This window comes from Denticeps clupeoides, chromosome 20 (assembly GCF_900700375.1).
Source record: "Denticeps clupeoides chromosome 20, fDenClu1.1, whole genome shotgun sequence".
NCBI classification, from domain to species: domain Eukaryota; kingdom Metazoa; phylum Chordata; class Actinopteri; order Clupeiformes; family Denticipitidae; genus Denticeps; species Denticeps clupeoides.
In genome coordinates, this window is record NC_041726.1 from 6,133,557 (window position 1) to 6,189,953 (window position 56,397).

At 46.7% G+C, this 56,397-nt stretch overlaps 2 protein-coding genes and 1 long non-coding RNA gene across 6 annotated transcripts; 1 reads left to right on the forward strand and 2 right to left on the reverse strand.

Annotated features, from left to right (window-relative positions):
- Positions 1-702: 702 nt before the first annotated feature.
- edn1 (endothelin 1) lies at positions 703-2,771 on the reverse strand. The gene is made up of 5 exons (XM_028963413.1): positions 2,591-2,771; positions 2,296-2,446; positions 2,069-2,200; positions 1,766-1,831; positions 703-1,497 (listed from the first exon to the last, which is right to left on the reverse strand). The coding sequence occupies exons 1-5, from the start codon at positions 2,649-2,651 to the stop codon at positions 1,368-1,370; spliced, it is 540 nt and encodes a 179-aa protein (XP_028819246.1). The 5' UTR covers positions 2,652-2,771; the 3' UTR covers positions 703-1,367.
- A 2,194-nt stretch (positions 2,772-4,965) lies between these two features.
- hivep1 (HIVEP zinc finger 1) lies at positions 4,966-42,275 on the reverse strand. 3 transcript variants are annotated; one of them, XM_028963412.1, is made up of 9 exons: positions 42,258-42,275; positions 39,825-39,977; positions 17,921-17,974; positions 9,513-15,286; positions 9,285-9,412; positions 9,014-9,189; positions 8,508-8,609; positions 7,380-7,891; positions 4,966-6,685 (listed from the first exon to the last, which is right to left on the reverse strand). In XM_028963412.1, exons 2-9 carry the CDS (start codon positions 39,862-39,864, stop codon positions 5,561-5,563), a joined length of 7,911 nt encoding a protein of 2,636 aa, XP_028819245.1. In that variant the 5' UTR covers positions 39,865-39,977; positions 42,258-42,275; the 3' UTR covers positions 4,966-5,560. The 3 variants fall into 3 exon arrangements, with proteins under 3 accessions (XP_028819245.1, XP_028819243.1, XP_028819244.1); XM_028963410.1 differs by lacking the exon at positions 42,258-42,275 and adding an exon at positions 41,818-42,113; XM_028963411.1 differs by lacking the exon at positions 42,258-42,275 and adding an exon at positions 41,260-41,530.
- LOC114769960 (uncharacterized) lies at positions 28,224-54,926 on the forward strand. Of its 2 annotated transcripts, none has more exons than XR_003743290.1 (3): positions 28,224-28,356; positions 53,596-53,837; positions 54,774-54,926. It is a non-coding gene; the product is annotated as an uncharacterized LOC114769960 (long non-coding RNA). The 2 variants fall into 2 exon arrangements; XR_003743289.1 differs by lacking the exon at positions 28,224-28,356 and adding an exon at positions 52,323-52,511.
- Positions 54,927-56,397: the final 1,471 nt, after the last annotated feature.

The window sequence follows — 56,397 nt, forward strand, 5'->3', positions numbered from 1 at the left end:
TCAAATGCTTCCAAAGGTCTCAGGCTGAGGTATTGTAAAGGAAATGTGATTAATATGACAGAAAAACGTATTGCTTCTTGATATATCTTAAAATATGTGGACTAGCATATCCATGCGCGAAGCTCATATAAGAACAGTTCAGACAGCCAATGTCTGGAATTCACCCACATCCGTCTTCCATACTTGCCTGGACCTGGAAAAATGTATTTCTGTCCTCATAGCTTGAAGCAACATGAGCAATGCTCAAAATCAGAGCCATTAATGAAAGAGCGCGCCGCGGTTTCTTTACTCGACCAAAAACTGAACGAAAAGTCAAAGCCTCCGAGTGAACACAGGAATTGACAGTTCGCCTTTAAGTAACAATCTATGCAAAGCACACACTCTGTATAATACGTAAAAAATGACATTACTGTGACGCACAGTGTACCCGTAGGACGAGATTGACAGCTCAGGCCGAACACCGAGGGCAGGTAATAATGTCTGGTGAACCGGCTTGTTGTCTTTAAGCATTTAGATTAGGAGTAAATGACACCGTCGCAGGTAACAATAATTCAATGACTGTACTTACTCAACCTGCAACAAAAAAAGATATTTCTTAAATTCCAACAAATTCAATTATGCTTGGACAATGCATCGAATGATAAAACTTTATAAATCTGTGGCCTGTGTGAAGCAAAAAAAAAAAATGGAAGAAGACATGAGTTTCAGTTTAAATAAGTTTAATTTGTTTTGCCTGGCATGGCCCTGGAATAAGCATTTCACAGAAATGCGGAGCATGGATACTTGGCCAATGTGGCCCGATACATCATGTTCAACATGCATAAAACAAGGCCTCTTTGCATCGCAATAAATACGCGAACATATTTCCGGCCATTTTGATAATAAGTGGACCGTGAGAATTAGCATAATAAACATTAAGTACAAAATGTTGATTATTTGGTTCAGTTTTCATGTGCACTTCGGACTAGCAGTAAGAAGCTGCAGGAGGTATCTGGGACGAAGTTGTGACAGTGGTGAAGTCTCTTGTAGGTAAAGCTTGGTTTCAGGGGGCGAGGGGCACTTTTTCTGCAGCTGGAGAACTCTACAGGATGATGGGACGTTGCAGACCTTGCACATCCGTTCGGCGATCTTATTAGTCTTATTAGCCCGCGTCTGTTGCCTCGGCTGAATCCCTAGGGAGCCTGACGACGGTGCGAGACAATTCCCGTCACAGCAGCACCAAAGCGTCTCCTGACTCTGAAGACAAAATCCAGGGTCTGAGTTGTATTCCATTGCCACCAACCGGATGTCGGGGCGCGTTGGATCCCCTTGGGCAGGTGCAGGGAGCGTTCCTCGCCCCTGTCTGGACCGGCGAAGTGCAGAACGTTCTACGAAGCAGCGCTCTCAGACGTCCAGGCCCAACGCTGCCGATACCTACTCCCCATCCACTTTTCCAGCAGGTCGAGAGTGCTCCTCTTCCCCTTTAACACTGACGGGTCTGCACTCCTGTGCCCTCTCCTGTTCACAAAGAATAAGAAAGGGTCGCTTCAGAATTCCAGACATGCCACTTTACTTTACGGGATTTTTTCATGTTTGAAATTCTCCTCCTAGTTAGGCGAGCCTTCTGAAATGCAGCAGTCTGCACAGGCATGACCGCGCAGCCGCAGGCGGCATAACCAAATTATGCACTTTACGTGACAATGTGTTGTTGTTGGTTGTTGTTGTTGTTGCAGAAGGCATCCAACACACACGGGGTCATATTTAACCTGCAAATAGTTCCTCTTACCGTCTGATCCTCCCCGCCTCGGTCCCCCCGGGTGCCTGGATCACCTTGTCCGGATCAGCCTGGTTCCTGAGGGAGGAGACGTTGGGAAATGAGTAAAAAAAAAATGAAAATACACACTAAAATGCACATAACTTTATAACTTTCCAGAGTTTTATTGAGGCGAGTCACGTGACTCATGCAAGGCTTTAAAAAGAACGACTAGATGAAGTTAGGAGTTCTTCTACGCGCAACCTGCGATGGGCATCCTGGATCCGAAATTCTTGCGCGTAAAAGTCGCCAAAGTAACACGACGCGCCAACGTACCTGCGTCGGTCTCCCGGCTGACAGAACGCCCGGCATGCGCGGTCCCCCCCGTGTCCACACTTGCATCGCGGCGTCCCCGTCGCTGCGCGCTTCCTCCTCGGCGCGCTGCCCAGTCCGTACGACACCGTGCGCCTGCGGGACAACCGGAAAAAAAAACGATTATTATTACCACCCGGCGCGCAATTTGGCACGACGGGTCCGAGTCCGGCCGGGGACCGGGGACTTACTCGGGCGTGTTGACCCAGATGATGTCCAGGTGGCAGAAGTAGACGCACTCCTTGTCGAGGAAGGACGCGCAGGAGCAGCGCTTGGTCCTGGAGCGGTGCGCCGGGATGGAGGCGCCGAGCGGAGCCGCTTCAGCAAACGGCGCTGGTGCAACTGGAAGTTGTTGTTTTTTTTTTATTTAAAATACAAATCTATTAGAACATATTATAGCCAGAAATGAAATACATTCACAATTCAACGCGTGATAAAATGGTTCATTATAGTGATGGTTTAAAAAAAAAAAAAAAAAAAACTTACCTGTGTGAAAAATCCCGAACAACACCACCGGCAGAACGGAGAAAGCAAACCGAAATTCCATGATGAGAGAAAAAGAAGAAGAAGAAGAAGAAAGGAAAGCAGAGCGAATATTCCAGATGATGAATAAATATCAGCTGCGACGCTCCGGCCCGAGGTGCTTGGAGCGCAATTCTGCGCATGTTGCTGCACGACCGCGTATTTATGGTGGCGCGAACCCGCCCCCGGTCCCGCGTGGAAACGGCTCGGTTAATTGGTCCCCGAGATAAGAAGTTGTGGCCGCGGGGACGGAGGCGCCGGGCCGGGCTCGGCCGCGGTGGCGCTGGCCGTCCGGCAGGTGGCGCGGCAGTCTGCGGCTTCGAGCGAAAAACGAAGGGATTTAAAAATGACTTTTTATGTCATTTATTGTAACCAACAATTTATGTTGAATCAAGCCATCACCCATGAAAATCGATAATTGTCAATGTTTTGTCATTTTTACAAAAAGGTCAAGGCTAATAACAAACAACAATACAATAATACACAATAAAACCATTATTAATAAATTACTAATTAATATGTAAAATGCTTATTATTGTACTACAGAATACTACAGAAAATAAGTAGTTATGAGAATTAACCATACTTCTAAATTATATACACTATATTCATTATATACATTAAATATTCTATATGTTGAAACATGAAAAATTAAAATAAACCAGTCATAAAAACTAATAAGCCTGGGAAATGCAATGTGGCACTCTTAACACTCAGGCCTGTGAGTTCCCCCATCCATGCACACTAGGTGGATTGGCGACTCTGGATTGTCCGTGGGTGTGAGTGTGTGTCTGTATGCCCTGCGGTGAGTCCCGGCCCTGAGCCAAATTGTCCAGGGTGGGCTGCGACAGCTGCGGACAGTGGTTACGGAAAGGGAGGGAGTGATAGAGACATATGATAAAGCGATAAAGTGAAGTGATTGTCATTGTGATACACAACAGCACAGCACATGGTGCACACAGTGAAATGTGTCCTTTGCTTTTAGCCATCACCCTTAGTGAGCAGTGGGCAGCCATGACAGGCGCCCGGGGAGCAGTGTGTGGGGACGGTGCTTTGTTCAGTGGCACCTTGGCGGATCGGGATTCGAACCGGCAACCTTCTGATTACGGGGCCGCTTCCTTAACTGCTAGGCCATTTCGGATGAAACTCAGTATCACATGAAAAGTGCTCAAACCTTTTGACTGGTGGTGGCACTCTTGCCACAAGAGTTTTTGCAGGCTGCCTTATTAATTAAATTACCAGGATATAAAGAATGATTAGTGCTATGAATGCATAAGTAAACACTTTGTGTGAGTAAAATCAGAAGGAAAACCAGGAAGCCACTTAAAAATCTCCGTAAACCACACGATGTTTTCATTTTTAACCTCAGCGGCAGGTTACATAAAGCCAGATCAGGTGCTCGTAACCTGCCCTTGCTTGTTCGTCCGAGAGAGCACTTTTAGATAGCTTAAATAGCAACCTATTCACAAGGGTTCATAAGACGAACAGAGACACACCATTAAGCCAATCATCAAAGCATGAAGATTCTTTACTTTAACCTCGGGCTTTTGTGCCGAGGGCCCGAAGCCATTTCAAAGACTGCCATTCAGCACAAAGCTTTCCCTGTCAAAGCTTCTCTAAATAGCACCATTTAAAGCCCTTTAAACAAATATTATTGATGCAAACTATGCTAAAAATGGGAGCAAGCCGGGGCTGCTAATGATGGAAAATCTGTGGCGGCGGCAATCGAGTGGAAAACATCTGCAGTGAAAGTCCCCAGCAACGCTCCGGCAGCCTGAGTGAAGGCGTGGCATTGGAGTTTCCACTGGACAGGCGGCAGCCACAGTGGCCACTTTCGCCCCAAACGTCCAAACGCCTGCACTCAGCTTCGCGACACTCCCGCCAATTTAGGGGCGCAGGCCGTACACTTCACTCGGCCTATTTCCAGGCACCCCTCAGTATTTCATGCCCACCTGATTTCCCTTTGGGGTTTAGTGGGCGCCGTATCTAAGCAACAACCTCCCCCACCCAGCCGACACGTTGGCAGAACGCTGCAGAGTGTCCTCGTGTCCACTAGATGTCTCTTTTGCGCCTCTGCAGACGCGCACAAGGCCGGACGGACGAGTGAGTCACTGACTGGGAGCGTTAACGACGGCGGTCTCAGCTTCAGGCTCCTCGGCAGGGGCCGTTCAAGCCCGCCGCTACCGAGGGAGGAGAGCCCCGACGGGCAGGGCCGCACGCCGCTAACTGGCCTCTGAAGATCGGAGAGCAGGCCGCAGGTCTGAGCTGCAGGTTAAAGCGGAGGGACCCCGACCCCGAGAGATTTAACGGGCCTCAACAAAAGAACTCGGAGTCGGAAGTCAACATTTGTAAACAAAGTTTTACTGGTACAGCTGATAGTATAGATACAGCAAAAGTAAAGCCACCATTTTACACATACCTGTGGACGTACGGGTCAAGGTCAATAGATGCAATATAATAAATAGTTGAATACAACATTTGTACACAGAAAACATTGCACCAAAGTCATAGAAATGTTCATATATTGGTACATTTATTTTCCATAAATTTTTACGCTTGACATTAAACATCTTTTACGTAAAAGGTTTCCCTCCATCCTCTGTGTTTTTTTTTTGTTTGTTTGTTTTTTTTACTTCAAACGCATCTAATAAACACAAGCAACTACAGAATTTAAGGTATTATGTACAAGTTCATAAACAAGAAACTCCAAAAAGGCACGATCGTCTATACAACATGTACAAAAAAAAAATAGAAAAAAAGGACAAAAAAAAAAAAAAATGATTGGTCATCATTTATGATTGCACGCAGAATATCAATGTCAGAAAATGTGCTTTTAGAAAGGGGTTCGAACCCTGAAGTGTTTTTCCGTTTTTACAAAGTGACAAAGTTTTACAAACGAGAAATATAGAACAGAGAGAGAGAGAGAATAGGCTTTCAGGTAGCAATGACAAGTCTGTCCTCGTCATCACTAGAGGCCTCGTTGTAGTCGTCGGTGGTTGCCTGTCTGTGAATGGGCTGCTTCGGTGGTGCCCTTGCATCACTATTGGCCGCGGCTGAAGCCCTCCGTGCTGCCTCCTGACCTCCATCCGTGGGAGATGGGGACGTGGAGAGGTTGGTCAGTGGGGGAGTTTTGCTCTTCTTCCTGGACTCGACATCCTTAGCGGCGCCATCGCTCGCTGCTAGTGAGCTTGGGACGTTGGGAGGCGTGTTCCTGGGCGCAACCGCTGGGGCGACTGGCACTGACGCCGGTTGGCTGCCTGATGCCGATGGCACAGGGCCACCTGTGGCCTGTTCTGCGGGGATCACAGGGACGTCCACATTGCCCTGCTTGTCAGAAGCCATCGGCAGGGGGCTGAGAGCAGACAGCGGGCTGAGCGAGGGAATGAGCGCCGGCAGGGCGATGTTGAGAATTTGCAAGCCTGGGATGTGGGCCTGGGGGGCTGTACTGATTGGCACTGTGGGACTGGCAGCCAGAACCTGGACACCCAAGGTAGCACTGAGGGCAACGTTCTGTGGAGGCAGCAGTTGTGTGGGTGCCAGGGCAGAGTTGGCCAGGCCCATCACACTCAGGGTCTCTAGGCCCACAGGCTGCAGGGTTTGAGGGGTGCCCAGCGTCTGCAGTCCTGCAACCTGCCCCAAAGGAAAGCACGGCAGGACACCTCCAATTGACTCCTGGACCACCAGAGGCTGGCTGGGGGAGCCCTCAGGCTGGGGCGAGGTGCTGGGCGCCGGGAGGGGGCTGCTGTTACGGTGGATGACGCTCACGGCTGGAATGGTGAGCTGGACTGGGCCAGCTTGGATGGGCACAAAAGTAGAATAGGCTGCCAGGCCTGCGGGCACAAGCTGGATGCCGCCCACAGGGATCATGCTGTACGGTGAGCGAGAGGGCTGCTGGGAGTGCAGAGGCAGGTGGCTGAAAAGGTGGGTGTGGGTTCCCACGTCCTGAACAGAGCCTTGAGTGGGAAAGTGCGGCGCGTAGGATGAGGTCTGGGTACCACGGTCGACAGGAAGTCCTGCCTCACCAAAGGCTGTGCTCGAAGAACTGGCCACACCATCCTGCTGTAGAAGGAAAAAATTATTAGCATTAGCATCATTAGTATGCCATTTTTACAGGATCTGATTTTTTTCTGGCATATGCGGTTATTAAAAAAAAGGTCCCCCATTCTTACAGACTACAATAATACACACTACCAGTCAAAAGTCTGGACGTACCTACTCTGTGGCAGTTATCAACACCAAGATGAATCTGTTTTGTTTTTGGCTTCATGGCTGCTTTGTTCATCATCATCATCATCAAAAGATGCTTGATGAGATGCTGATTAATATGAGTGAATGATAGAAAAAGTGTTAAGTCTAAACCTTAAGGATTGTTGGAAAACTGTCCCTGTTGTCCAACTTAAGGTGGCGGAGAGAAGCCAAGAGTGTGAAATGCTGCCATCACACAAAAGCTCCCTGATTTGGAGAGATGCAAATCTTTCGCCTCGTTTGCTATTTACATAACCTCATTTATTATTTTATAGTCCTACAGACCCATAAATGAGTAGGTGTGTCCAAACATTTGAGTACTATTGTACATGTACAATAGTACATGTACAAATGAAAAGTACATTTCGGCTTAGGTACTACCTTAAAGTTTCATTTAAATTGCATGCACCTCATTAAAGAAGGAGGAGGCAACAATGTGGATTAAAAGCATGGAAAACATGGTGGCAAAAGATTGAGTAAAGCTGAGACCAGAGGAAAGGCTTCTTACCTGGCTGGGTTTGGGGTCCTTCATCAGCGCAGGAGGACTAGGGGGCATGTCAAACTCAGGGTAGTCGATGGACATCTGCCTGCATGGCGAGACGGGGCTCATCATGTGAACTGACTCGGTGTCTGAGGTGTGGGAGTCGGACGTGAGGGGTGAGGAGAAGGGAACGGGTCCTGGGTGGGACCTGGACAGCGGCTTGTTTGGCGACACGGGGCTCATCATGGCCACCGACTCGGCGTCTGAGGTTTGGAAATCGGTGGTCGAGGCCTGGGGGAGGGGGTTTGGAGCTGAGCTAATGGACATCTGGGCCAGAAGGGAGCTGGGGGCCATGTCCGTTTGGGCTGACGGGAGGTGCTGGGGGCTAGCGGACACAGAGGGCGTGGTGGACAGCCCAGATTCGGCCTGGCTGTCTTCCTCGTCCTCCTCTTCTCCATCATTGTCCTCGTCTTCAGGGCCATCTGACTCATCTGCATCGGAGTCTGGACGGTCACCACTGTTTATTCTTCCCCTGTCACCTGAATGAATTAACACATGAAACACGCGGTCTTAACCTATAAATATTTATGCCAAACACCAATTGTGACTGATTACACAATTCAAAAATTTCAGATGAATAAGTCGTGTAAGAAAACTTCAATTACAACATTACATAACACCGGGGAAGTCGGCTCAACAGCGCAGAAAGAAAGCGAGTGAGGAGAAACAAACATTCCTTTAGTCACTGGGACTGTATAAAGCTTTCGGAGTCTCTTTTTCCCCGCTAAAATTAGATGCTGCAATTTCCTCTCTAAACGCTGTGAATGCCGCCCACATGTGCTCCGAGTTAACAAGGGAAGAAGCTGCATTTAGAATATCTAATTATACCACAGCACAGCTATTGATTGTCATTGCTACAGAGCATAAGGACATTGCACATTTAGCGCCTTTTTACAATTAGCATGCCTGAAGGAAAGGTGATCCTGCCTTTAGGGTATACAGCTAATTTGTGCATGTTAAGCGATCCAGTTTCAGTATCGGTGAAATACGGTGTGGGCAGGACATCATTCTGGCAAAACGCGCTCTCACTCACCTAGAACATTGTTACTAAAAACAGCTTGGTGACATTTGCATCCTATAGAATATCAGTTTTACCTGAATCCTCTGGATCTTGGTCCTCAATGTGACCCACGGACACGCCCATTTCCAGGCATTTCTTGCTGTGGGCCTTGGACTTCATGTGCTTGGTCAAGTTCCCTGTACAACACGAGAAGTCGGGGTTAGGACAGCTCGGCCCAATGTGGGTAGCCTTCACAGAACAGAGGGCCTTATATAAGGGCGCCACGTCTTTGGGCTCAGGCTGATGCTACTGGGTGACTAACTGATAAAGAAGATCTTAAAGAACTGTGGGCGGTACTGTCACTGTGTGCTATTTTGCCGCAAATGCGTAGGAAGGCAAGTTTGACTGTGGTGAATCATACAGTCTTTTTTGGAAAGAAGAAACTGGCTATAAAAATATACTGTAGAAAGAATTGTATTCAATGTAAGCATATGCTTGAACATATGATTCCAAACTTCATACAATAAAAACCCAATTGTACATAAAGCATGAGCACATCATTTAGGGTCAACAGGTCAAGACAGACTGTTTTTGCACAAACCTTTAGTCTTAAAGGAGAAGTTGCAGTGCGTGCAATGGTAGGGGCGGACATCAGAGTGGGTTCGGATGTGTTTGCGGAGCATACTGGGCTTCTTGCATCTGATCCCACACTCCTCGCAAATGTATTTACCACGGCCACGGCCACGCACGTACACATACTCCTCGTTCGATTTGTAGCTGAAACGAGAAAATGTTAGGAATGAAAAATGAACCCAAAAAAAAACGTTTCCTTCCATTTTTTTTTTTGCTGCGGAAGTAATATCGTTGCCTACCCTCCATCGAATATCTTGATGCGTCTTGGCTCAGATTTGGATTCCTTGTCGGGTTCACTTGGGTGCTGCGTTTCAGTTTTTGCTTTGCTGCTACTGGCGGTGGTGACAGATTTCTGTGTGGTCAAAATCTATAGAAACAAAACACATTAAATACATTAATGCACATTGAGTAATAACAATTCCATTTGTTTCATATTTTTTTTAAATAGTTTGTTAAATTGAATTTACCTTGGGTACAAGGTCCTTAAGCTTGCTGGAGTAGGTCAGGATGTCAGATTTCAAGCTTGTGGTTATGGCCTGAGTGTAGTGTATTTTCTTGGACTTCTGTTTCGAGTCAAACAGTGACATGACAACTTTGGTGGGAAGACCGAGCGGGTTGGGATTGGTCGGGCTGATTGCCCAAGTGGCATAAGCGGAGACCCTCTGGTCGGTCTGAAGAATGTGAAGAGGCTTCCTCTTCATCAGGTAACACCAAGTAAATGTTGTAGCAGTTTTCAGACTGGGGAATGAGAGACGGTGGCTGTCCCTGGTGTTGACAACCGACACAGAAGAGGCCAGCTTTACTTGCCCCTGAAATCCAAGAGGCCTCACAGGAGATCTGGCTGGAGACCAGCGTTGCTCCTCAACCTTGTCCTGCTGCTTTAGTGTGAAATGTGATGGCAGAGAATAGCTCTGAACCCCTTGAGAGGTATGTGTAGCAGGACTTAGCATTGGCTGGTCCGTTGCTGTAGACACACTGTTGTCTATCCCTGGCACTATCATTTCAGGTGTTGTGGTCTTGAAGGCATCCGTTATCTGGGAGCCTTTGTTAGTTTCCAGCTTCTCCAGCTCTTGCTGCGGTGCTTCAGATTCAATGGGGCTGTCCACTGGTTCTGTTGTGCACACCTGTCTGACTAGTGTGAATTTCCTTTGCCTGGTCACCTCTGCCATCTTTGAATTGAGATAGCTCACAGACCTTCCATCGGTTGGCTGGCACACAGCACCGTGTTCGTCTTTTGCTCGCTTCTGGTGCTTTTCCATCGCAATGTCCAAACTGTTGGCAGGCGAGAGCATGCGCTTACTTGAGGCAGTTGTCTCTTGCTGTGGACAAAGGTTTGCGGACGCTAATTTCTGAGTGCAGTGCAAGGAGCCGAGTGAAGGAGTGCTACGAATTTCACCAGCATGGTTCTGGATATGTGGAATAATACCTCCTGGCAATTGTGCTTGTGGCCTTTCCATGTGACTAACTGACCCAGTTTTATTATCACTGTTTGTAATGTTCGCCGAGGAAAAGTGAGTTTTCGATCGTAGAGTCGAGGACGGGTGAATCTGTTCGTGCGTAATAACAATCTGGGGCACAGATGATGATGCAGCTGGGCTGTGGGAATGTGCATCGGCTTGAAGACCAACAGGCAGAACGATTGAGGTCTTACTGGGGACACCCTGCTGACTTTGCTGAGCCATATAAACAGTTTTGTGAACTCCTTCAGGTGACTTGGAAACAGTCAAAATGTCACTGGCGATGGGTATGGTTATAACAGGCAAGGCTATTGGAGTTCCTTGTCCACCAGAGTAAGTGTAGGAGGTTTGACACTGTAGTTGATACTTCGGCACAAAATTCTTCAGATTTTCTGAATCACTAGATGTGGTCTCTGTGTCTGAGTGAGAATTCATTGTTTGAACCACAGGTTTTAACTTCCCACACACAACTACTTTTGATGTTTGATGCCAAGGGTGCGGAAGGCCATGAACTGGAGGATGCTGTGTTTGGCTGCCCAAGTTGATGCTCTGTACCATTTGTTCATTCTTCTGAAGCGGGGCTTCTTCAGACTGCAGAACAAAAGGCTGGGCTACATTTGGCCTATTTACAATTTGTGATCTTTGTTGGGAAACAGAAAAAATATTTGAAAGTGCAGCCCTCTGAAGGGAAACAGTGTGTTGCTTTCCCACAGGTTGCTGGTTTTCTGGCCCAATCTTTAAGGACATCTGACGTACAAGAGGTCCTCGTCTTCTTTCAATCAGGGGAATGTGGGGAATTGAAGCAGGGTGGGCAGTTTTGGGTAAAGCCGTCTCCATGGGTGACAGTGATCTGTTAGGAGATGTGCTGGTGCAATCAAAGGACTTACTGCGGTACTCACAATAAATTTCAACAGACGGTTGAGTGCAGCTAATTTGCTCTGATGCAGCACGTCTCATCATGCTTGGAATTCCAAGAGTATTACTAGCCATTGGTAGCCCTTGAACCTCTGGAGGCTTACCAGTGCTCTCAATGGACAACCTGGATGGACTATCAGATCTCAAAGGCTCATCTCTTTCAAATGATGCAGAGATGCTTGAGCACCGTGAAAGGCTGCTGTCTCTGCTTAGGCTTCGGGATAGAGTGGAATCAAAGCTGGAATCACCGGAAGAGTGGTCCATTTGAGCCAACCTAATCCGTTTCTTCTTAGGTGGGAGCTTCTCTGTTGGTAGCTTAGACAGACTCTCACTCCTTTGGGGCCAGTTGAAGGTATCTAAAGGCTTCTCTGGTGGCTCGACCGCTTGATTCTCATGCTCACGATCAGGTTCTTCAGTTACTAAAATTTCAGGAACTTGAATATTATTTTGCCGGACAAGCTTTGACTGTTGAGGAGGGGCAGAAGCCGCACTTACTACTGCTAACGTACGCTCCTTTTGTCGGTCGGCTACAAACTTATCTTGGCTAGCACACTTAGGTGTTGACATTTTTTCATGATAATTCTGCAATGAAGAATTTACTGAAACCTCTATGCTCGACTTAAGCGTATTTTGTGGATCTGCTACCAAAGTATCAATTGGAGAAGCTCTATCAATTGATTCTGATGTTTCAAAGGAATTGGGCCTGCTTAGTGAGTTGGTGTGTCGGATGACGGATGTACCACTCCCTTGCCTCTGCAGTTCACCTCTCTCAATGGTGGATGGGCTGATCTGTGACTCTCTGATTGGAGATAGCCTTGTCTCTGATGAGTCCATGCTTCCTGCCATTAGCTGGATTTGGTGAATGTGTGCTGGGCTGTTGGTCTGTTGAAAATCAACCATAATGGTCTGTTGGGAAAATTGTCGGCCTGTTATTCTTGCAGATGCCTGACAGGAATCAAAACTTCCAGAACATGGTGGATTTTTATCAGTTGGTGACTGATCTTCATCATCGCCAACACTTTTCATTTTCCTCCTTTTTCTTATTAGTGTTGGTTGTTCCACAATTCCTGCAACACCCACAGTTTTTGTTACTATGGGTTGCTGCATGCCACGTACAAACAGGTCTGGCTCTGAATCTTTTGAAGGAATAGGCTTGTTTTTTGGACCATGCAGCTCAGAGCAATAGAATTTTTTGTGATTTTCAAAGTTTTCCAATTTTCTATAACGGTTGCGGCAAGTTTCACACTCAAACATTGTCCCTTTGTTATGCTGTGTCTTCCTGTTTCTATCAGGTCCTTGTTCAAAAGACTTGCTTCGCTGTATACTCTCTGCTGACATACTTGAGCCATGGTAACCCTCATCCATGGAACGAACAGAAGGTAGTCCATGGCCATCACTTGTAGAAAAATCCTCTACAGCTTTCTGTCTCACTAAAGTACGTGGATATACTGCTGGATTGGGAGTGGAAGGAGCAGATGAAAATACATCGTCATTCAAAGGGCTTATTTTATCATCAAACGAATGACAAGTCCTTAGTGGGTAAGGTTGGGGTGTAAGGTTTGGCAGGAGTGCCGAATGGCCTGGTGTTGTCGGCATGGAGTTACTTCTTGTTATTGGCAAACAGTCCACATGGGGATACTGAGGTGGCACAGAGAGAAGAAACACTTGCTTTGATTTGTCAGTCGGGGTGAAGGGAGATTTTGGTATGTCAGAACTGGAGCTTGATCTTCTTCCCATGGGTCTCAGATCAAACTGGAAAGAGTCTTTGAAAATGTAAGATTTAGGAGAATCTATGCTCCCTCTTCTTGACAGGGAGGTTCTCCTGGGCTTGACACTGTCAAGCTGCTTGTCATCAACAACAGCCTCATTGTCGGATATCAATTTGGAGATGCGCTCTTCAAGCGAGAGGGTTTTAGTCTCTAGTGGGGGGCGCATCTGTCCCACCAAAAATGCAGATTTTTCAACTGCAGTTACATGCATAACTGGAGCAACAACTGGAGGTGGGTTTAGTGGATTCAGTGGTATCTTGACCATTGGGCTTGGTGGGCTCATGGCCTGGTCTGCACTTTCAGAGCGTGAGAAGTAACCAGAGTCGGTGCTGCCTAGACTACGAGGACTAAGTAAAGATTTTCCTTGTTGCTGCTGATCTGTTGCTTGCTGCCTCTGTAGCTGTGCATGTCCACTCCCTGGAGGTGATTTGCACCGCAGATCCTCATCCTCACTTATGGACTCCTGAAAGGGGCTTGAGCAATCCACTTCCTTCAAGGAGGACAGGACCATAACATTTGATCTAAGACTGGCTGGCTGGAATTCTCTTTGCCTTTGAGCTGTCGCCTGTTCTGGGGTAGAATCTGTGACTCTAGGACTGTCAGCCCGCAATGGAGATACATTTACTGGATAGACCACCACCTTGGGCAGTGCCGCAGTCACCTTTGGCTCAATGCCCTTTTGGGGAGTTACGGTCTTAAGCGTCTCAGATGCCACAGCATGCTCAGGTTCCCCTAGTCCCCCTGCTATCGTGGCCGAACTCTGCAGACTGCTCTCAGATAAGCCGGTGACACTGCTCTGGGAGGAGTCCTGGTCTATGTCTGCCGTACTACTTTCTTCATCACTCTCACCACTTTCGTCCACATCTGAATGTGTTCCAGCTGTTTTGTCAGACTCCTGGGACAGGGATCCGCTTCCTGAATCAGACCTCACAACTAGTCCGAGTTTTATGGCATGTGCATGGGACTTCTTGTGCTTATACAAATTGCTCTTGGTCTTGAATGAAAAACCACAAGTAACGCAAGGGTAAGGTCGCTCTCCAGTATGGGATCGAATGTGCTTGAGTAGGACGCTTGGCTTGGCGCATGCCCTGCTACAGTACTCGCACACATACTTGCCTTGCTTTTTAGGCTTCTGCTCTTTAGCTGTAACACTGCCAACCTGTTCCAAGCTACTGAAGTTCACAACCGTGGCCATCTGAACGGTGTTGTAACCTGGAGTAACAGGGACTTGGATGGTGCTGGGCACACTGGCTGAAAGGGACTGGCACGTTTGCACCACAGGGGGTTGACTCTGAGGTAGAGCACTGCTGCCTGATGGAACAGGTGCATGGGTCAAGGCTGCAGACTGTCCTTCACTGTAGCCCTTCCGAAAACTAGTTTTCTCAGGCTGTAGTCTGCCAGCCAAGGTCACAAACTGCAATGAGCTCGACTGCATTGGAGCTGCCTGATTAGAGGCTGGCGCACAAGCCTTTAAAGTCACAGGGTTTCCATGATAGAACTGCTTGGCTGTATTACAGGGCTGCATCAGAGGAGGTTGAGATTGAGGACCAAATTTGACAGTTGGAATTGCTGCAGAAACGTCACACTGGGCAGCAACACAGGTCTCAAAATTGTGCCCAACTTCCTTCGTTAGTGTGTTGAAATCAGGCTCCATAGCCTTGAGTAAAACGTCAAGTGGAGCGCTTGTGTGAGCAGATGAGTTTCCTTGTTCAGTTCTATCTCCCCAGTTTTCTTGTACCCCTCCAGCACTGATGCAGAGCTCTGGATTTTCCACACTGGAAATCTGGTCCAGAGGATGTAATTCTGAAACATTGCCATCCACGTTTACTTTCTCGGGAGTTTGTGCCACCTGCTTTTGGTCATGGTCGGTATTTTCTGGATCCGTTGAGCTTGGGGAACACAATGGGTTGCAGGAAAGGGAATCTGAAATGTTGCCTTCACCAGAGGAGACAAATTGTGGTACGGAGTCCAGAGTCTTTGTGTGTGATTGCTTCTTGACTGGAGACTTGGGTATTTTCTTCAGCTGATTTTCTCCAACTACTTTCTTTCTCTTTAGTCCTTTGATGTTGTCCAGGCTCCTGCTGGTGCTCTCACTGATGTCTGTTTGATGGGAAGAAATTGTGAAGAATAGATGGTCATATAACATGTTCTGTCCTCCCAATATATTTGTTAAACAAATATAACAGAGCTGTGATTGGGCCTAAAAAGTAGAATTCATTTGATTTACCCAGGTCTTGAGCCAAGAATTGCACCTCTAATCTACACACTTTCACAAGAAAGCAACAGAAGACAAAGGTGTGTCTCTTTCTATAGCTGATGACCTAATGTAATTTCTTCTTAAAAGTATACAAATGTTTATACGTGATTAAAATGAATCCATCTCAGGAGTTCACAATAGTCAATCAAAAATGTATTTGATTTACCACTATAAATAACTTTTCTACCCGTTGTTCCAGTCATGATAATTAGGCGAGACCACGTTAAAAAGGTTTGGTTGTGTCTGTCTCAGCAGAACGAGCAGAGATTCCATGTGCTGCTGTTTGTACTTTGCACATGCGCAGAAAGGCCTACCGGTGATGACCAAATGTAAATTCTTCTAAAACTTATAGAAATGTTTATACGTGATTAAAATTAATACATCTCAATAGTTAATCCACCAGTGCTAATGATGAAGAAATTGTTTACATAGACACATTTCTGCATTATTATTTCTTGAATAATGCAGATTCAAGCATAAAAAATATAATGCATGCAGTAACCGTAACTACAATACAGCTGAATTAAACAGAATGTTACGTGTTGAATTTAAATTGTAGATGTCTGCACTGTTCTACAGACAGCATTTTGAGGATCAATTTGAGGCAGTCATTAAAGAATACATCTTCCAGATGAGACCAGTTCTGCCATTTTGTCTGCCTTTTCTCTCTGACTGTTCTCACTGTTCTGTTTTGGATTCTGGAAGTTCTCCTCAGCCACCACGTGTCTGTAGCCACCAAGGCCCACGCATCATTATACAAAAAACCCACTCTTTGCTCAGTCTCGCTTGCTCTCTTTCTCCCTCCTTTTCCATCCTCACTAGCCCCTTCTTGCTCTTGATACATCTGTCTGTTGAGAAAATGGTCCGCATGGTGTCTTTTGCTGATGTCTGCATGTGTGTAACAACGTTATTGATTACCTTTAGTACAGAAGTATCAGCTACACTTACCCAGGGTATCGGTATTCCCTGTTTAATTATGCCACATTACTTCACAATTACTAAATCAAGTTTTGTGTGTCACATTGTTTCCTCTTAAGGAATGCCAGAAAACTGTTTTTGACTGAATCGGGTTACACAATTTCTTATAATGCCCAACAAATGGCTCTCACCACCTCGCTGACAGGCACGCTCTACCGCTTGTTATTAAAAATGAATTTAAAAAGTAAATTTAAGAGGTCAGGGATTACACCGTAGTTGACAAGCCTCCTGACATCACTTGCATGTTATGCATTCTAGGATCACCTCCTTTTCACCACCTCCTCCTTCCCAGGGGAAGGCTCATAACATTTTTAAAATGGTTTCTGTTTCTGCTAAAAGAACGTGTACGTTCCATGCAATGAGGTAATGAGGTTTCTGGCACAACAGGTACTGCGAAATAAGGCTCCATTTCAGGTCAGCTCTGGGGTTAACAGTCGACGATCAAATTACACCGTTTCCATGTGCCACATTCTTCACAGAACACCTCACTATTGGGTCATCGTTCAAGAAGGGGCTGTGGGTATTTTACCATAGCAACACTTTTTCTCACTCTCTCTCATCAAATTTTCTTAACAGTTTTGTCCATTAGGAACATTAGCTGCTATAGGGCCAACGTTTTAATAGAAACAGTAAGCGTTTATAAGTGCACTGGCAGAAAATGGAGAACGGTTCCTGCGAATGTTGAGACTTTTGCAAACACATGCAAGAGTGACATGCATATAAAACAAGCGTATAAACAAAATGTCTGCTTCACATTTTAATAAAACAGCCAAGACCGACTGAAACCTGACTGTACTGTAAGCGACAGGCTGTTAGGGTGGAGGAAAAAAAAAAAAATCTCAGAAACTCACACACACACACACCAAAATGGTGGCACACTCCAAGATTTCTAATGACTCCAGCTAAGACCCACCAAGTCGCCCACGCAGAGTAGCACACCCCCGGCTACGGGGCCACACACTGCAGCGGCCCTCAGCAAGGGATCGAGCAGTCAGTGGGTGGGGCTGGAAATTTCAAGCTTGGTTAAGCTACGAAGCGGCGTGAAAACAATGCCCTCGCCTTCTTTTTCCTGCCCAATGAGCTACTACTGCCGTGCAAAAAATAAACAAATAACGGGGTCTGTATTCATTATAAGGGAAACGGCTAAGACAAGACACAGGAATCTTTCATCTCCTTTTAGGTCCTCCCTGTTCTCTAGTCTTCATCAGCAAGTGTACAAATTCCTCTGAGAATGATTTCTCACTGTAGTTATCCCTTCATTAACCTCTGTTAAAAAAAAAGAAAGAAAACTAGCACTTTCATAAACCAAACCTGAGGAAATCCAGAAAGCTGCCTAACGATTGACTCAACATCCCTCCCGGTGACTAACCTGTGGCCAGGGAACAGGTACGTGCAGCACCCTGCAGTACACGGAAGCAGCGCAGGAGGGAACGCATTCCACAACCTACTTGCAACCGCACTTCAGTCATCATTCCGCCGGCGGGAATCTCTCAGCTTACCTTTCTGTGAGCCTTTGGGGTCTTTGAGTTCCTTCTGCGCCTCTTCAATTTTGTCTGGAACGGAACAGAACAGGAGACCTTTGGATGAGTAATTCTATATAATGAGTAATTAATAGTGTCTATGCATTCGATTAGTGTTCCAGACCATCTTGAGATGTTCTATAAAACCTATCACGCTATATGAAATTAGAAGGCAACGTCTCACCCGGACAGGCGCTCTATTCAAATAGCTCTTCCTCCCACAGGTTCACATTACCACCCATACAGATGTGTGGGAGGGTGGTACATATGAGCGTGCACCGGTTTACTGTAATTAATTATTACGCAAGGATTACTTGCCAGTGCCGTGCAAGCTTGGAACAAATAGAGCATGAACCCGTGACTATTCAAATCTGTTAATTTAGCATTCAAATTCTGAAGAAGTCGGCACAAACTCGCAAATAAAAAAAAAAAAAAAAAAAAGAACGTAACGGTGGTATTTTGAGGGATTTAGTCGGTAAAATAAAGTAAACTTAGACCTTGGGGTGTTCGGGGACGTGGGGTGTTGCACTGGAGGCTGTGTCCACGTTGAGGAACAAGCATCTGCTGAAACCACACCCTGAGCTCCACTCAGCCAGCAACACCCCACAAATAACACACACACACACAGCATTACATAACGCCAACCCCGACCGCCAATACGTTCTTTGTGCCTGCATGGGTCGGAACTGTATGGCGCTCCAATGATTTGCACACAGTGGCAAATGCATTTATTTAATAGCATTACCTACACAGCTCATGTAACGGTTCGGTCGTAAGTTTATTTTGTAAGTTATTAATACATTCTGTGGTGACATTCTGCCGGTCCGTTCGGACGTTGGCGCGCCGCGTCGGGTGATGCAGTGTCAAAAAGCACGGCGGCGCTTGGTTCGTCTCCAGAAAGGCCGTCCGGCACCCCACCCTCCCTCTATGCCTAAACCACAACCCCCTCAGTTCCGAAAGTAAGAAAATAAACACTGGTCAGGGGAATTTTCCTGCAATGGCTTAGAGAATTTTGCATCATCATGGTGTTTTTTTTTGTGCATCGCAACGGCTTTAACTGCTTCCCATAATATAAGGTCTTGAAAACACGTTGCACCTCGGCTGCATCAATTACCTAAAAAAAAAAAAAAAAAAAAACCCACTCGAGCCCCGCTGAAAAAACAGCCAACGCATAAAAGCACAACGCAGTAACTATAACTGAATGAGACAGCATTAAATCCTGAATATTCCTTTTGGAAACAGTGGGGTTATTAAGACAGCGGGGAATGATTGCAGGGCTGGGTATTTCCTTCATTATGCTTCCAGGTCTTATGTTATTATTACGCTGCCCTGGTTATTAAAGGAACCCGGCCACTTGCCCTGGAAGGTTTTATGACGTGTGCTTTGACATGGCCATCATGAGGACCACGTCTTTTATTGGTGGGTAAACGACGTTTTTCATGCACGTGCATTTTCAAATGTCGTACCTGAGGTGGACCAGTGTGAAATAAATTCATATTTAAAAAAATAAATAAAAAAACATGCAGCTAAAACCTTAGTGACTAGGTGCTTTCCGAATGGGCGTAACAAGCATTAACCCTTGCCTGACCTCAGCTTGGCCCTGACTCCTCTGTCAATGTGACACAATATTGTCTGAAGTTCCAAATGGTCTTAACCCCTTGGGCAGGAAAAGGTTCTGCATGATGAATAAAAAAAAATAAAAAAATGAAAAACAACAATAATTGTCGTAGTTTTTTTTTGTAACATAATTAGCATTTAAGCACATCATGGTGGTAGTAGTAGCCTAGTGGGCAACACACTTGCCTATGAACCAGAAGACCCAGGTTCAAATCCCACTTACTACCATTGTGTCCCTGAGCAAGGCACGTAAAAATTTGTGTCTCAAGGGGGGGGACTGTCCATGTAACTACTGACTATAAGTCGCTCTGGATAAGGGCGTCTGATAAATGCTGTAAATGTAAATCATGTAACTGTGTGTTGGAATAATTGATCATGTGACCAGACACCAGACACATAAGGGCACTACTTTCCAACTGGCTCTAAGCGCAGCACTATGCGCCGAGCATGAGGCTTGATTACTAGCGTAAGGTTGACTGTATAAATAGATAAATCTTTAGAAGACCCCAACATGGCCATATCTTACTGAAGTGCGGGTGGGTGGACCAAAAGGTGGGCAGAAAGCATATCAATTAAAATCCTGGAGAGGCGTGGGCTGAGAATCTCCTCAGCCGCATTGCCATGACAACCAGGAATTCATATTGAGCCGTGGCAAGGGTAGGGGTCGATTGCCAGCGCCTCCGTGGGGGCCGAGGTGACGGGGTCCGCATGCCGCTTCACGTGAGCTCACGCTGCTCCAGGTCACCGGCCTCCCCGCCGGGCCGCTATGACTCAGCACGGACTCAAGCCGCATTTCGCAACCAGCACTTCTAAGAGGACAATGGCCTAAATCCATTATCATATTAGGCCAACCGGCTGCCTTCGAAACAGGCCACGCGGTGACAGTGACGAGTACGAGCACGGGTTCATAATCGCAAAGCGCAATAGTGCAGAGCTCCAGTGAGACACGCATCGTGTTTCGCGATCCTGCAGTTGCTGACCAGGTCTCCATGGCTGCACCGTACTAACAGACCCCACCCGAGAGCATGCGGTCACTGCCCAATCCACAGCTCGACTGCGGTGTGAAACGAATGGTAAACCCGTGCACATCTCTCTGCACAAGCTAGCAGTGAAAGTTTCCGTGTGTGCGTGTGTGTGTGTGTGTATGAGCAAATCCTCGAGAAAAGACAGCGTCATCCCGATGTCCTGTTCTTTCTGAGGAGGCCTGTGCAAGCTGCAAGCCCTCACGTAGCGCAGTTAGCACGTAGCGCAGACGCCATTTTGACAGCATAGGGTCAAAGTCGCAGTGTGACATGTCCTTAAGACACGACGAGAGGCGGAATCCAGCTCGTAAGTCTGGAAGGAGGCGGTCAGAACCCGGCGGCCTACCGACGGGGGGGATTCTAGGCGCGAGGGGGGCAGTGTTAGCGAGCGAGGGACGCGTCGATGCACAGCGGAGGTGCAATTCGAGCGGACAAGGGCTCGGCTTTCAACGCAGCCGACGAGGGGAGGGGGCTTGGTTACACAACGCCAGCATGCGAGACCACCTCTTGCAGACACAGATGTGGGACGTACACCTGCCCACACTCACCATCGTGCATACGACCCCCCCCCAAAGAAAAAAAAATCTCTATATATTCGCTAAAAATACACAGTTTGGTTTTGTACACAGTATACACAGTGGATTACACTAAGCAGACTTTGATCACATAACGCCACCGCACAAGTCGGCATTGATTCACAGAAGCCCTACGCGCCGAAGACTTTTATCATCTGCGTGCACATCGAATTCACAGATAAGTCCCGTATCTCCCAGTGTGGACAGTGGAAATGCGCCGGTTTCGGCTGCAAACGCTGTGGGGTTATCTCAGCAAAGGGGAACAGACGTCTGTATTTTTCTAAGAAAATATTTCAATGGTGGAACAATAACTCAATACTGCAATACACCTTCAGAAATGATTGATGTGGTCATGCATACTAGTGCACTATTGCAACAAACACCAGAATTTTAAACTTTAAATGTAATTCCAAAGGGTTAACTATCATATACACTTTATTCATTACACATGCAAATAGAATATTTTGTAAGAAGCATTTTTTTGATATGCACTGATGGTACTGATGTCATATTCATAAAAAATTAGTGCTGCTACTGTAATATATATTTGTAATTGGCAGTATTATTGGTAGGATTGTTATTTTTGTACTGCTTTTGTATTTGTAATCCTCTGACGTCATGTTTTATTACTGCATACTGCTTCTTACCCGGGTTTTTTAAGTCACGTTGTCGTTTATCAAAAGTTTCTCGACAAATTCAAACGGATCCTGTAAGTTGCACTGGCCACGAGTCACGCCGACTCGCCACGTAAGCGCTACGTTTCTTTCCTCTGTTTGGTTCACAGCCGCATTCAGCGACGGCGGCGCGGACTCCGAGGACCTCGCCCGAGGTGTCCATTCATGACATCTGATGAGCCCGCTTGGTGGTCGCAGAGATGAACACCACGTTCACACAGCACAAGGTTCGACGAGTGCATGCGTGGGGCACGAGGCCTTCATCGGTAGCTCAGGGGTTAACCGGAGCGCTAACCCTACAAAAATATTGGGGGAAAATGTGTCAAGTGTTGGTACTGGCCAAAACCGGTAGTTCACAGAGAGGGTGGAGAGAAAAAAAAGAGGAAGCTAATCTGAAAACACACACACTCCGTATGCAGAGGATTTCCCAGCAGGTCTGACACAGTCATGATGCTCCCATTACCAAGCAGCTCCAGCGGTCTATCATAATCTCCTGTCACACAGAGCGCCCGCTCAGCACATCTCCACCCCGGGAGCCTTGAGGCGGCCAACCGGCGGGGTTTGTTTGGGAGGGGCCGGTCCGCGACCGCAGCGGTAGTCAGGAGAGCCGCTTTCCCTGAACGCTCCAGGCTGCATGAGCAGAGCAGGCCAATGGCGTCCCACAGCAGCGCTCTTCTTATTCTAGGATGGTTCCTACATTTACATTTACAGCATTTACCAGACACCCTTATCCAGAGCAACTTACAATCAGTAGTTACAGGGACATTCCTCCCCTGGAGCAACTTAGGGTTAAGTGTCTTGCTCAGGGACACAATGGTAGTAAGTGGGATTCGAACCCGGGTCTTCTGGTTCATAGGCGAGTGTGTTACCCACTAGGCTACTACCTCCCTATAGTAGTATAGTATAGTATAGTTCCTCTAACATGTAACATCTCTAACGTTGTCCGACTACGAGCAGACTTTTTAAAACTGTTGAAAACATCTGAAATATAAATATAAAGTATGACGGAAAGCGGCGAGGCGTCTGCACCGCACATGTAACACGCACAGCGCTGTGAAAGCTGTCAAATTGTGTATTTCGTCAGTAATGGTAACATAAAAGTGCAACACTAGCACATATCAGCAGAGTGTGATCAGTCAGTACGTCCCATGCACGTACACCGGGTCAAGGACAGCAGCCAAGCCAGGTCCAGGGAAGTCTCTGTCTCTCTCTGTCTCTCTCTCTCTCTGTATGTATGTATATATATATATATATATACATACATACATACATATACACACACACATATAGTTAAAGCTGTCAAAAATGATGCCCATCCCTGCATTACCTGCAGAACGATTTGTTTGCCTCTGCAGACACATCGGGCGAGAGAGGAGGCGAGGATGGATTCAGACATCACGCCCACTCGGGAGGGCGAACGCCCGGGTTATAATCACATTCACACGCCGCCGATATGGGATGAGAGGAGGGGAGGAGGAGAGGAACGGGTGGCACGTTCATAAATCATGCACCCCTCGCAAAAGCGCAGTCATTTACTGTCGCTGTTGTGTACACACACACACACACACACACACACAGATAGAAGAAGAAGAAGAAAATAGGCAGCCCCCGCAGGAAGACGTGGGCGGGAGGAGCTGCAGACTGGCGGTTGATGCAGGCCGAGACTGCGTGGGTTTTCCTGCATGTAGCGAGCGCTCGACCAGGGTGGGCGCGACAAACGCTGCTAATTCCTGCCGCCTTTTTGGTCGCCGAGGCCGGACACGCCGGACAGGTGAAATCAGGTCGCTCTTTAAGAGACATTTACGTCCGACCCTTTCCTTCTGTTGTCGTTGTGAGTGCGGGATCCCTCCCTGCGCACCCGCGGCTGTTCTCCGCAGGTTCCTTGCTGGTTAAAAACTGCTAAAGCACAGCTTGTATGCCTTCATTTCCATAACGCATCTGGTCTTACATTCGAAGTCTAGACCAAAAAAAATGAAGTCTTATATTGGGGGCATTTTAATAATCACCTAGTGGTGGGTGCAGCGCTGTGTCTAAAAACCGAAGTGAAACCGTGTCATCTTAAGTTCGGATAAAAAACGCGCAAGTTCCCTTTTCGGCTCGTGGGCTTCGATACAGAACCGATTCCTCCTCAGCAACGACCCAGCAAAACCAGCGTTTCTTTAACCCTAAAAATGCACAAAGCCGTGGTCCGGCTACAGGACCAACTGAAAGCAATAAAGCCACGCGTCTCCCGGCGCGACGCGTCTGTCAGTCACCTCCAAGGTCCATTCGGACAAGTCCTTCACACAGAAATCAGTCTTCAGAGGAAGCAAACACCCACATACCCGACCTAAAGCCTTCTTTCACCTGAGCACCGCAGTTCCGATGGCGAGGGTAGAAATCACAAGACCTCTAAAAGCATCAAAATGATTAAAATCAGCAGTGAAGAATGAGGACTGGCAAAAAAAAAAAAAAAAAAAGACCAACCTTCGTCCCTCTCAGTGATGAACGTCCACTTACTGCAGCTCTCAGTGACAGATGTCAGGCCGAGGCCTGTCACTTCCTGTTTCATCACCCCCTGTCATCAGTACGGTGGCACTAAATAACAAGTCGGCCCCGAGAGTCTTTTCAAAGCGAAATAAATTCTGTGCCGACGGGTGACGGAACAAAACCAGCTGAATTCGGTCTGATTGCAAGAAACTTGTACAGAGAAAGTTTTAATCCAGTTTTTACAATATTGAAAACAGACAAGAGACTTATATAAGAATAAAGTATTAAAAAATGTGTTCCCACTGCATTGCCGTTATATTACATTGCCGTCATTTACATAAATTGCGAGCACTTTTGCACAGAACTTCAAACCAGTTTCAGCTGCGAGCCCTGCGAAGTATCCACCAGTCAGCAGCCAGCCGTCTCGGAGTGGGCGTGGCCTGGCAGTAAAACGGCAAAGAACGCCACGGGGCTGAGGGGAATCCCTGTCGGGACAGGAAGCGCCGGGCTTGACCAAACAAAGCAGTGACATCACCGCCGTGCCTCGTGTGCCCCAGGGCGCCTCGGCTCCAGCCGGCTGAAAGCTTGTGGTCCTCGCCAGAGCGCCAGGGGGGCACAGGAAGGAGGTCCGAAGTGCGGCGTGCCAGCCGCGGTCTGTGGAAGTCCCGACTCAATAGACGGCCTTGGCCAGGGTCCGTCTTTCACAAATAAAACCTGCAAGGGTCTCTGCTGAACAGGGGTCTGTTTTTGAGGCCGGGCCCTATTTCAAGATCAAGCAACTCAGCTCAGCCAGTGTGTTTCTTGCTCTCTTCTCTTCTCGATGATCGTTGCTTTTTCATGCCCAGGGTGTCATATGACACTGGGTCAAATTTTTCCACTGACTGGCCTTAATACCCAAAACTGCTGTTACATAATCGGAGAACGTGCGTTGTGATGCTTTTATTCATTCCCTTCAGGCGAGTTTTCAAAAATCATCCCATACACGGCTAATATTGTGCAATACAATAAAATAGCTATACATCTGTAAACGATAAATCACAATGCCATCTATACAGTAGCAAATTACTTGAAATTATGACATTTTAATAGAGTGTTTTAATATTAAAGGTGTCTGGTGAAAAGGACATCAGGCTTTATTTTGATTTTGCACAAAGGTCACGTCACTGCTATTTAGGCATTACCTATAAACTGAAACGTGCAACTGTGTCATCCATCGACATCATTTTCCTGGCTGCCACTTGACACTGTTTACATTTGTTTGGCGGAGGGCATTGGCAGCCAGATGAATTTATTTAGCTCTTTATGTCATTTTTCCAATTCACCTCATTTGAACCGGAGCGTCGTGAGGCCAAATGCAACGCATCGTCTTCGTTCGAGCAGATTTATTCACGACCCATGCACCCGACTATAAAGAAAAAGCTATGAGGGTGCCTGTGAGGGGTGGGGTCCGGGCTAAAGATGCCTCGGCTTGTTATTTAAAGGGACGGCGTCAGTGTTCGGGAAAGAGGATGAGCGCATTGCTCTAAACTGGGTAAACTCCAGCTCATGGCTGTTACATAAACACTGGAACCACAGTGGGTGAGAATTAGCAGCTTTAAAAAGGCACTGCCACAGTAATGCACGCAACACAAGAGAAAAACGCGCTGCGATTCTGTAATTGCACACGCCAACAAGCACTGTGATGTTTTTAAAAGGCCGTGTACCAATGCGGTAGCGTTACCAAACAAGTTCAGCAGACCTGCACTATTTACCGCGAATCTGCAGCGGCCCACACAAGCGCATCCATGAGATCACCCATAACCGTCGCCATGGCTACCTCAGCTACCTTTCAGGCCCAGGGATTATTCCCCACCCAGACCGTTTCTTTTTTTTTTTTTTTTTTTTTTTTGAGGGGGGGGGTGAATTCCGAACCCCTTCTCCTGTGGTATGATGTCAGCATGTTCCAACAAAAACACCCACTAATTAATAAGGCAAGTTTATTTATTTAAATTATTTTAAAATTATTTTTCATTAAAACAAAAAAGAACATAAAAGAGATCATGAAGCTCAATATTACATTATTACATAGAGGAAACGCAAATGTTGAACGACAGCTAAAATCGGTTCAATGACATCTATTTAGTGTCGATCTGTCCAACTTGGCAACATGGGCCACGTCCTTCAACGTGCCCACATCCTGCTTTTCTCGCCGTGTTCCAAAGGGGCTCCCTTTGCATATGACAAAGGGACAACGAAGTGGCAAGGGAGTGTGGGAGAGCAGAAAAAAAAAATTGCCAGTCTTCCCTCCATTTCCATTCAGGCGATTTTTTTTAAAAGAATCTTTCCTCTGCAGGCAACGTCGTGGCGCTTGTGTCAAACGTAGCCATCATCAAAAGAACTCAAAGAGCACACATTGAAACGAGTCCGAGAGCCTTTGAGGTGATTCACTTTCCTGAGAGAATGAATCAAGCGCCAATCAAACACCAGACACATTAAAAAAAAAACATTAGTAACGGGTTCTATTGCAAAGTGGAAAATTTCATTTGAGGCTTATTAGGCTAATTATATGGGGGGGGGGGGGGGGGGGGGGGGGGGGGGGGGTTAAATAGTTGCAAACCAAGTACATAGGTTTAAATTTGTTTCAAGAAAGGGTCACCTCATTGTCTTTTTTTTCATCACTTAACATTATTTAGACACCCAACGGCCCAGGCAGCGGTGAAAGGTGACGTACACTCCCATGTGTTTCTGTGTGCCTGTTCGAGCGTACTGTCTGATGACTGCCCCGCCACCACCTATATAACAAGACTTCAAAAAGTGTTTGGCAGGTCCCCGGGGTCTGATAGGTCCTTACACTTTCGGGAGTGGCGATGGAGGAAGGCATTATTCTGGACCACCCCTTTCTTTACGCTGATCTGATGTTGGTGAGCTGTGCTGCTCATAGTGTTGGTTCGGCTTGTTATTGTCCACAATAGCCTCACTGTAAATAAAAGTTGGCCTCGTGGGTGTAACAGCCCCACTTCCTCTCCACACCCATGTATCATTTCTTATAACCCAAGACTAAGGGGCATGACGGTAGTACGAACCCGGTCTGACTTTGACAGTTGTGTAGCATTCTAAATGAACGGCCTTATAGACGCCATACGCGTCTTTGCTGCGGTTTGTGGCTGAGTTAGCTTGACGCCGTTTAACGTTCGCCGGTGTATCGACAGAAATGGACGGCGTGAAGGTGCTGGATCCAGCGTTTATTTGACTGCCTCTGAACGTGCGGCAGACCAAACGCCTGGTACCTCCTCACACTGATATTTGTGTTCATTTGAGACAATGCAATTACACAGAAGTGCAAAAGAGTGGTCAATAACCATCAACCTTGAGCATAATATTTCAGATATTTCATTTCATTGCCTTCAATTATTATTGAACCTCGTCTGGGTTTAACTGGTACAATTCAGTGCTCAGATTGCATGTAATCTAAGGGCATTTGCACAAATAGCCGCCCAGAAATAGAGCGGCGATGTAATGACCAACGGGCCCCCACACCGCCACCAACACTGTAATGACAAGAGAGTGTTTCCAACGCCTACTGTACGGACCAAGAAATGGGAACCGGCGCATTCGGCGAGGAGGGGGGCGGGGCTTATACTAACGGTGGGGAACAACAGGGGAACCGGGTCTCTTTCTCTACACATGACAAGATATAACAAACGCGTTGAAATATCAATCAATTATTGTTCGATTCTGGACATGGGGGAGGATTTGTTTTGGTTTTATTTGTATTGGTCATAATCTACCCATTAAACTTTTATTGTAATCTACAAATTAAATGTTGTAATTTAGAGACGTCTGTGTGTACGTGTCTGTTCCTGGAATAATTAGGAGTCAGTCTTCCAACGCTGCGCTGGCAAGTGTGTGTGTGTGTGTGTGTAAGTGTGATGTGTGCCCGGGGAGACAGGTGGCCTGTTCTGTATCCTCCCTGCGGGTTTTCCAGGGGCTCTGCCCGGCCCCCGCCAGTCCCTCGGCTCCGGTTCATCCCGAGTGCATCCCGACTCTCCAGCAGCAGGGACCGAGGCTCTCCGGACGGGGTGTGTAACAGTTTATTTCATTTAAATGTAAAATATCCAGCTTTGAAGGCTTGAACATGTGTGTGTGTGTGTTGCATGCATGCAAATTAATAAACTGTGTGTATGTAAATGAGGTCTTGAATGCACAACGGTGCGCGTGTGTGCACATGCATGTAAAAGTGCGTGTTTATAGTGTGCGGCATGTGGGACGCCGCCATCTCCTCCTGTCGCCACGTTCCCGCGCTTCCCTCCTCGGCGCAGCGTTACATAATCCCGCTGAACAGAGCAAAGCATCGGCTCTAATACATATTATATATCTCCCTCCTGCCATCACTCTCCATCTCTCATCCCCCTCTCTCGTTTCCTCCTCCTCCTCCTATATATTCATCTCTCTCTCTCTGCCCCCCCGCACGCTCAATTCCGCTCTTCATTTACCATTTTATCCCAATTTCCCTCCCTTTCTCTGCTAATCGCTATTGACAGTCATCTTGCTCTCTCACACACACACACACACACACATTATCTATAGTTACACATTATCAGACTTTGGCACATTTTGTTCTCATATTGATGACGAAAAAAAAAAAGTTTTTAAAGCAACCAGTAAGGACTGGATCACGATTGTTTAAACAGTAAACAGGTGGTAGTAGCCTAGCAGCTAACACGCTCGCCTAAGAACCAGAAGATCCAGGTTCGAACCCCACTTACTACCATTGTGACCCGGAGCAAGACACTTAACCCTGAGTGTCTCCAGGGGGGGACTGTCCCTGAAACTACTGACTGTAAGTCGCTCTGGATAAGGGCGTCTGGTAAATGCCGTAAATGTAAATGTAAAACAATCACCAGAGTCACCTGATCAGACAACACAAAGTGAACTCAAACTAGCCCAGACACACACACACACACACACACACACACACACACACACACACACAGTCACTACAAATAGCATTCGGCTGGAGACCTTCATCTCGTTAGAATCAGCCTCTTTAGGAAAAGCACAAAGCTGCGGCTGATGAGCTCACGGCATAAGACCAGAGGGGTTCCCGCCATCCGCCCTGATCCCCGCGTCTTACGTAACCCCCCCGTCCCACGGCTCGTCCTGGCACCACTCGTCCCGTCTTCCTTTCCCATAATTCACTCTGTCAGGCAAGGCCCTACCTGCCTCTCAGCAGCGGCCGACAGACCTGACACACGTATGTTTGATAAGGTTGCACAATTTTGCCGTAAATATAAAGATGTGGCGTAGAGGGTTGTAACTCAGCGTAAAGCTAAAAATCTGCTCGATCTGCCTGGGCATATTTTTAAAATGCAACTTCCCGAGGCCGTTGTAAGGAACGCTTTGTACAACGTTATCGCAAAACGCGCTCTTCACCGGTTCTTCTACTAACTATAATTACTATGCTAGCTGCGACTCACAACGTTTAGCCAACGTTTTACCATAACAGAGACGGTAATCCAAACCAAACTAACGCTCACAAACAATGATGGGTAGCAGACAACACACAGCACGATGGCAACACATTCAACCTTTAAAGCCCAACCAGGACTGCACGTTGCGCATGGAATGCTGGGTAGTGGTGAGCAGGAAGTGCGGGGCTGATTTTATACACTTGGATTTACGCTCCCTGTTAGGAATTACATCTGATTCGGAATGCGTTTAGGTCAAATCTACTTAAATAACAAGGACAGTCAGATAATAGTATACTGTGGCTGTAATGTCTTACTTTTTACAGAGTAAAGAAACAAAAGTGCATTTGGGGGGGTAAACAAAACACATCATGAAAAACGAATGCACGTGAAATAAAGAAAAAGGTTATAAAAAAAAAAAAATTGAGGGATGAAACACGAACGTGTTAAAAATAAATGAATACATCAGTGTTGGCTACTGAAATTGAGTTAAAGGCGTACAGGAACACACACACACACACACACCTAGACGCAGTACCTGCTGAAACAGGAGCGGATTGTTCTTTGGCGGCACCTGGGCGTCCGCTGGAGGGCTGTGGTGGCGCTCAGAGCGCTGGATTCCCCCGGAATGAGACGCCGCTCGCTGGGGAACACCTGAAACTCTGCTCAGGCGTGATCTCTCTCTCTCTCTTTCTCTCTCTCCCGGTGTCCCGCCCTCGCTCTCTCTCTCTCCCTCCCTCTCTCTCACAGTGCCGACACTCAAGCTGCGCAAGTGGAGAATGCAGTGACGGCCCAGAACTCGGAGCGTCTGGACCCCTCGTCTGGGATTCTCTCTCTCTCTCTCTCTCTCTCTTCTGCTGAGCAACCACTCTGCTCTGCTTTACTCGCTCTCTCTCGTCCCTCTCTCTCTCTCTCTCTCTCTCTTTTCCCTTCTTCAGTCGTTTTTAATCCCTGTGCTAAACCAGGGAAAGCCCTGCCTGCCACCCCGCTGCTGACTTCCCCCTTTTCAACAAAGCGCCAGCACCCTCTCATATATATAAAACACAAACCAAAAAAGTGGGATGGAGGGGTATGTATATGTGTAAATGTGTGTGTGTATTTTATTCTTAAAGGCTGTCGCCTGTTTCCCGAGAGTGCAGGGAGCCACAGCGTCAACATCCGCTAACCCACTTGTGGCGCGCAACCTCCCACGCCCCCGAGCCGCTATAAATACCCCGGCATGACGCTCCTGAACATTGATCCTATCGGCGCTGGAGGAACATGGAAGCCGGAGCGACCTTCACACACACACACACACCTTGTTTAGGTGCTTTACACCTGCTCTCCTCGAGGACACATTTACGCCGGACACAAACACACAAAGCGGCTTCGGTTTGTTGCGTTTTTGCATCTTGAGGTCTGTCCTTTGATGGTTTGACGTCCGTTTGACACATAAAGCGGAATGAATTTTGGACTCGGGCTGATATTGGCTGGGGATTTTCGCTCCATTCGTAGTTTTCCGAGATGCATCCGCAGTCAGAAGTGCCTCAACATCGCCTCCCCGACGCACAGCAGATAATTGTGGGCACCAGGCTGGGCGACGCTCATACTGCGGCACAATTTCAACATTACGAAGCCTGAACACAGACATTCTTGCGCAAATTTGTAATATTCTTTACCCCCGACTCCATTATTATGACTAGTCCCGTTGAAACAATTTACACTTGCGCCCTATTCAATTTGTGAAATGACATTACACCATGAGCTGTTGCTGCTGTGGGGCTGGTGTGTGTGTGTGTGTGTGTGTGGTTACTACTTGGAAGCAGCTCCTGAACGAACACACACTCACAACACACCTCTTTTTTTCCCCATAGCAACAGCAGCTAAAGGAAGAGACGGCCCACATGTTACGCAAGAGGACGAAAAACAGCCAGCGGGCATATACCCCCCACCCCACCCCGACCACACCCCACCCATCTACCCGCTCCTTCATCCCTCCATCCGCCACACGTTTCTGCTCCTGCGTCTGTCCCCTTATCTTTTATTCAGGTCTGCTCCCTCGCTCTCTCTCCGTTTCGGCATCGCCACGTTCCACAACAGCTGCTGCTCAGCGTGAACTGCTGCACGCCCGGTGCCTGACAGTCAGCCGTCAATCACAAAGCACACAGTCCTCCACGTACAGATTTACACACACATGCATATTCATTAGAGGAACACTCATTCTCTCCTCTCTCGCCCTCCACGCTGTGCGCGAGCGAGAAGATCCACCGCTGACAGGCCCACTCTGCATCAAACGCAAAGGTCAAAGACCACGCGCTTCTCCGTGTCAACGCAGCCCAACGGCAAGAACCTTCATTTCGGTGAGGAGGACTCCGGTGGCCGGCGTCCAGGGAGGCCATTCCAGCAAACGGCCACAGCCTCGGCTGCGTCCTGGTCCTTCATTCGCTTTATTTCTGACCGCGGGCAGAAGATGCTGGTCCACAACCAACGTGTGTGTGTGTGTGTGTGTGCTTGTACAGAGAGAGAAGCAGAGCTAAAGGCTGGGAAAGTGAAAGGTTGCAGTCGAGAAGAAATTCTGTGTGTGGTACCAAGCAGAAGGTTCGAGGGACATCCCCGCTAAGCGGAGAACGAGGAAGTTGCAAAACAGCCCGACGCACTTCCAGTCGCCCAAATCTGCCAACATTCCGCCACCACCGCACGAGAGCAACGCAAAAAAAATAATAAATAAATAAATAAAGAAGAGAAGAGAAAAGAAAGAGGGAGAGGAAAGCGGCGTCCCCGTCGCCCCTCCAGCTCCGGCCCTGTTCCGCATTCCGCTGGACTCTCACTATTGGCTCACATCCTGTTTCGCTCCCGCATGCCCCAGACCAGTCAAGTCATCGTCCCACTTTTTTTTTTTTTTAAATGTATGATTTATTTATGAATTTTTCAAAACAAAACAAAAAAAAGCGTTAATTTGGAAGCGTAAAAAAAAAAAAAAAAAAGGTCAAAAAGTGCAAAAGTGACCTTTTTCCCCACAAACAAGAATTGAAATAGGGCAAAACGTCAATAATCACAGATAGACTATACTTTTTTTTTTTTTTTTTTTTTTTTTTTAAAGAGAGAAGGAGAGAAACAGTCAACCTGTTTCACTTTAATAATTGTGAAGGTCACATGCATCCACCATTTTTATTATATGTTGAACATTTCTACTGGTTCGAAATTGGCGCACAAGCGTAACAGTGAGCGTTTGGGTGATGTGACAAGGGTCACCGCTGGATTGGGATGTTTCCTCCATCGCAACTTCTCTTTGCTTCCTGATATCATGGGCCAGCGGAACCCCCCTGGGATGGAGTGTAATGCAATATTTGTATTGCGTTGGGTTAATATTTATTAAATGATGAGGGAACGAGGACGTATGTGCGTTTTTTTTTTTTTTATTGAAGTTAGTGGTAACACTTGCCGGCCGCCGAGATTACAGGTTTAGTGCGGCCGGGTCCTTTTGTTCTGGTGCCGTGTGTGTGTGTGTGTTGCTTTTTGAAGCCCTGGACCTGCTCAGTGTTGTCCACTGATGAGGACAGAGGCTTTTTGGTGTTACACAGTTGTTGGATGGGGGTGCTCAAGTTTTTTTGTGGTTTTCTTTTGTTTTTTTTGCATCATCGGAAGCATGCTGGCCACACCCACACGATCACAATAATTAAAATCAGCTTTTTTTTTTTTTTTTAACACAAGGATGCAACACACAAAGTGTTTTTGCCACGCGGCTTGTCCAGATGGTTATTCATTATTACTTCAGTCGAAACGGTAACCTGCAGGGTCTGCTGACCTGTGTGTTTTTTTTGCTCCTCAGTTTGTTGGCCCCCCCAAAAAAAAAGAACCAGCCGGGCCAACGCTTCGAGCAGCAGTCACGTGTACCGTAGCCTCGCGGTCACATCTCATCCAAGTGTGACCGAAGACAGATGCTGGGCGAACGCGCATGAGAATGGCCGAAGCGTCGCTGCTGGGGAGGGGGGGGGGGGGGGGGGGGGGGGGTGTTAAATTCTGATACAGGAAGTCACAAAAGGTCGGGGCGAGTGGAGTGATGGGGAGGGCTGCTATTGTTCCGCGCCGTACACTTCACCCGCTGCAGAAAGGATAACCCGGGGAAGTCCTGTCAGTCACACACACACACACACACACACACACATACTTGAACACTCAAACACACCCTTCAAACTATGAATTGATACCATTGTTGCCTACTTCATTCTTTTTTTTTTATGAAATCCCTCCCCTCCCTCTCTTATTTTTTATTTTTTTGCATTCCTGTCTCTTTCCCCCCCTTTCCCTGCTCTGAGTGACTTCACATGCCAGACCCCCGCTGTGCGCCGACTCGAGTCCGGTCCTGTTGACAGGGACGGCGTCTCCGTGAAATTCCCTTTCCCTGTGCATTCACGGCGCACACCATCCTCTGTTCTCACCCGCGCCCCGCCCGCCAAGCCTCCGTTCGCCTCGCCCCTCCTCGCGGTCATTGAGATCTTTTTTTTTTTTTATTATTATTATTATCAACCCAGGCGAGCCGCCCTCCCTCCTTCGCCCTCGCGTTGTAGGAGCTCCACCAGTAAGACTCAAGAAACGGCACCTGCAGACAAAGACTCTGCTGCTGTTTCCCTGGCAACGGCTACATTCGGCTTTGCTTCTGCAAACCATTAAGCATTGCCAGTGCTACATGCGCACACACACGCATACACACACACACACACAGACCCTTATAAGGAGCTTCCGGGGGAGATCTTGAGCTCAAGTTAGAACTGAATGTACATTAAAAAAAATCTAAACAGCCGTTCACTTGGGGCAAATTTGCTGGGGGGTTAAATGCAGAGGACACATTTCAGTCAGTGCACCATGTGTGCTGTGTATCGAAATGACAAAAAAAAAAAATCACTATCACACGGGGACGGTTTCCAACAGTTCATGCTGAACACTTTCTTATCATGCGCTCATGTTAATGAGCATCTTATCAAGAGGCTTTGATGATGATAATGATGAATAAAGCAGCCATGATGGAAAAAAAACCGATTCAACAAACTTGCTTCATTTTCTCCTGATACAACAAATACTTAATATTGGAGATATTATCTTGTATTGGATTCTTCAAAATGGTGCATAAAAACTTTAGACTGGTAGAGTACATACAAAAAAGCACTTTTGCTCTTTGGAGGTATACGTCGACTGCATGTTGACCTAAGTAGGCGGAGCACATTTTCGAAAATCTCAAGATGTCCAAATTGTGTCCAAACACAAACACCGAAAGTCGTTCCGTAGCTGCAGCGCCCTTCAATCTCTCGTCGTGCCCACTGTGCTCACACACTTCAGCTGGCATCAACAGAGAAGAGTTTACGATGCCGTGGAAACGAATGATCTTTGAAACGGAAATGTTTATGCACTGTAAAGCAAATCTATTATTTTTCTATTATTTTATATTGTGGGTATCCTTATTGTATATTACTCTGATGGTTACGCATTTAAGTATTTGGATATACTTATTTCAAGAGGAACTCTAGCAGCATGCAGCAAGTAGCTGGTAATGTGACGTTGGGACCAGAGGTGCAGGGTGAAAAATTATGATGGGTCGCTGCTCAAAGTAAAAAGCAGCAGATTGGACCCGTTTTCACACACACTCGACCAAGGTATGAAATGTCACGTGACTCATGATCATCAGAACTTTTCATTTACCACAATCGCTGGCCCTGAAGTGACCAGGAGGAGGTCTCCTCCGTATTCCAGGCACCCAGCCGAGGGAATGACAGGCCGCGGCGCCTTTTTTCTCTTTAGCATATCTACAGCCGCGACACGTCGCGTTAAACGTTCGCAGACAGCATGCCAGACAAACGCCGGCCAACAGCGCTGACACCAGCTAAACAAATATGTGCTCCGCAAGCTGTTAGATCGCAACGGAAAAGAACGTGAGAGCGACGAAACAAAAATCACCACACACACACACACACACACACACACACACACCCACCCACCACTGGGCATCTGTCAGACGGTCGATCAGATGTGCCGAGGAAGGGAAGACGGAGGGTAAGCTGAAGGCCTGGCGGGGAGTTACCGTAATTCTGAGCAAAATGAACGCACGACACGCGCACAACACCAAAAAGCGTCCTGTGAAAACCAAATTGCATGAATAGGTGTGTAAATGCAGCACACCAACCAAATGCACATACAGCTCACTCCGCCTAAAGCAGGTGGGTGGTGGCAGCTCTGGATTAGTCACCATCGTCTCATCGCCACTCGGCGCTTGACAGACAGTCAGAATGAAAGTTGTGTGTGTGCAGGTGGTGGGTGGGAAAACAAGTCAGGGTGGAGGGAGAATACACACAGAGAGAGACGCTGAAAATACGCCTACTGTATAATTAACTATATGCCCAGGTCCCGTAATTATTTAGCATCTCAGAAGGTTTTTAAAACACCTAAACATTTGAGAGAAAGAAATCAATGAAACTTGTAGCATCTTGATGCCACACGAGACTACAAAGAGTTGAATACATAGATCATTTATAACGTGACAGACTAAAGGCCGTTTATAGTGCCGGGTCGGTTCGGGTACAGGTGCAGTTTTTGGGATCACTCTGTATTCCTGTACTTTCGGGTGTTGGTGCCCTGGTTCTTTTACAGGATTTTTACTCCCCTTCTTTAAAGCAGGGCGTTCGGCAGACAATTTTGGAAAAATCTGAATATTTTTAAAATGCTAGGTTTTAAATGCTTCCACACAATACAACACAAACACATTTTTAAAGAACTCTGCAATGTTCATATTTTAAGTGAGGCTCAGATGCTATTATGGATACAACCAAACTACATTTTCACTTTCATTTACATAAAAGTCAATCACCTAAAATTAACATATACTAACTAACCTTTCAATTATGGGTCAAAAGATGCAATTTTCAATTATGCAATGCAATTGTAATGTTAAATAAAGTTATTGTTAAATAAAGAAGCATTGCTGTGCAAGTCTTTAAACTCAAACATGATTATTAATTATGAATAATTTACCTTTAAACACACCTAGAGGTTCTACCATCCCTTGACAACAACAATGCATTGGACAACCCAGATATGGACAATATTATTAATCACAAAATCATAAGTAAGAAACTATGGTGTTTTTCATTGAAGAAGAAGAAAAAAAAAAAAAAAAACACCATCTCAAGCGCTGTCCTCGCCTCCACTGAGAAATCTTTACTCAGAGGTTAGCAGCGAGTGAAGCGGACGTCCCTGAACCTGCTCCAGCCTGTCTGTTGTAGTTACTGTTGCTAAAACGCGAGGTTATTCCCGCTTCTGGGAGAGAAGTTCCCTTTTGTGAAAGTCCTGCCAGTCGCGCTCGCCCTAATTTGATGGCACAGCACGGAAACACTGGTTTGGCCACATAAGCGTGACACGACACGTGAAAATGCGTTTAACCCGGTGCCGCCCAGCGTTAACTCTCTCGCTTCTCATATCGTGAGCCCGGGAAAAAAAAAGCGAATTATACTCACATTATCAACTGCCCTCGTGTATGACTTTATATGAACCCGGAAGATACAGAGACGAGGCTTCAAATTCAAATGAATAAACTCATTTTACCAGAAAACGACGTTGCATAATTGACTCTCGGTGACATGTGGGTGCAGACCGGGGAGTTAACGGTTGAACATGGAACTGTTGGCCGGTTGACTTCAACTCAATCAATACACAAACAAACAAACAAACGAGCAAGACATTCTGAGCGACAGTTCTTCCTCGATCGGACAAGGACGTAATAAGACAACCCAAACGCCTCCTCAGAAACTCAGTAGGTCACCTACATGCAGAATTCCCGCAGGGAAAAGAGAGCCAGATAGCGGTGTCGGCCCTAAATGGGCTTTTTTAAAACTCGCCATCTCTCTGTAAGCCACACCCCTTCATCAGTCATGATTTGGGATAGTTATTGTGCTATTTATACGACAGATCATTCTGTAAATCAGGTGGGATGGTGAAAGTGAAGGTCACTTTTCTCCATTTATTTATTAGAATACCGTTAACGAAACACGTCCCAAAAAGCCAGAAAAGAGGCGAAATAAATAAATAAGGGGTTCAGATTAGAGCAACGAAAGTGACAAGGCCATGGTGACGCATGCGAGGAGGAAATGATTGCCAACCTCTCCCATGTCTCGCATTCAGAATACCAAACGCTCCCATCAGCGAGGCACTACGGGAAAAGATGGCTGAACTTTGGAGCACCTACATCGGTGATAAACTGGGGGTGTGAAACTAGACTGGCTAAACTTTCTGGCCCACCACACGACGTCAACCGACTCCACCGCTTTGGTAAATATGTAAATAACAATATCCCTAACTTATTCTGTGTAGTGTAGTTAGACACTCGCCTATTGGCCACAAAATCCCAGGTCCATTGTGCCCCTGAGCAAGACACTTAACCCCGAGTGTGTCCAGGGGGGGACTGTCCCTGTAAATTCTGACGGTAAATCGCTCTGGATAAAGGTGTCTGGTAAATGCCACAAATGCAAGTGTACCTTGCAAATAAACTGTTTTTACAAAGCTTTTTAACTCTTTCCCTTGGATGCCTATAATGTATTTGTTACTTGGGCTACCCATGGAATTCATTTCCACAAACCTTCACAACTCATAAATGACCTTTTTCTAATAGTCGCCAAGCCATGTCTTTATTGACATATGGGAAAAGTCATCGTTCCTCGTTCGTGCAAAAAGTCCCAACGGTTCCTCTGGTGCAAAAGTACCTTTCTTGGTTTTATCTGTTTATTTCTGCAAATTCAGGAGATATAAATTTCGTGACATTTCGCAAATACATCTCACATATGCCAGACAAATTTCTCAAAACATAAACAAAGCGATCACTAATGAGATGACATCAAACACAAAGTCGGCCCCGCCCATCTCATCGCGTTCCCCCGAGCGGACTCGAACCAGACTAAACGACTGCGGCGGCGGGAGACGCCACGAGGGGGCGGGGACAGGAAGCCGGAGCGCGGCGCGGGGATTCGTCACCCTCTCCTGTCCCGCAGCCAGCTGTCTGAGAGAAGTGAACTCGGAGGCTGGGAGGGGCGGGGGTTCCACGCTTCCTGCCCGTTTGCCCGCAAAGTGCGTCACCCGACCATTCCTGCCCTTTTCTGGGAGTCGAGAGACACGGGACGTGTGTGGACATGACACACACACACACACACCTTTTACACCAACCTGAACACGCTGGCAGAGCACCCAGGTTATCAAACAACAAAACCGCTTTGTTGTCCGCGTTCTTCCAATCACCGCGGCGACAGGCCGCATGGGACGGCCTGGGAGTAAAGAGCCGAAGCCGCAGGGCGTGTCCCCCGGCCAGAGCCGGTGTCCATGACGCCGGCACACACAAGCGCCCGACAAAGGTCGACTCTCTCAGCCACCTGCCGGACCCCCACCCCCCCCCGTCTATTACTTAACCTCAGCCGTAACCGCGCGATTTACAGCAACGCGTAGATTGTAACGTACGGGCTCGCCAGCTGCACTGTGGGTGTCTGAGGGAGGCAGAAAAAGGAAAAGTGAGTGGGCTGTTCCGGAGGACGCTGCGGGAATTTCTCTGGAATGTTATGCGCGGCGGCGGCGGCGAGCAGAGAGTTTCCCGTCAGACGAGTCGCGACCTTGCACACGGATGACGTGGAGGCGCAATAGACTACGCGCCCCGCTCGACGCCGCGGAACACGCCCGTTGATGCACACGAATACGGAACATCACAATAATATAACTTTATGTAGAAAGATGCAAAACGTGTGTTGATTCTGTGGCGCCACCATATGAGGCCGGGTATCTTGAATCATAAAGTTGCCATCAAAATCATCCTTTATGAAGGTCAAGGTCAAAAAAAACACCAAAACTTTAAAATCTGTGTGAAAATGGTTGACAATTAGGTTCCGGGGGAATTCCGATTCATACGGCAAAGGCGCTGCAGGACGCATAAATATCAATATGGTGGGCAAAGCATATTACTGTTAATCAGATGACATCACGCACACTGAACAACATCTGATCACTGCTGGAAACATCTGTCTGTCTGTCTCTGCCGCTCAACGCGCCTCTACGGTAAGAAAAGGCGGACCGCTTACCTTTGAGATTTTTGGGATGGTTTTGCTTGGTGCGTGGCATCTTCCCCCCCCCACTTTGACGCGCTTCTCAGCGACTCATTGTCCAGAAAGACGCAGGATGCGGCGTGGGCGAGTGTTCCGCACAGGTACCAAGCGCGTGGGTCATCTGACACGCTGCAACACCAATAAAAAATTTTACAAAATGTAAAAAAAAAAAGCTTTAAATATTTTAGCAGCACTGAGAGGGCACGACCCGGAGCTTCTGAACCAGTTCCGGCAAAGAATTCTCCGGAAAGGACGGAGCATGGGGGGTTTATTCCGCGTACAGTAAGCATCAAGCTGCACATAAGGTGTCGTTCATGGTACATGTTAACCTAACGAGCATTTTAAAACACACGTCACACAAGTCAAAGCCCGCTAACAACGTGTGGGAGATGCAAGTCTGCGTGCAGAGTGCATGTTTCCGGCCCTCGTATGATAATAGTGAAACGGTGTCGCCGCATCGTATTTTTAGATCCTCTGATCTCCCATCCCACGGCCGGCCATCTTTTTTTACGGTTCAGGGTCCAGAGATGGCGAGTTGAGCTGCGTCCGTTTTCTAATTCCTAGCAGCTGCAAAAAGAATATGGCACCGTGCCGCAGACTAGTTAAAAAAAAATGCTTTCTTCGGATCGTAACAGGGTGCCATGCGCATCACACAAAACTTAGCTTAACTGTTCCATCCGTTTACAGCAAATATGTAAAACATACATAGGTTTTGCATATATATAAGCAAAACCTATTCCTGCATTCAGATCTTGAAAGAGCAGAAAAAGGGAGGTCAGTGTGAAAAAGGTGAACGATTCCAGACCAAAAAAAAAACAAAAAAAGACAATGGTGTCAGATGTGCAACTTGATGCATCTCATCGAGTACATGTATGCAAATGAAGTCGTCTGTGTTCCTATCAGGCCACACAGGTGCTGCACAGTCCAGTGCAAACAGGGTGTGACTCGTGACAAGTGGCGCAATTTTCAGCATATTCGCGGTCTAAATGCATTCCCGTAGCTGCAATAGTTGGCAAGGTCAAATTTTACAATAAATAATATTTTTTTAAAAAATCTCTGGACACCTCATTGTTCCACCGCACAGGTACGCCGGGCGGTGTTGCATAACACGTACTACAACACGCCATGCAGGGGTACATGTGGCGCTACGGCAATGACGTCATCTCTCCGTGGAACGGGCACCGACGTACACAGCGCATGCACCGGGTCACGGGCTACGAGGACGACGAATGTCACTAAATCGGTCACGCCGAGGTCTGCGGGGGGACCGAGCGGGTGAAAGGGGGGGGGGGGGCGGTCGCGCGAACGCACTCGTCCTTGCACGCCACGTACCGGCCGGCGACCGACGCGAACGTCTCCCCGCGTTACGCCCGCGCACAAAGACGCGCCGGGTCCCCGCGGTCCGCCTTACCGGTGCGTCCTCGCGGAGACGCGGCTCTGCCGACGTCAGCCTGCGGCCACGAGACGCCACGTGCCCGGGCTTGCCAGCGTCCCGAGCCTCGGTCCCCCTCTCTCTCTGTCACACACTCACACACTCACAGAGAGAGAGAGAGAGAAAGACACACTTGTTTGGCCGAGGGTACGAAGAGCGCAGGTCGGTTGCGGGAAGTGGGTGCGCGCGCGCGCGCGCGCGTGCGTGCGTCCGGAGAAACACATGAGTAAGAAGAGGGAGGAGCCGGGGAAAACCCCTCGGAACCCGCGGCAGGGCTCGGAGGGGCACTTCCCCAATCCGACCCAACCGAGCTGCCCGATCTCACCCGCCAACACACACACACACACACACACACACCAAAAAAAACCCACACACGTTTACACGGTAGAACGACGCTGTTCGGGTGCCGGGACCTCGTACGTGCCGTCAGACGCGGCGTCGCTGCCCGCGTTTACTTTGTCGACGTTGCGCGAACGACAACAGTAATAATTAAGAAAAAAAAAACCCTTCCAACCGTGCGTGGAAATGTATACTTACGCGGGCGCTTTGTTGGCGTCACTTTGTCATAGTTTAACGTTGAAGGGGGTCTGTCTGTCGGCTCGGGTTGTGTTGTGTGCGTTTTATTATTTTTTTTATTATTTTTTTTTTTTTTTTGCTCCGCAGCCGCTCTCTCACTTTCTATTGCAGGAAACAGACAGGCCCACTGACGTCACCGGGGGTCCCGTCTCCGCCCCTCCGACGCGCGGGGGGGTTCCCGAAGGACGCAGCGACCGGACCGGGTCCCCATTTTACACTCCCGCGACGTTTCTATGCGCGACGTCCACCCGCGTCGTCAAACGAGTAAAGAAGGAACCTCCGACGAGGAAAGTGAACTTCCGGCGCGTTCGGATGATTCGGGCCGTCCGCGGACGCGTCGTGCGTCGCGCCCCCCCCTCCCCTTCTAGAGCCGCCCCCTCCGCACACGGTTCAGGACTGACGGTGTTCCCGGAGGTTCCTTGTTGTCAGGTCACGTTGTGCCCCTCCGCCAGCGCCCGGGCTTTCCCATGCAGATCCCTGAAAACGGCGGCGTCGGCGGCGGCGGCCGCGAATCCGGTCGGGGGCGCGCAGGCTCCGCCCACTGGCGTCGAAAGCCGCGGGAGCGTCGCGCCGTTATGTAATTAGCCTGGCCGTGGGTCGCAGTGTCTTAAACGTGTTTTAGGGACTTATTTACTCACACGTGAAAGCAAAACAGTGTCCGCACTCGATGCCACGTCACCGTACAAGGAATAAATGTTCCTGGACTCGAGCTCTCCTCCCACCCACATGCTGACAAAGGTGCCACACCTCTGGGGCCGTAACCATGGCACAATCATTTTGCCAGTCCACGGGCACCAGAATCAGAATCAGAATTTCTTTACGAAATTAGGTGCCGTCCCAGAGCCGGAGAGGTATCTTAAAAAAAAAAAAATCTTAAAAGAAGACATATACTAATATAATACAAAATATAATACAAAAATATACAAAATGTAAAAATTTAAATGAATATATTTAATATATTCATTTATGTAGCCCATTAAAACGTAAGTTATACCCTGCAGACAGCTGCTTATGTTCATCACTTTCTTTTAATGTTAAAATGACTGGTCACCTGCAATTTCGTGCAATTTATTGATCTCAGGGGGTCTTTTTAGATCTACATTTAATACTGTTCATGCTCCTTGCTTGCCAAATTGTCCCGTGCAGGCTGTCAGTCTCACTTCTATTACATTTGCATATACCATGTATATGCAATTGGAAGGTTTTGAGTCTATATATATTGTTTTGTCCACCATCTGCAAGGTGTATAATGGTACTGTTAAATGTGCTTGGTTTCTGTACTATGTACTCGGGATTCATGTCAATCATGGGGTTATATACATTCTAGTAATTCCAGATGTGAGGCGATAACAATTCTAAAGGGTCAGTTATTGAGCATGAAGGTTATTATACGGGCCCAAGGCCGAGATTTTTCCAGAATGTGCTTCTTGGCTGCATATACGCCTCCCTATGTAACAGAACCAAGCATTGACATGTCACCTAATGAAAAAGGTTAGTTCTGCAGCAGGGGATATAAATAGCCACGCATGTGGGTGAGGTGACATATTTCCCTGCCGTGTATAGGCTGGTGCGTTTCTGCAGGGAAGCCTGCAGGACGTGTCATATTGCCCAGAGGAGAGCCGAGTGATGCGGCACTCGGTGGACAAGGTATTTCTGGACCAAATCTCACCCACCGCAGTGCATTCTCAAATTCGTTTTTCTTCTTTATATATATATTTATACACACACACACACACACACACACACACACATATATATATATATATATATATATATATGTGTGTGTGTGTGTGTGTGTGTATATATAGATATATATGCATTGGTACAAATTTCCTTTGGGCATCACCTGTCACACATATCCAAATGGAGCGGATAATAATTCTTCCAAATTTATGCCAGCGCCCGCCTCACCCTGAGCAGCGCTCCATGTATAAAAAAATAACCTGTCTCCGAAGAGCGGGAAATGTTCCATTCAGAAATAAGAAGCGCTACCTTCTCATCACAGGTCACCCACGGAGTGCCACTCGCAAACTTTTCACACCATCTGTGTGTGTGTGTGTGTGTGTGTGTGTGTGTGTGACTCAGAATCTTTCAAGCGCCCCGCTTCCAAAACCTCTTCTACGTACCCATGGCGTCTGAGCTGTTTTGGGCAGAGATATAGCACTTAGCATATATATATATTTTTTTTATGTGAAGTGATTGTCACATGTGATACACAGCAGCACAGCACACAGTGCACACAGTGAAATTTGTCCTCTGCATTTAACCCATCACCCTGAGTGAGCAGTGAACAGCCATGACCGGCGCCCGGGGAGCAGTGTGTGGGGATGGTGCTTTGCTCAGTGGTACCTTGGCGGATCGGGATTCGAACCGGCAACCTTCTGATTACGGGGCCGCTTCCTTAACCGCTAGGGCACCACTGCCCCCTTATAGCCCCCTTACCATGGAAATAATAAGACACACCACTCTAAATCATAAAATGCTACTAGAGTCCTATATATTGCACGTGTAAGTAATCCGTTTTGTAGAGAACTTTTTACAGTTTAACTGTAACAAGAAAAACTCTCCAGACTGAACGATTTATTCGCATCATCATAAACCTGACCCTGTCCAACAAGGTTAAAAAAAAAGCTCAGTCACACAAGGAAATAAGTTCATCTGTACCAAGGAATATAATAATAAAAAAAAACTAATATTATGCCAATTTTAAATCAGAGCTAAATTAGCTTAAAGGATTAGGGTTATGCTTAAGATTAACATGCTTCAAAGTCAGGACAAAGTACAAAAAAAACGGGTCTTGAGATCCATCTGTGGGTTCAGTGTTGGGCACAAATCCTGAGTCTGTGAGTCGAAGGAATTTCATTACAATCAAAGATTTAATTCCGTTTCAAGAGAATTGATTTTGAGTGCGCTCAAGTACCACAGCCTGCAGGCATTGAACAGTTTGGGTAAAAACGAGTGAAAAACAAGTAGCACTGGATGCACAATTTACATTTAAGGCATTTGGAAGACTCCCTTATCCAGAGTGACTTAGAATGTGCTTCCATGTTACCATTGATGAAGTGATCAATTCCGGTTCACTAGGACCCCAACTATTAATACAATCTTTTTATTCACTCTGTTGTAGTTTCTACACAGAAGTAAGTAATATAAATATTCTCTAAAGAGGAAGGTCTTGAGCTGCCGTGTGAAGGTGCTCAGTGACTGAGCTGTTCTGACCTCGAGGGGAAGTTCATTCCACCACCGAGGGGCTAAGACGGAGAAGAGTCTAGATGAGAGTCTCTTCCTCGTACCTTTAGAGATGGAGGGACTGAGTATACGAGGTGCAGTGCAAGGTGTAATAAGGATGGTGTTACTCCATGTTTGGCTTTGTAGGCCAGCATCAGAATTTTGAATCTGATGCATGTAGCTACTGGGAGCCAGTGGAGGGAACGTAGCAGAGGGGCGGTGTGGGAGAATTTGGGACATGGGTACATTTACATTCATAGTTATGTGATTTACCAGACGCCCTTATCCAGAGCGACTCAGGGTTAAAAGTCTTGCTCATGGTACACACAGAGAAATGGAAGAACCTACATGGGTACAGATGCTTGTCGCTGGTTCCGTACCCTTCTGAAGAACAAGAATGTACCCTCGCAGGTTTTTCTCTACCTCTACCTCGGTACCATTTAAGGCACAATTGTGTACCTGTCATGGCTGGAAAATAAAATTATATTTATATATAAGTCTGCAAAGGGCAGCACACTGGTTGTGTTGCCCGGGGATCTGGGGGTTAAAGGCCTTGCGTAAGGAGCCATAGACTGCCGACCTACACACTGCTATGTCTGTCTGTATGTGTTTTTGTTTTTTTTTGTCATTGATGTATTTTCATGTACAGTCCTTTTCTTGTGTTACTCTGCTGTGTAGTAGGGTGGTAGTGGCCTAGTGGGTAAGACACTCGCCTGTGAACCAGGAGACCCAGGTTCAATTCCCACTTACTACCATTGTGTCCCTGAGCAAGACACTTAACCCTAAGTTGCTCCAGGGGGGGACTGTCCCTGTAACTACTGACTGTAAGTCGCTCTGGATAAGGGTGTCTGATAAATGCTGTAAATGTAAATGTAAATGCTGTGAAAAAAATACTTTTAAAAACATGAACATCTTCCACTATTGGAAAAATTGATCAAATTCACTAGCCATTCTGTCACTATTGTGCAGCTAAAATCTGGCAATTTACAAGCATTTCTGTTGGTACATTGGGTTAATTGGGATCATGGTACAAATATGTCCCAAATCATGTACCTTTACCATGGTACAACATGGTATCACAAACGACCTGTCCTGTACTTTGTGAGGAACAACAGTTTTGTACCTGGAGGTTTAATATTGTACCCTGTGTGTACCTTTATCTCTCTGTGTGTAGTAAGTGGGGGATTTGTGGTCTTTTGCTTCATGAGATACCACCACCCAGTGGTACCATTTCCATGCTGATAGCAACCTCACCCAACCCTTGGGACGAAAGGTTAGGACCGACAACACTGAACCCGATCAACGTCATAAAAACACAGCGACAATGGAGAGGGTTGGCAACGGCCTAACCTCACCGCGCCCGATTAGCACGTTTCACTTTCAAACCAAGCCATGTTGTATTGGGAGGTTGCCATGGGAAACGGGACACGCAGGTTAGTGAAAATACGTACCAAAGAAGACGCCACTTCCCGAAGACGCGGCAAGTGGTTAATAACCGCTAACTACAGCAGTTACTGTCTAATGAATCCCGTCCGGCAGTTCACTTTCACACGTGTGTGAGCCACCAAAATGCGCCCATTCTGACAGCGAAAAATGATTCATTGTATTTTAGTCATCGGGGGCTTTAGCATGAACTCAAGCCAGCTCGCCTGTGAACGTTTTTAAGGTCCTTCTGGGGTCGCGGCCGAGCCGGGGCGTAGCAAAAATAATAACTCGCTTGCGTGGCCGGACAAACACCTCGTCAACGTCTAGTTGAGAGTCATCTTACGAGCCCCTTAATGCACTTCACGATGGAGTACACCTCCCCAGTGGCCCTCAAGAGCTTTGCGGAGCACGGGCAACGGCCTCATCTGAGGCCTTCACATTCCTCCAGATCATAATGATGTTTCCGTCTGCATACACACACGAGGCCCAGAAAACCCCTCTGCGCATGTTGTTGCCCTATTTGTTACATGGCTCGTACACTATTAATACGAGCCGGGGAGGGGTCCAGAGAACCCAGAGCAGCTGCGCTCCGGGACTGTCTGCTCGCGGAACAGTCACCTCTTCTATGAGTGCGTGCGGCTTTCGCCTTTCACATTACATCCTGCTGAAAGTCTCGACTTGTCCTTCTGACATATTTAATATATATCCCGGCACAAGAAGACGTGTTCTCCGCGCAGCACAGGCCATCGTGCTGGTTCCATCCGTTATGCTCATGGCCAGTATTCTGTTCTTCCCACTACGGAGCTTAGTACAGAGCAGATGCTTCCCAATACTGAAAATTGCACAACATAATACGTTAAAATGCATGAAAAATGTCAATGTATGCATGAAATGAATTCAAATATGTAGACTGCTTGTGTAGGGTATCAGTTTGCCCCCACATTACACTTATAACAGCAATATAAAATATCGGCATGTTTAACAGGGCTGCCAACTCCACGCATCGGACTGTCTTCACAAAAAAAAAATATATATATCTACCTGATCTAAGCTGCCCATCGCATCGGCCAAAATACGCTTGTCGAACCAGACTGTCGACGCAGCTGCCGTGGGAATGGCTTCACGGACAGATGGGGGTAGACGGGTCAGGTCGGGTTCGGCCTCAATTTATTTCATTTTGGTCGGGTCGAGCGCGAACTTCCTTTTCATATGATTTGCTGCTTGTAAATTTGTTTTTGTAAAAGCGTTTCGCAAGTTAGGAATTAGTTAATTAAATGTACGTTTTTAATTTTTTTCCTATTTGAATAGCAATTCTTCCCCACTGTCGTCAGTTGATGCGTTTTAATATCGCGAGAGACGTGAAAACGGATGCTGAACAGGTGAAATGGAAGTTTATTTTTTTTACTTTTATTTTCCTTCTGAGTCTAGCGCTCGTAGCACATGCAAAGAAAGTTGGGCTTTTAAAAAGCTGTACTTGTCGGGCTGGGGTCAGCCAAAACTTTTAAGGTCCAACCGCAGCTCTAGATGTAACGTAGCTTACTTAAAGATTCCTGCACAGTTAAAATGTGGCCGACACAAGTTAACATGGGCACGTCCCGATCGAACATAACCAGCAGGTAGACGAGTTCAAGCGAAGTGATTGGCATTGTGATACACAGAAGCACAGCACACGGTGCACACAGTTAAATGTGTCCTCTGCATTTAACCATCACTCTTGGTGAGCAGTGGGCAGCCATGATAGGCGCCTGGGAGTTTGGAAAAGTTGCCAGGCCTGAAGATTTTTTTATTTCCATAGCTGTCAAAACATGCAGTAGTGGCCTTCGGGACAGTGGTGGCCTAGCGGTATTCGCAAGGTCGGCGGGTGGAATCCCGAACTGCCAAGGTGTCCCCGCCACGTCTTTCGTGGCTGCCCACTGCTCACCAAGGGTGATGGGCTAAAAGCAGAGGACACATTTCGTTGTGTCACCGTGTGCTGCAGTGTTTCACAATCACTTCACTTTCACTGGTCCTTTCTGCATGCGGTGTGTGATGTGAGCTAGCACGGCCTTTCACTCCATTGGCGGCCATAGCCAATGGGTGGTAGTAGCTTAGTGGGTAACACACTCGCACACCAGAAGACCCAGGTTCAAATCCCACTTACTATCATTGTGTCCCTGAGCAGGACACTTAATACAGGGTTAGTTAAGGGTGACTGTCCCTGTAGCTACTGACTGTAAGTTGCTCTGGATAAGGGTGTCTGAAAAATGCTGTAAATGTAAATAGTCATATTGTGAGTCGTTCAGGACTTGGAAATGACACAGATATTCTAACATTTCGACGCCTTCTCTGACCTTTTATTGTGTCTGGACGCAAAAAAAGGCGCAACTTCCAGCTTGACACGGAGATAGCCTCGCATGTTTTTGTTGTGAAACGCGTTACGCAACGTGTGTTGCGCCCGAAACAGCGCGGGAAGCCGCCGCCGAGATGTTTACACCGTGCCGTATGTCGTTATGTAACCGTGCCTGTTGCCATGGCAACCCCCCGACTCCTGGCGTGCGCGTTGCCAGGTCCGCTGCTATCGCTCCACGTTATTATAAACCTTTTTAACATTAATTTAATATATTTTAATATTTAATCTTTAAAAAAAACGTGGTCAACTGTGTAGTTGGTGAAAGTGACAAAAATCCGTAATAAAAATTGGGGCAATGAAAATATGAACTGAATGTGTACTGAACACCAAACACACACACACACATGTATATTTGAAATTGATAAATTAACAACTTATTTGATTGATAAATGAAAATGATAAAACGTGAATTGATGTTCATCACACCACATCAGTGTTAATCTAATCATCTTTATCATTTATCCTTGTTTCTTCTTTAGTACACATCTAAGTACACATCCTGTTGCATGTTCATTGCCTCCATTTTTTTAATGATTTAATTATCTTTACTTTCACCCGTTTCACTCGTAACGAAAACCTGTGAGTAGCAATGTTGTCTACTAGCCTACACTCAAAAAACTGTCAAAAGCTGTGTTTTTGCCAAGATCTGGCAACTTCCTGCCCCTGCAAGAGGACATTCTGAGGCCACATGAATGAGTGATTTAATGCTTGCCGATATGCACCATTAACGAGACGCTCGTCTCTGGTGCCTGGAAATGTTTCTCCCGGGGGCAGGCTTGGTTGATGTTGAAGGCCTAATGCTTCTGCTGCAATCAGCTGTGGTGTTGGAGATAAACATATTTTATTCCCACATTAATGCCCGGATAGAGGCAGGAATTTAGCGTCTTGCCGAGCGCCGGGTGGACAATTCATCTAATGCTGCTGATTAAAAAAGAATTGTGGAGGGGGCATTTAGCACTGATTTATCTTCTCATGCGATGTTCTTTGCTGCTAATATTACGTAATTTGTTCTTGATAAGGATTTATTCAAAGTCATGGCCACCAGGAAAGCAGTAGGCACGCACAAGAAAAATTATAGGCAGCGCGGCACAAAATTACAACACATTTATAGTCATTTATCACCAAAATGCCCACACAAAATAGCATTTTCCTGTTTAAAACACATCGCAATAAAAAAAGTCCAACGGAAAGAATGCATCACACCAGTAATTAGAGGGAGCCATGTTCTCAGTGGTCCATATACTTTACATTATACTTTATAACTAAAGAACATTTAGAAGAACAACGACAGCATTGTTATTTTTTTAGCGTGCAATCAGCTATGCAACTCTCAACGTTAGCGTGAAGGTCAGTGTGCCTTGCCCTTCCGTCCATAGGACTTTTCATGCTGCAGTCGACTTTTGTCCCCACCACTCAACCCCCTCAGCATTAAGGATCCAGCTCAAGCCAAACAGACTGAATGATCAGTGGAATGAGTTTTAGTGAAACTTGTAACAGGGGCATTTGTGGTGGAATCAATACAGCAAATATAGAACTCTGTAACATGAGAGTAATGAGGGGAATCCCACAAAAAAAACTGTGTGGTTATAAATGTTACATGATCTTGTAAAGTTATCTTGACCTAAAATCTAAAATGTTCATGCCAGAACATGACATGAAAAGAATCTGGTAAGCATTCAGATAATTTGTCCCATTTTCCTTTATTTTATTACAGTGTACTACAGTAATTACAGTAATGTGAGTGTCTGAAACTGAGCGCAGACTATAGAGGTAACATGAAGAGACTGAAGGTCCTGCTGTGTCCTGGATGCAACCCTTGACCTTGAGTCGAACGCCCGGCTGAATGACTGCTTTTGGCAAGCCCAGTTGGCCAGACCGGAACACGTCCACCCACTGGCTCTGAACTTTGCAATTCTGAAAGTGAGGCGTGTCCAACAGCAAAGAATAGTAATTATGCAGGAAGAAAGGAAACATTGTCATGCTGTGTCATCGCGACATTACAGTAACAACTGGGAATTTTATTCATCCATAACGTGAAAACCTTGATAATTATTACAAAAATCCCTCCAATGCCTTGCGCAATGGGTTTGCTACTGTGTTCCAGGGAAATCGCTAACTTTGCAAATCAGGCACAGAGATAATTTGCATCTGCCCGACATTGGTCCGCATGGCTTCTGCTTAAACACATTTGCCTATTTCTCCCTAAATCACATTATAAGTCAGAGTACTGCTTCTGTATGCCAGACCTGGAGTCCTCTGACAGAGGTTAACGTGGAAATTCTTCTTTTCAAGAGGACAATGACATGTAGCATGCGGTCAGTGCCAAACAATGGCTTTAGAAGAGGGAGGTCATCGCCCTAGAACGACTCTGTTAGAGCACTGTCCTTGGTTTCGCAATATTACACGATAGCTTGGACCATGCTTTTGCTCTCTGTGGGTACAATTTGAATATTGAGCCATTTCTGATGTATAGGTAACATGCCACTTTAATGGCACGTTTCACTTTCACTATAGAGATCCAATGGAGTAACGTAAAAAGATCTCATCGCAGGAGATCCCTTCATTATTCCTCTTCCCACCATTCTTCATTCTCTTAACTCTTGGTTTCGCAATATTACACCATAGCTGGGACCATGCTTTTGCTCTCTGTGGGTACAATTTGAATATTGGGCCATTTTACCATGTATAGGTAACATGCCACTTTAATATGTTGTAGGTAGTATTTATCATTCTAACTTCATTAATGGCCAAGTCTTGTTTTAGAGGTGGAATTCTGTAGCATTCTGATTACTGGTCCAAACGGCAGAAGTGTCCTCAGAACGGAGCGAATGCATTGGGAACCCAAGCGGGCGCATTCATTCGGCTGCTGGGTTTGTGCATGGAGCTCACCTCTCTTTCCCGGTGCGACTCGTCATCACGCCCCTGTAGGTTCTGCGGCTGTGTGCTTTGAATGCACGCCGATGAGCCTCAGCGGACTTTCCTCTTTCTTCCGGCTGCTAGAACATGCTCGGGATTTCTGAATGGCTGGGGAGGTGGCAGAACTAGAGGCATATAAATTACCAATACTGGATGGGACAGCAGTGGTCTCTGTTTCATCCTCAACTATAATTTTATTTCAGATTAATAAAATGCGTAAGTAGTAAACAATCCCGCTACATGACTGTCCTCATGTGACCTTGACCAAAAAAACAAAAAAACAAATAAGCATAAAGATCAGCATCCCGCGAGGTAACATTAACGGCAACGATGCTGTAATGATAAAGTCACAAGAGTCACAAGACTGGGAGAGCCCCCCTCCCCTCCCCTCCCCGGACCTGGAATCCTGGACAGAATGTTCCAGAAAGGCCCAGGCGCGTGTCACAATTTCCAGTCAAACAGCACAGGAAAAGAACACGGCCTGGCCTGTGGACTAAGGACAGTCCTTGGAGAGCGTTCTAAAATTAGGAAAGCCGAAGGACCTGTCCGGATAAGATATTGCAAGACCGGCCTTCTTCGCTGGCTGGGAACGGCGGGCTGAGCGAAAGAGGAAAACCGGAGACTCACGCCAGCGCATGGCTTAGTGTGGCTACACGGGGAACGACGCAGGGGCCCGAGAGGAAATAACTGTGCGACGGTAACGTGTTAAGCCACCGGGCCACGTGTAACCCGAGAGAAACACCCTGATCATGCCGATTCCATCCACCTCTTCACCGAGGTTCACAGACGAGCCTCCTTTTGAGGCACGCGTGCGGACAGATGCGGTTAATTTATGGTCGGCACGTGCCACTTAATAATCCCCTCGTATCTCCGGAGAAGAGAAGTGGCAGGGAGAGCGAGGAGATGGGCGAGGGAAAGGGAGGGGAGGCCCGGCAGTCGATGTATTTGTGACACCTCCACTCAACTCTATCGATTTACCATTCGAGTTCCCTTCGAGTAATGAGGCATTGCGGATCGCTGCTGCCTTCGCGGGAAATGGGAGCACTTTGTTGACCTGCTTATATTGCAAATATTTTCTGTTCGAGGTGTTGAAGGACACTGCAGGCCATCATGTTCTTTTTCAAGAGGAAGCAGAGAACTCCAAAAAATAATTACGTTCTCTGCTTAAACAAGCTCTTACCATCAGAATGCTTATGAGGACAAATATACAGATGTAATATGCAATTGACGTGAACACGTTATATTATGGAGAATCGATCGCGTTCCAGACCCTCCAATTTTCTAAATTGGAACACACACGCGGTACAGACAAAATTACAGCAAAAACTCAAGGGACATAACTTGAACTGTTAAACTCACGTCCATGACTAATAACATTGAGGGATAAGGCTGATGAAAGCAGATGCAAGCAGAAACTGGGCAGAATCCTGTAAAGCTAGGCCCAGCGCCAGCTTAGGTAAGCACCCATTTGTTGCTGAGTGCTAGCGCCCTCTTGTGGGCATGTCCTGTGAAGTTCTAAAAGTGTCTTTTCCAGTATCACCGAAGTCATTTGTCCAATTTGATTTGTCTGTGGCACCTTGGCGGGTCGGGATTCTAACCTTCCGATTACGGGGCCGCTTCCTTAATCGCTAGGCCACCACTGCCCTCGTGGGTGTGAGGGATCTGTGATGATTTTCCCTGTCCTTTTTCCTGGTTCTTGTGTTATGGGTTTTTTTTTGTGTCTTTCAAGCTGAAAATCTGAAAAAAAATTCAGCACGGTGAATGCATGTGTACTTCCACAGACCACCGTTGGACTCTCAAACACCCCATACCTGGAGAGCAAGGGGACCACATCACTGGGGAAATCTGCTGAGGAACGTGAGCCGCAGTTCAGCACTGGTGGCTTGTTAGCGAAGCACCAGCACTTCATCAAAATGTCAGCCCAAGGTCGGTCAGGAAAGCCGAGTCCAGGCGGCTGGTTCTGTGGAGATCTGATACTACTGTTCCATTGTTGAACTCAAAGGTCTTGTAGCCTCTCTTCAGGGTAATGCTTTCACTTGGCATTTTATTATTAACTAAAGTCACAAAAGGTTGCATGAAAAAGATAGATCAAGCTCAAGATTTGTGAAACAAACACCCTGTGTTTGTATACTGCTCCAAAAATTACCATACCATTATAGTCAACCCGGAGGAACGTTACAATTGGTCTTTACATTTGAAATAGGAATTTACATTTCATTATATATTTTATAACATATTCAAACAATTCAAATAAAGGTGTATATAGTCTAATTAGTACATAATTGTCAAATGAATCACATTAACATTTATATTGTAACCATATTGTTAAGACGATTTATAACATATGGGACCAGTCAAAAAGTTTTGACACACCTAAATATTTATGATTGTTTTTTTTTTTTTTTTTTTTTTTCTGTCTGAAAACTCACCCAAACCGAACCAAAAGCTCTTTGACACAGCATTCCAAACTTTTGCATTCTCTCAACCACCTTATGTTACTAATAATATTATAATCATATGACAGGATCATTTCTTGCTGACAAAAGTGGTTAAATTGCAGCATTGTGACATGCTTTCCCAGACTATGTGTGAAAAGATGCTGCCCCCTTGTGGATTGAAACACTCAAAATCATTTCTAACCATCAACTTCTTTTCTCTTTGTATATTTTTCAAGCAAATGTTGCTGAATTCAGTAATTCAGTATGAATTCATTTGATAATGCCAGATAATTAACAACTATAATTTTGTACAATGTTGTGCAGAGTTTAACAATCACTTCGCTTTCACCACATTATATACCGTATATACACGTGTAATATAATCTATGTAATATATTAGATTTACATATTTTTTGTTTAAAAGAATTCAATTGTGTGTTACACATATAAAATATTTATGCCGATGAAATCTGCATTGAATCAAATGCTGAGACTTTCTCTCCATGACACCTCTGCTACAGTCACATGTGTAGGAGCCTCTGTCCGTTGGGAGCCAAGGCGTGGGGGGCGAGGCCGTCATCACACGCAACCGGCGTCTGCCCACAGCTCCTCCGCCGGGTGTCCCTACCTCCAGACAAAAGGAGGACGCCTCAGCAGGCGCCTGCACGGGGCAAGGCCCCCACATTGTTCCACAGGCGGCCGGACAGCGCTGAACAATGGGGCCGAGGATGGAGTCCATTTCTGAAGCTGCCTATAAATAGCAGGTGAGGCACGGGCCCTTGTGCATCAGGCCTGGGTTCGAGGGGTGTGGCCAGTCTGGAGCCAGACACGGGCTTGAAGAGAGGACAGCAGACAGTTATGTCACATGGCGAGGAAGCGAGGCCTCGCTCTGTTTCTCGTCCTTTTTTACTGATGCCGTTCAGAATGAAACCAGGCCCCTGGGGCCAGTTAATTATTGTAGATTATCTGATGTGTTGAGAGGACTGGCCCCCTTCCAGCTATTGTTGGGACTTTTTTTAATGATACAAGCATGCACGTTTCCTTTCATACTTAACTCGCGAAAGTATTTCCTGAGGAGGAAACAATAAGACAATAGTGCAAGTGAGTCGACAGTCCAGCAAATAAAGGACCAGATCTTAGGAACCATAAATCAGGCCCTCACAACAGAGGACGGAACCATTAAGCACAAATAAAATTCCAGCACGCAACGCATCAGCACTGACCAGGACGATGTGCAATAGAAGTGTGTCTCAGTGTGATTATAATCAAATCCTCGGCCAGGACCTAGTGTTTATTTACTCCAAATGTGCCTTGCATTCACCCCACTGATATTACGGTAAGCCTTCCTGTTTTTATCTTGTTGCTCCCGTGCCAGTGAAACCCAGTCAGTGTTACGGGACCTGACATCTTAACAACCTGTGTTCAGTCAGAAAGCCATTCGAAGACGTGAACCTGGTTTGATGTATTCCCAGGACCACCTAATTAGAATTCTTAGGACCCAAGCCTGCTATATCATTTAATACGATTTCAGAGACAAGAGTGGCAAAAATGCTCAGGCCGTAACGTTAAACTCGCACGTACGCGCTGAAGGCGTCAGCCTCGGTTCCCATTCGCTTTGGGGTGGAGGTGACGTCACGCGCCGCCGAACTGAATTGTGGGTCCGTGGCTTCGCGTTGCTTGCGGCGGAGAGTAAAGAAAGCCATTCTTTGCGCCATTCAAATTACGCAGTTATTAGTTTTTTTTTTGTTTTTTTTTTTGCAGGTTAAGCGTTGCCGCAAGCGAGAAACAGCGATTTGCTGCCGACGGACGCGTCCACCGTCCGGCGCTGACAGGAAACAAATGGCATCCATTTATGAATTAATAGCAGGTCATCTCCGACAAGGTCACTTTAAAATATTATTCATTTAATTACTCCCGTCCAGGTTTTAAACCCTAACATTATCAACATGAAACACCACAAGAACATTTTTATCTCCAAACGTCACATTTATGGCATTTATCCAGAGCGACTTACAGTCAGTAAGTGGTTTGGTAGTTTGTAAAAATTTCTGCCCCGAGTAGCTTCCACTCAGCGTCGTAGGTACAGGTCTGATTTGTAACCATTGTGAGATACGCGCAATTACGAGTTTTGAGAACGACTGGTTT

Bases quoted from the DNA above. Each gene is read 5' to 3' on its own strand.
- edn1 (XM_028963413.1), bottom strand. From the start codon at position 2,651: ATGGAATTTCGGTTTGCTTTCTCCGTTCTGCCGGTGGTGTTGTTCGGG. The intron at 2,447-2,590 runs GTAAGTTTTTTT...AACAACTTCCAG, and splicing joins GTTCGGGATTTTTCACACAG to TTGCACCAGCGCCGTTTGCT. The intron at 1,832-2,068 runs GTACGTTGGCGC...CTCCTCCCTCAG, and splicing joins CAGCCGGGAGACCGACGCAG to GAACCAGGCTGATCCGGACA.
- hivep1 (XM_028963412.1), bottom strand. From the start codon at position 39,864: ATGCCACGCACCAAGCAAAACCATCCCAAAAATCTCAAAG. The intron at 17,975-39,824 runs GTAAGCGGTCCG...GTTCCGTTCCAG, and splicing joins CCATCCCAAAAATCTCAAAG to ACAAAATTGAAGAGGCGCAG. The intron at 8,610-9,013 runs GTTTGTGCAAAA...CGTGTTGTACAG, and splicing joins CTTCTCCTTTAAGACTAAAG to GGAACTTGACCAAGCACATG.